General features: G+C 37.7%; 5 protein-coding genes across 11 annotated transcripts in view; 3 read left to right on the top strand and 2 right to left on the bottom strand.

Moving 5' to 3' along the window:
* bmal1b (basic helix-loop-helix ARNT like 1b) overlaps positions 1-27,258 on the top strand; it is a 28,033-nt gene extending 775 nt beyond the window's left edge. The window contains exons 1-19 of one of the 5 annotated variants that reach the window (XM_060885834.1): positions 6,982-7,110; positions 9,495-9,554; positions 12,797-12,856; positions 12,960-13,107; positions 13,559-13,591; positions 13,717-13,755; positions 14,462-14,619; positions 16,135-16,214; positions 16,306-16,398; positions 16,546-16,663; positions 16,871-17,020; positions 18,704-18,950; positions 21,093-21,199; positions 21,934-22,084; positions 23,541-23,626; positions 25,376-25,484; positions 25,712-25,805; positions 25,902-25,995; positions 26,169-27,258. In XM_060885834.1, the coding sequence (XP_060741817.1) occupies positions 12,844-12,856; positions 12,960-13,107; positions 13,559-13,591; positions 13,717-13,755; positions 14,462-14,619; positions 16,135-16,214; positions 16,306-16,398; positions 16,546-16,663; positions 16,871-17,020; positions 18,704-18,950; positions 21,093-21,199; positions 21,934-22,084; positions 23,541-23,626; positions 25,376-25,484; positions 25,712-25,805; positions 25,902-25,995; positions 26,169-26,329 (1,881 nt within the window). In that variant the 5' untranslated portion in view covers positions 6,982-7,110; positions 9,495-9,554; positions 12,797-12,843 and the 3' untranslated portion in view covers positions 26,330-27,258. Of the gene's footprint in view, positions 1-6,981; positions 7,111-9,494; positions 9,555-12,796; positions 12,857-12,959; positions 13,108-13,552; positions 13,592-13,716; positions 13,756-14,461; positions 14,620-16,134; positions 16,215-16,305; positions 16,399-16,545; positions 16,664-16,870; positions 17,021-18,703; positions 18,951-21,092; positions 21,200-21,933; positions 22,085-23,540; positions 23,627-25,375; positions 25,485-25,711; positions 25,806-25,901; positions 25,996-26,168 lie in introns of those variants that run through there. The other 4 variants (XM_060885828.1, XM_060885811.1, XM_060885820.1 and 1 more) reach the window with 4 other exon arrangements.
* Positions 27,259-28,123: 865 nt separating this feature from the next.
* Positions 28,124-35,588, bottom strand: btbd10b (BTB (POZ) domain containing 10b). Of its 2 annotated transcripts, none has more exons than XM_060885855.1 (8): positions 35,435-35,588; positions 32,716-32,912; positions 31,694-31,961; positions 31,471-31,573; positions 30,397-30,517; positions 29,623-29,820; positions 29,417-29,527; positions 28,124-29,052 (listed from the first exon to the last, which is right to left on the bottom strand). In XM_060885855.1, the coding sequence occupies exons 2-8, from the start codon at positions 32,867-32,869 to the stop codon at positions 28,727-28,729; spliced, it is 1,281 nt and encodes a 426-aa protein (XP_060741838.1). In that variant the 5' UTR covers positions 32,870-32,912; positions 35,435-35,588; the 3' UTR covers positions 28,124-28,726. The 2 variants fall into 2 exon arrangements, with proteins under 2 accessions (XP_060741838.1, XP_060741843.1); XM_060885860.1 differs by having other exon boundaries at positions 32,716-32,909; positions 35,435-35,580.
* Positions 35,589-36,256: 668 nt separating this feature from the next.
* On the bottom strand, positions 36,257-36,638 carry pth1b (parathyroid hormone 1b). The gene is made up of 2 exons (XM_060883996.1): positions 36,565-36,638; positions 36,257-36,461 (listed from the first exon to the last, which is right to left on the bottom strand). The coding sequence occupies exons 1-2, from the start codon at positions 36,636-36,638 to the stop codon at positions 36,257-36,259; spliced, it is 279 nt and encodes a 92-aa protein (XP_060739979.1).
* A 7,204-nt stretch (positions 36,639-43,842) lies between these two features.
* Positions 43,843-60,263, top strand: znf710b (zinc finger protein 710b). Of its 2 annotated transcripts, XM_060885794.1 has the most exons (6): positions 43,843-44,010; positions 52,236-52,345; positions 53,063-54,586; positions 57,205-57,396; positions 58,095-58,266; positions 58,348-60,263. In XM_060885794.1, exons 2-6 carry the CDS (start codon positions 52,301-52,303, stop codon positions 58,524-58,526), a joined length of 2,112 nt encoding a protein of 703 aa, XP_060741777.1. In that variant the 5' UTR covers positions 43,843-44,010; positions 52,236-52,300; the 3' UTR covers positions 58,527-60,263. The 2 variants fall into 2 exon arrangements, with proteins under 2 accessions (XP_060741777.1, XP_060741783.1); XM_060885800.1 differs by lacking the exon at positions 52,236-52,345 and having other exon boundaries at positions 43,844-44,010.
* Positions 60,264-70,190: 9,927 nt separating this feature from the next.
* The window catches only part of tmed3 (transmembrane p24 trafficking protein 3), a 3,621-nt gene continuing 2,116 nt past the window's right edge, over positions 70,191-71,695 (top strand). The window contains exon 1 of the mRNA XM_060885785.1: positions 70,191-70,433. Within this exon, the coding sequence (XP_060741768.1) occupies positions 70,290-70,433 (144 nt within the window). The 5' untranslated portion in view covers positions 70,191-70,289. The remainder of the gene's footprint in view (positions 70,434-71,695) is intronic.

Here is a 71,695-nt window from a genome sequence, read left to right as displayed (position 1 = left end):
GAGCCGTCTTAATACTGAGGTAACGAATAGCTTTGTTATTTTTAGCATTTTTATCATCTGTTGGTTTTTCTCACAGATGACAAGTAGTGACTTGATGAAAACAGCACATAATTTGTGCATACATCTATTATTTTAATCAGGCATATAAATTCTAGCATATAGATTACATAAGCAATTACACACTCAGGGTGTGCTGTGCTGTTATAGGAAAATAGTAAAAAAACAGGATGGTGTGATGCAGCCCTAAAGTGAAGCAGATTATTTTCCAATAAAAAGCATGTCCCAAAGTGTTTTATTGCTTTTACACCACAGCCACCAAGTCTGTTTGTAGTTATATTTAATGTTGTGGAACAGCAATGAAACACATTTCTCCTTGCCATTTTACCAAGAAACAAGAAGGCAGGTGATGTGTCTTATAAGTAATTTATTGTATCATGTTCAGATAGAAGGGTTTAAACTTCTGAAATCTTATTATGTTAATCATATTCATAATTGCGTTGCTTGTTAGATTGATGACATTAAATCTCTTCTTAGACTGTAACCCAAACAGCTGTATTTAATGAATATTTTGTGCTCCAGCAAGTGTATATTTAAAATAATTTGTTAATTAAGTTTAATTTGTGCATTTGAGATACAGATAGTTTTGTTGTTAGATTCATGTTGTAGTTGTAATGTTTCCGTAAACTTCTGTATTCCTGCACGCCTAGTAGAGAAGATCTGCTGGAATCTGAAGGGTCCTTTCTGACAAATTCCTCAGTGGCTGATTTAATGAGTCTGTCTCCTGGCAATAACAAAGAAGTATGCTCTCTTTTCCAGTTCTGCACCTCATTGTCATCTCAGCACAGAGACTTAGTTGCTGATGTATCAGGTGAACCAACCATATAGGCATCTTTGCATGTAGTATACAATTACTGCTGCTTTCTCATTGGACAGGAACCACTATAGGAACAATGCTGATTCGACACAACATTATTTCGGTGGTGCTCGTTTCTCTTTTTATCAGTGACACTGACATGGTATTATAGATACCGTATTATAGATAAAATTATAGATTCAAAATATATACAATGATTTAATCTGTATAACTATATTAATGTTGAAACTTAAGAGAAAGGTTTCATCAAATAAAACAGTTAAAGAAAACAATAAGCTACAGTTTCTGGCTTATTAACTATAGATCATTTGATTTCTTGTATCTGATTGGTCCAAAAGCTTTTCAGTTCTAACATGTCTGTTGGCTGTAATTCAAATTACAGGTTTATATTAATGCTTATGTTAAGACTTAGTAATAAGCGGGTTAGAAATATATTGTTATTTAACAAAGGAAATCTATAATCATGGATATCTTTTTGTAAATAGATGTTTATTTAACATTTATGGAAGGAGTCTTGGGCGTCAGTGCTTTGTAACAATGAGTGTTCTTAAGATGGAGAATTTCCTGCTTTCTTTTTTTTGTTTCCTTACTTATACAATACAGAATGGAAGAGTTATACACAACACAAAATAGTGCCACTATCAGCTGTGACTACTACTATAGATGTTACTCTTTTTACCTAAAATGACAGTTAAAGTATTATACAACTTCAGTGCTTATTACATCCCTGCATTTTCTTTATTCAGTGATAATTAGCATAATGTCAACTCTCTGTACTTTAAGGATTAAATCAAAGCCGAGGCTATTTGTCAGTAGTGATCTGTTAATTTAGCAAACAACAAAGCAATATTTCATGAACACATAAAGAGTTTTTATCATTTCCTCAGATGGAAAATCTACCGAATGTCAAAGACACATTTATAACGGCAAACAAAGCCATAAATAGCAATCGGTGCCCCTCAGCCTTTCAAAGCAGTGTATTGTGAAACTTCCTGCTATAATTCATTTTGTGCCAAACACACCCTTTATACTCACCTGAACACACACAGAACCCTCCTCTGGCACAAAGACCTGTGTCACTCTACCTGACTCCCTCTTGTAACCACATAGTTTTCATTCAGTTCTGCTGTAAGGTGAGAATGAGATCTATAAGCTATCAGGTTTATTCTTATGGACAGTTTTTCTTCTTACACCTTTTTTAGTATTTCAGGTATGCAGTTTACCCTGTGTGGACAGAACAAGTCAAGCATTTTTGGTTTCATATACAGTTTTAGTGTGATGATATTGAAGTTATCTTTCTAACAAGATAATTTTTTGAATTGTTGAAAATTTTTTTTAACAACTTCCAAAAACCCTATAAGGACTGATCAAAACAAGCAAGAATGTAAGATAGCGTGTGCTTAGATGAGCGGTCACTGTAACACTCATTATGTCATCATCGTCTGGCAAGAAAGCAAGAAAGAAAGAAAGTGTGAAGTTAATAACATGTAAGCTGATGTAATGCTCTTGTTTGGTCAAACTGATATAACAATCATTTTGATGTCATCAGGCAGCAGCTTGAAATAGAAATTTGTAGGAAGCAAGGAAAGGAGGAAGGAAGGAAGGAAGGAAGGAAGGATAGAACGAATGAAGGCCAGATGGATGGAAGGAAGGAAGGAAGGAAGGAAGGAAGGACAGAAGGAAGGGCGGACGGACGGACGGATGGAAGGAAGGAACGAACTTATGAAGGAAGGAAGGAAGGAAGGAAGGAAGGCTAGAATGAAGGAAGAAAGGACAGAACGAAGGAAGGGGGAAGGAAGGAAGGAAAGGAAGGAAGGAAGAAAAAAAGGAAGGAAGGAAGGAACGAACGAATGAACGACGGACAGACGGTCGGACGGACGGACGGACGGAAGGAAGGAAGGCTAGAATGAAGGAAGAAAGGACAGAACGAAGGAAGGGGGAAGGAAGGAAGGGAGCAAAAGAAAGGTATTAGAAAGGTTTTGGAAAAGTAAAAGTAAAATATTACGTTAGTCAATAAGCAGGAAAGTTACTAAATTAGGCATGCAAGATGGGCTTTGAATTGAAATTCTTAATACTTTCTATTTGCCTTCTTCTGCAAAGTATAACCAGTGTTAGCTCACTTCTTAAAATGGGGATATGTCTGACTTGCACTATTTATTTGGCCAACATGATGTTAGTCTTTTCATTTGCTTATTTTAATTCAAGTTTATAAAGGGTTAAAGTTTAGATATTAAGTTTAGAGGCAACTCAGTATGCAATGAAATTAAAACCTTATATATAAATAAAATTATGGGAAATTATGGGACTCGTGGTGCTGGGACTTGCTCTCAATGCACATGAGCATGTTCATATCTATTCCAGTGATCTCTGAAGAGAGAGTTGCTTTGAAAAAATCGAATATTTTGAGGAATATATTGCCTTGTTTTCCTGATTACCGAATTAGTCAGTGTGCATGTTTTGTGTGACTCATGTGTTTGGTCTTGTCATTCTGAGCTCCTCCATGGCCCACCCCGTTCAAATGTGTATTCGTTTTCTGTAAAAAGTAGCTGTGACTTCTTCAATCGCAAGATGAAACATCGTCACACATGAGCCAATATAATATATTTTATTTGTTTAATATTAGCAGAAGTAATATGCTTTTTCTGGTCATTTAGTCATTATAGAACAAAAGAAATGCATGTTTTTTCAGTTAAAATACAATTAAATGAATAATCAATCATGTTTATTTTATTATTTTATATATAATTCATATACTGGCAGAGGAGTGTGTTCAGTGGCAGGCTGCTGTCTTTGTCATGCTCCACTGCAAGACTAAGGAACGCTTTTGTCCCCTGGCCATTAGACTGTACTGTACATCTCTCAGGTATGGCTGTGTGGAAACACAAACTGAAGAGTGACTAGCTATCTTAGTTTTTCTTCTGTCTTTATTTGCTGCTACTGGACAGTTAAAAAATATGACCTCATTTGGGCATCTTTCACCGAAATGTTTGCACAGAACTTGCTTGTATATGCATTACCTATTCACTGCTGTGCCATACAGACAAGGCTACTGCATAACTGGTTTTTATGAGTTCAATGACATTTAACTGCTAAGTATTATTATTATTATTATTATTATGAATATGCATGATATATACATGATACATATCTATCTATCTATCTATCTATCTATCTATCTATCTATCTATCTATCTATCTATCTATCTACTGCAATAAAGATTGTAAGTAAAGCGAAAGTAAACATTAAGACATCACCATAAGTCGCATTATGTCATGTAATTCACTCTGATGCATGTGTGTATATAGGAGCCTTCGGGAACTCAGGTTTTGTGTTTGTTTGTTTAATGGAAGCCTGGACATTGTTTATGAGGGTCTGCACTGGGCTCTAATGCATACACACAAAAAGGTTCACGCTTGCACACATTTTTTGACCTTTTGATCTGATCTGTATCCTTTGTGTTTTTTCCTCTCTGCTCTTTTACCACTGTGAAACAAGTGTTAACTACTAGAGCACCCTATTATCTCGTTCTCTTAAAAGGAATAATGTAGGGAGTATTAGCTGTTTCCTGGAAATGTGTGTTCTTCTTTTCCTCTGTTAACTGGCAAAAAAATAATGTAGGTAATAATGGTTGTTTCTAGGAAATATGAATGTGCTCATCTTTTTCCTGTAATAGGAGGATAAGAATAATGTGAAATAATGGTCCTTTGCTCTTTTCTTTGTCAGAGCTTAATGCAGAATCAGTGTCTAGGCCTTCCTCGTACAGTATGATTAAATTAAATATGAATGCATGGATTCTGCAGAAATCTTTCTCTCTCTGTGCTATTTTTCATCCTTATATCTGCAAACATTTATTCAGAACTCATGGTAGATTACTGTGTTCTGTAGACTGGTGCATGTTTGGATGTCTATGTGTTGCACAAATATTACTTACTATAATTTTAAAATGCTGCCTTTCTGATTAATTAGGCAAGAACTCAACAGAGGCTAAAGGTCTGGAAAAGAAATTGTGATTGCTGTTGTTGATTCTACTATTCTGTGTAAACTGTAGAGACTCATTCAAGTGTACAATCACAGGAAATCTGAAATACTCCAACCAGCAGTTGTGATACCAACATCCTTACCACACTTTATCCCATTCTGAAGTTTAGTGATGGTAGCTCTTAAAAAACAGCGAAACCCTAACAAATGTACCATAATATAGTGTCACTGCCTTAACTATTATATGCCATGGTGTGACACTGTTTCAAATATTGACTACTTGGTTATTAGGGCTGACCACTGGGACATGAGGATAATTTCCAAGGGTCAGAATACACAGGGAAAAATGAATCAATCTGTCAATGAAATGTACTGTCACGGGTATGTGTACCTTAAATAAAGCTTTTCCAGCTTTCTCCAAGATATATGCTAACCAATCCTGATCATTTATTTATTTATTGACATTTTGAGAATAGAATTTCATTGAAGATCATTGAAAAGTAAGGCATCTTTCTATGTAACATGTTACTCTGCTACCCCCATGTGGTAGAAAATGGAATTATCCATATTTTTATTTTTATTTTTATTTTTTTTTAATTAACGTCAAAATGTATTTATTTATACATTAAATTCATCACGAAACCACTCTAGGAGCACTGGATGTGAGAGACGAATACACCATAAATGGAATACCAGTCCAGAACAAGGCACCATGTACATTCATTCACATATCCATTCACAGCTAGGGACAATTTAGTGTAGCCAATGAAAACAAGTGGGAGAAAACGAGGCCATGTAAAGGTTTTGCTCTGGACTTTTCAGGACAAACACCCACAACCACAGCCATATTATTGCACATTTGCACTACATGCACATTCTGCATTTTAACAATATACATACATATATATTTACATATGTCCATATTTACATGCATCACTGTACCATATTCAGATTTATCTGTTTTTGATATATATCTATATATTTTTATTTTCTGCAATATTTATTCCTTCTTCAATTGTATTTATTCCTTCTACTTTGTGCCTTATTGTCATTCCTTAGTTTATTTTATTTTTATCTCAAGGACAGTAAAAAAAAATGCTTTTCTCAACATGTACTATGTATAATTTTGAGTATGTATTTATAATGTATTTGAGTTCCAAAATACATTTATCATGCAGTAAAAGGTAATATATAATTGTACAGTTTTTGCAAGGATGAATCTCTTTCTTTGATATATATTTGTGTGTATTTTTATATGGATGCATAAATGTTGGGCACCAAATGACCCAAAAAAGTAATTGCTTGCTAACATGAAAGTACTTTTTTCTCAAGAAGGATGCAATGTCATTTATGTAATATTGAATATCCTAAAAGGTCTAGATTAACACTATCATAAACCAACCCTGATATCAATCATCTTGAATTCTGATATGCTAGATAACAAGCTTAACTTTGTATCTAATCAACCAGACGTGTGTCCAGATGTAGAATTTGCCCACACTATAAACACGTTTCAAACATCAAGACATTTCTTCGGATGAGAAAAACTTCTTTTACACCTCAAAAGACCTGACGTTTGTCTATAAATTCGAGTCGAGATGAAGTAGCTGTTCTTTAGCAGGCCTCCAGGGGGCGCCAGTGAACACGTAAAGATGTCATTTGTCTCTGGATAAATTAATAGTGTAACTAGTGATCATTAATAGTGTAACTAGTGATCCCACGGACCTTTAGGATCTCCAGAGCAGCTATGAAACACACACATATAACATAACAGTCGTGTTTAGACAGTTCACTTTTCACCAGTGAACAATAATTCAGTGATATTTCTTCCTTCGCCACTCAATGAATCGCGTAATTGCGTTGTTTTCCCAGTTGTGAACTTCACTCTCTGTTTATTCGTTCTGCTTCTTTTATTCGTTACGTTCTCTGTTGTCTGAACGCTTTCACTTTCCGCCGTTTAGCGCTCGCGCCTCCTTGTATTTACGTTAAGATTCGGTAACGATGGAAGCCACGCGCACACATAATCGGGTTGCCTTTCGTGTCCTCGCTGCGCCATTGGCTGTCGGGTACGTAACCCGCTCTCTGATTGGTCAGTTAAGTCCAGGCTCGCTCTGTGCTGGCACGGGATTGGTCCGTAAGTAGGTTAGTGGCGCACTGGTTATTCAAGGCGAACGAGGAAAAGTAGGTCAGTTTAAATACTGACGTCCTCCGCAGTGTGTTACTGTGACCGTAAATGTGCCTTTTCTGCCTTCGATATGTGAGTAGGACCTTTTTTCCCCCACAAGTTTTAGTTGTAAATAAACGTTAGTTATTTTCCTTCGTTTGTTAACGATAGTAACCTGTAAGACTCGACTTTTAAGTAACATAATGTGCTCTAACTTTTTAAAAGCCTGAACAGGTGCGATTTGGATTTAATACATTAATTTATCTGTAATGGATAAATAAATAAAGCAATAAAGAGTCACGACTTGACAGCTACACGTCGTTATACGCAGTGTTTATTACAGATATGCGCATGTTGGACGCATGTTTGACACGCTTTGTGCTCCTTAACGGTTGACATTGTATATGTGTTAGATTCAACAGGATGACATCTATTTATTCTCCTTGTTCATCCGTTTTGGTGTCGTCGTTGTTTAAAACACAGAAGGGTCAAAGCGATGCCGTTCATCATATTCCTGACACGCACTGGTGCAGCAGGATAACGAAATAGCTCGTGTTTACATACATTAAGGTTGCCAGATCCGATTAATATGATCAGCTGGGAAAAAAATCACCCACAGCCCTAAAACGAATCATCACTTGAAAGGTATCACCTGCGTTGAGATTTGATCCCAGCCTCCTCCGTGAGTGCACAGAACCCGCTTACTCTCCTCGTGTTTCAGGGATTTCCTCTGATTACTAAGGTTTCCTCCGTTGGTCTAAAGATGCATTTTAGGCTGGTTAGCATCATTAAATTGTCCACAATATGTGTGATTGCGCGTGTGTGTGTGATTGTGCCCTGCATTGGATTTGCACCCCATCTATGGTGTCCCCTGCCTTATGTCCTGAGTACCCTGGGATAAGATCCAGGTTCTATGCACACCAGCATAAAATAAGCAGTTCAGGAAACGGGTGGATGGATTAAACGTGGGTGTGGTAACACAGGAGAATATGGCAAAAAAAAAATCTTATCCTTAGATACCTCATAGCTCCAGGGTGTGTGGTACGATCCTGTGCTCAGGTTATTGTTTGTGTGGAGTTGTGTGATGGTTTCCTCTAGGTTACCTCCTGAAAGAATGTTAGTGGTTGAATTGGCCTAAAAATGTGTGTGTGTGTGTGTGTGTGTGTGTGTGATTGTACAACACACACACACACATATACACACACAGTGTACTCAGAAGTATGCAGTGTATGTGTATGTGTGTACAACACAGTACTACCATTCCACCCAGGGTGTATTCCCTCCTCATGCCTGGTGTTCCACTAATGTCAGTGTGTAATGACATCTGGATAACATCTGCCCACCGTGTGAAATGACGAGCATGACTGCTCTGAAAATTACTCAAAGATAACCACAGCACTCCCACGACTAGGAGGGGTGATGTTAACCTTAACTAAAATTAGAAAATGTAAATGTGAAGTGGTTTGTTTCCAAGCAACAGAGAAGTTGCACTTGTATCGAGGGATGATTACGGTTTAACATACACAAAGTAAATAATATCGATACATAAATCAAGTGGGTTTTATTGCCTCATCAATGTATAATTGTACTTAGAATGAGTTTGAATTGTTATCATTGACATAGGACTCATTTAAACAATATTATAATTTGCTTTTTGGCAATCCAGTCTGGTGATCTGATCAGACAGACAACACCTGGATGAACTTCTTGTGCTTTGATTATCATTAAAATTGCAATTGCATTGATTTTCTAGATCCAATTTGAATTCTGAATATGTATAAACATCTACCAGCAAACGCTAGGATTCAGAGGATTGAGTAAAGTGTCTGATCAGCACTGTGATCCTGAGGGCAGAAAGCTCAGTGTGGGTTATTAGTCCATGTGAGTGGATGGACGCCTTAGCTGTTTACCGATTGCTTTGAGACAAATCTATAGGAACAGACTGCAGATTAACAGAAGAAGATTTCTATTTGGAAAACTGTTGTGTTTAGATGCAATGAGTCAAGTGGAAAATCCAATCAGTCCGTTTGTAAAGCATCTGAGAAACGGTGATAAATGAATCAATTGTGTCCATCTTCAGATCAATATTTTTCATGGCACTATTTTTCATCCCCTATTACACATTTATATGTTACGTGCAGGCATGTTGGCAGAAACCTATGTGAATTTGCAGATATAGAATTGGCTGCCCTCATTCTTCATCGCAGCGCTCCATCTGTACATCTGCTATTCATTCTGTCTTAGTCATCGCCCTGCCTTACTCATCCATCATGTCGTAGGCATCGCATTGCTGCTGCCCCTAAACTGCACTGCAATTCAAATAGTTTAAACTTGAATTATTGTTTAGTTCATTTCTATATCATGTATACTGTGCTTTCACTATATTAAGTGATTAGTGAAGTATTCTAAATGACTGTTAATATAGATGGCAGCTTCAGCAGGCCCCATCACCTTATGCTTTTTCCTCTTATCTGTAGGTTTTGTGCCTGCCTGCATGTGTTCGGAGGTAAAAGGTGACTCTGAGGACTGGAATCTGGGTAATGTAACTTGTACACGCCTTCAACATTTTAATTTAGTTTGCTGAAAACATGTATGAAGTCATCAGTAATATAAAAGCCAGTTTTAGACTGAGTCTTAGTATAATAGCAGCAATGTTACGCCTTGAGAAAATATTTAATAGGCAAAGAGTTCGGAGTCATTTAAAGCTGGATAAAACAAGATTAAATGTTCTTTACAGGGAGCTGAAGGCAATCAGGATCATGTTCATCCGGTTGCATGTGTCATCACTTTAAAATACACTGTATAAGGAATCAGACATGTAGCTTGCAAACATTAGTATGTTTTGCGCTGCCTTTTAGTCTTATTTAGATAAGCATTGTAGATTTTACCACAAATCTCTTACCATGGTGCAGTTTTGGTCTGTGACTGAAATTCATACACTGTAAGGCTGCCGTACATTTCTCACTCTTCTAACTTCCTTCCCTAATAGTTTCACTATAGTTAGGGAATAATTCAGAGTAGCTGAATAATATGCTTTCATTTAAATTGCTGAGGAATCAGGATGCAGCATTAAGGGCTGAAGTTGTACCTTTGTTGTTACATCACAAGCGAATCTGGTGTTTCAGCTGATGTGATATTCTCTTGCACATAGAATGGTTTTGATTTGTTTGTTTTATCCCATTATAATAATAAATGTCAATTATATTTTGATTAAATTATTTAATGTATTTATTAAAATATATTCTGCCAAACAATAATACACACACACACAAAAGAAAAAAGAAAAAAAAAACACAGCCTCTGGCTGGACTGGACACGTAACTTATTTCCATGTGATAATTATATGTTAGAGTTTTCTTTTATATTAAAAGATCTAGGTTGGACTTTACATTGGTTTTTAAAAAGGCTGTGTGTTTGCAGCACTACCCAGCTGACCTACATTCTCCCAGTTTTTGCTTTTCCTTTCTTTCGTTTTTTTGGCTTGTATCCATCTAGCTGGCTTTTATTTCCTTGCCTTCTAATGCAACCAGGCTTTGTGTCATTGGTGTATGCACTAGCAGGGTTTTAATGTTGGATAATTTGACTGGCACATCATGTTCACCCTTAGTCTTTTATTCACTAGAATAGGGCTGATGTTATAAATTTATTTTCAAAAACTGAATGGGGTTAAAACTGTCACCTAACAGGCCAACAGAGCTTGTTATAACCTGATGAGAGTCTCAGTCTCAGTCAATTAGTTAATTATTTGACCAGTTAATAATTAAACAAATACTAATTTGGAAAATGTGTAAGTCCACTTGATTTTGCTTGAGAAAGTTAAATGGAAAAACTTGCCGATACAAAGCTCTGAAACTGGAGACTTTCTTTGTTGAATCATGCCAATATTTGAATGTTTTTAATTAGCTGTACAAATCCCTAGCGCTCTCTCTCTCTCTCTCTCTCTCTCTCTCTCTCTCTCTCTCTATATATATATATATATATATATATATGCTCTGTATACTTGATATATACACTATGTATGCAATATACAAGCTTATGCGGTGTCTAAAATTCTACTACCCTAGATCCTTATTGAGTTCTAACACAGTTTTCCTGTTGCAGTTAGTGTTTGAATAAACCTGTTAAATTGTACTGGTTTGCAAATATCTGAGTAACAGATATTTTTACTGATTTGAGTAACAGTCTTCTCGATTTTCCAGATTAGTAAATATTTTTGAATAACTGGTTAGGGTTTTGATTAGAGACGACGATAATGACAACAATCACACAGATGATAGAAAGTTTAAAGAGAAACGAGGCTCATCAAGAGCACAGTGGCTTAATGATTAGTTGCCGCTCTAGGAATGGGAACACAGTTCTCTGTTCTGTCCTGTGTACGCAGAGTATTCACATTCTCCTCATGCTTTAGGAGTTTCCTCTGGGTTTTTCCCCTGGTTCAAAGACATGCTTTGTTGGCTGAGTGATAACTCCTAATTTGTATGTAGAGTCAAATGGGTGTGTGTGTGTGTGTGTGTGTGTGCACTGTGATGGGTTGGCACCCTGTTCATGGTGTCCCCCTCTGATAGGCTCCAGGTTCAGCGTGATATTGTGTAGGATAAGCGGTACAAAAAGTGGCTGGATGGATGGATGGAATCTCTTCACTCTTTAACCTTATGTAGCATGAAATTGCTAAGCAGTATAGTCTGATATGGGAACCAGACAGACAGAAATGTTTTGTCTCTGACGTGCTGTTTAATCTCCCAGCTGTATTTAAGATACAGCTGGGAGTTCAGCTGAATATTTAAGTTCACTGAATATATACAGCTGAATATTTAAGTTCACTTAGTAAGTGAACACAAAATATTAAGTAGCAGCTGCATGCATGCTTGATCATGTGATTTTGGAGATCGAGTGATCTAATGTAAAAAAAACCATGACACCCAATCTGACCTGGATATGCTATGACAGAGGAAATCGGATTAAATAGGAAATCGGACACCAAAAATCAGTAACCTAAGGTCACCTCCTTTTCACACATCTTCTGTAAGTTTATGTATGATAAACTCCTTTGAAAATGTCACTTGAGTTAAACCTAGATTAGGTGCTTGATGCAAAAGTGATTGAGTCAGTTATAGTTTCTACTGCTGCTACATCCGCAGCTTTGACAGTATTTCTGGCTGTAAAGCAAATCACAGGTTTGTATTTCTGTGCTCATTCTTGGTTAGCGTTTCTATGGTAACAGCTACTTCTCAGATGCTCCACAAAAACACTTAAATGTAATAATTGATTTAATGAAGTTTAATTTAGTAGTTATGCAAGGAGACTTTAGTTTCAGTTTATTATAGTTGGTACAGTTGGTTTTCCACCAGAGAATGTCTTCAAGAAAAAGACATTTTGCTTTATAGTTTCTCGTGAACATTTAGTTTTGGCTTTTTAACTTCATCAGGAAGGATGTGATTGTTTTGTGGAAGCTCTACAACCGCACCTAGAAAAAGAAAAATACAATATGTTGTTATTTAATAAATGAGTAATTTACTTCAAAATGTGCTGCTCAAGGAAACTAATCAGCTTTGGCCAGACATGAATCACACCACTGAATAGCTGAGTGTTATCATATAACACCACGCCTCACTACATTTACTGCATTCAAAATACAGTCTCTTTTTTTTTTTTTTTAATTCCCTTCTGTTTGAAACCTGCATCGTCTTGATGTGCTTTGATCGATAAAATGAACATTCGTGTTACTGACTGACATTATTACGTATTCTCGCTGTCTCACTCGACTTTTTGTTCTTTGCAGTTTTACGGACAAACGCTTCCTGAGATGGTCTGAGAACGGCAGTCCTCATGAATCTTTGTGGTGAGTCGAGAAAGCAATTTTTACCATGCCACTTCTATTTTTCTCCAACTCAACGCTTCAGATATCAGACCTCTTCAACTGAGAAGTGTGTTTATTTCTGCAGATGATCTCATGGCAGACCAGAGAATGGACATCTCATCTACGATGAATGAGTTCATGTCTCCTAGCTCCACTGAGCTCATCAGCAGTTCCATCAACACGTCCTCCATGGACTTCACCCGCAAGAGGAAAGGCAGCTCCACAGACTACCAGTAAGTCCAACTCTGAATTACATTCCCGTAGATCATGTCGAACAGATACCCTCGTCATCAACAGATATTAAGGTCAGCCGTCCTGTTAAGACCTCAAGGTTTATTATTTTTCTGTAATTGCATGTCCTTTGGTTTATTTGCTTAAGATTTTTTTTTTTTTAAAGATTGTTCTCTTTAACAGTTACATTTAATATTGTGGATTTGTCTTTAAAGCAAATTTCTGTTATCACTTATGTTACAGCAGCCACTGTTTACAGCCACATTTTTTAAAAATCTGTGTAAAAAACAAAAGTTTAAAAAACTGATCTTTAAAATAATCCATTATAGTAATTTGGGGAAAATAATTACATTAATATACATTAATACTTTTAATAAATAAAAGTATATTTAACTTTTTTTTGTAATTTTTAATGTTGACTAAATGAATGTGTTATCATTTGTCAAGAGACAGTATGGACATGGACAAGGACAAGCAAATCGGAAGGTAACTATTACTGTTAGTACATTTTAGCAATTAAAATACAGTATGAAATGATGCGTTAGGAAGCATGAGGAAAGTCCAGTTGGATTTAATTTCGTTTAGTAAAATATCTTTTTATTTATTAACAGGGAATGTATTGAGCAACATGGAAGGATAAAGAATGCCAGGTAGCATTTCTTCATCTTCACTTCTGTATATGGCTTTAAATGTTTTTTTGTTCCGTGTTGCTTCGCAGAATTAATCATTTAATTCTATGAGAAATTTTGGAGAGTGCTTTAGGTTTACAGCAAGATTCAGAATTATGTGAAACATTTTGTGTTTGGAACAAGTGAATGTTCGAGTGAATGTTAATTAAATTTTTTTTTTAATTAAGAGGTATCCACAGCTGGATAGAAGCATGAATACGTTCACCGTCCACTTTATTAGAATTGTACACAGTTACACGGTCAGCCAATCACGAGGCAGGAGCGCCATGCATATAATCATGCAAATGTGCATAAAAACTTGCCTTGTTGATAAGAGAATTCAGAGCAGAGTGGGCAGATCTGGTTCATAGCAGCTCAAATAACCATACTTTACAACTGTGATGAGCAGAAAAGCATCTCAGAAAACAGCAACATGAAGCTTCACAGCTGGAGACCACACTGGGTTCCTCTCTTGTCAGAACAGGAGTCAGGAGTGGGCACAGACTCACAAAAGAGATAAATAAACAATATAAAATTATCATTTGTTTATTTGTTTTCATTTTTATTCAATGTATCCCATAAATTCAGATGATTAAACTTTACGTTATTTTCTTACACTTCTTTGTAGAGCTTTCAGACCTTCAGACTTTTGGTTTTCTCATTGGTCATATTTCTGTGCCCTTTGTAGGGAGGCTCACAGTCAGATTGAGAAACGACGCAGGGACAAAATGAACAGCTTCATTGACGAGCTGGCTTCACTAGTGCCTACTTGCAACGCCATGTCACGCAAACTGGACAAACTGACTGTATTGCGCATGGCTGTACAGCATATGAAAACATTACGAGGTGAAAATGATGTACAATACTCTTTACAATAAACAAGCTGACAAAGAACTAGACAGAAAAGCAAATGTTTGGTGTTTTGGGAGTAACAGCAGAGTCTTTACAGCACCAGTAGGAAGAGTAAATCTACATTATTCAAGTAAAAAAATTGACGTTAGAGACATTTAATTAAGCCTTTATTGGGAGGAGCAAGTATTCAATTTATTTATGTGTGATTATCCACAATTACTGTTTGTGATCCAAATTAGGATGTTGAGGTTCTCTTTAGGAGTGACGAGGATGGACAGAATTAGGGACGAGCACATCAGAGGGACAGCTCAGGTTGGCTGTTTTGGGGACAAGGTCAGAGAGGCTAGATTGAGATGGTTTGGACATGTACAGAGGAGGGAGATGGTTATAAATCAAAGACATTTTTATGAATACATTATACACTTGCCTGTTGCATATAAATACCTGTACAGCTATATGGATTGGAGACTGTGAGGAAAAGACATGAGGCAGAGATGGACTAGCAGAAATGAGGATGATGAGGTTCTCTTTAGGAGTGACGAGGATAGACAGGATTAGGGATGAGCACATAAGAGGGACAATTGAGGTTGGCTGTTTTGGGGACAAGGTCAGAGAGGCTAGATTGAGATGGTTTGGACATGTACAGAGAAGGGAGATGGTTATATTGGTAGAAGGATTTTGGAGAAGGAGCTGCCAGGTAAACGGTCAAGAGGAAGACCAAAGAGGAGATATATGGATAGAGTTAGGTGGAAACAGATGATTCGCTGTGGCGACCCCTAACGGGAAAAGCCGAAAGTTGAAGAAGAGAGTATGCGAGCCACAGAGAAAGAGCAGAGTTAGAGTAGAACATTAAAATCAGTTAATCAGGTCTGTGGGGTGAGAAGAGCCAAATCAGGAGAAATGTGTCAGGATCACCCCAAGCTGCAGGAGTATAGGTTAAGGCCAACAGCCAGGGAGAACAATTTGTCTGGTATGTCTTATAACTTTTATAAATTACATGGGACATGTATAGAGGACTCCCCACACAATATGAAAAGATTTTTAAAATATTTACCTGATAATATGATGAAATGATCTTGTGTTTATTTTGGACCTTTGGAAGGCGTCTCAGATGTCAGTCTTGTAACAGGCAGAGCTAAAGCTGCAAGTCTTCCAGCACAGAAAGGTCTTCAGAACATAGTATTTTAAGCATTGTAGTTTCTCAGTGAAATGACAAGATGTACTTTTATTGTCTTACAGACTTTAATAGAAAGACAAAATTTGATATTGGTGGGGAAAATTTTATAGCTACTATAACATATAACTTTAGTTTTGGACATTTTATGATTAATAGATTTGTAATGTTTGTTCTGTAATAAATTAAAATTGTACGCATAACCGTTTTCATTACTGGTTGTTTGAGGGTGTGTTGTTATTGGAAGAAATTAAACCCCAGTCATTGATTATTTTGTAGTACCAGCACACCCAAGTCACTCAGTGTTTATTATTCACTGATTAATTGTTATTCAGGTGCTGCAAACCCTTACACTGAAGCTAACTACAAACCAGCCTTTCTGTCCGATGATGAACTGAAGCACTTGATACTAAGGGTATGTGTACCACTGCTTCATCATCTTAAATACTCGGACTAATGTTGATGTCATGGTGGGTTTTGATTTGAATTTTTTGCCGGACCCGCAGGCTGCTGACGGTTTTCTGTTTGTGGTCGGCTGCGATCGAGGAAAGATTCTTTTCGTTTCTGAGTCTGTGTACAAAATCCTGAACTACAGCCAAGTGAGTCAAACTGCTTATGTAGGGTTTGAATTGTGTTGTTCTTATTTCAAAGAGCAAAGTGTGCTAATTCTATAGATAGAATATGGGGGCAAGACTGTATTATGTGAGACTGCCAGCTCATCCATGTAACCTTTTGTGTCTTGGCAGAACGACCTGATTGGCCAGAGCTTGTTTGATTATTTGCATCCTAAGGACATTGCCAAAGTCAAGGAGCAGCTGTCGTCATCTGACACGGTGCCAAGGGAGCGACTCATCGATGCCAAAAGTAACTTGGATTACAGATTTCTTGTTGGCCACTTAAAGTCATGGTGTATAGAAATAATGTCTCAAGCACATAAATATTCATTTCATGTAGCTCTGGTTTTATAGTTAATTAATAACTCTAGGCTGGATAACGTGTTTTTGCAGTAATTACTGTATATGAAGCTTGATTGACAGCCTTATCAAAGTGTGTGTTGTGTTTGTCTTTCAGCCGGACTGCCGGTAAAAACCGACATCTCTCCTGGACCATCCAGGCTGTGCTCCGGGGCCCGTCGCTCTTTCTTCTGCAGGATGAAAAGTAACAGGCCTCTAATCAAAATGGAGGACAAGGACTTCAGCTCTACCTGCTCTAAGAAGAAAGGTGAGAACATTTCTAAAGTAAATAAACAAGTAAATAGCTGGAGTACAGACTTAACAAAATGAAATACTAAATGGTTTCGTATACACTATATGTGCCCTACAATGCTGACAAAAAATGATTCACACACAAACCAGGTGTGTGTATATATGTGTTTGTGTGTGAGAGAGAGAAAGCAATAAACAATTGAGTTTAAAAGCAATAGACAACTCCCAAAATGATTTTATGGGTGTTCTCATTGCCTATAGCAGCAACAAGTCGTGTAATAAAAATAAAAAAGTCTCCACACCTCTGATCATTTTTACACACCCCTGATAATAATGATTTACAGTACAGTGTAATGGTAAAATCAGTGAGTGGAAAAACACTCAGAAACTTTATTAAGGAGAAAAAGAACAAGCTTACAATAACCCGATTAAATAACTGTGCACACTCCTAAACTGATACTTATAAGCTCTAATAATACGTTTGATTTCATTGCACCACTCAGTCTTTTGGGGTAAGGTTCTAACAGCATGGCAAATCCTGACTTGTTCTCTCTCTATTCTTGGAAAATCATTCTGGATCCATCAGGATTGTAAAAGCATCTCCTGTACATTTCAGGCCTGAATCTGTCACACCACAGATTTTTAGTCGGAACAGGTCTATACTCAGGCTTTGTCACTCAAAATCACCGAAAGCTGTTTCTTTACTGATTTGATACTTCTGTAATGCTGCTTTGAGGCGATGTCCATTGTTTAAAGCGCTATACATATAAATTAAATTGGATTTCAACCTGAAAAGGTTTCCACATTTCTATTCATCTTCATCTTACTAGCAGACACCTGAAGGACAGACAGACAGACAGATAACTGTCCACTAGCAACAAGTACAGACAAGTAAATACAGATGAAAAAAGTTTGTACACACTCCTCAGTTTGTATGTTTCCAACCCCCTCCCATTTTATAAAAGCCCCAGATCTGGCTGAATAAAAGCAGCACTAAAGCATGATGCTGCCACCACCATGCTGCACCGTGGGTATGGTGTACTCTTTGTCTGCACCAGACAGACCCTTTGGATTTATTACGCTGCTTGGAATTGGTCTCATCAAACTATAACAGATTTTACCAGATGATTTGGGGTGATTTATTTGTCCATCTAGCCGTCCTACCTTTTATCCCAGAACATGAGCGGTTGTTGTCACATGCAGAGCGTAATCAGTTCTTGTCAGATATTCCTGCAGCTCTTGGCAGCCTCTTTGTTAAGCCTTTATCTTGTGATGTGATCAATTTTATAGGAATGTCTTGTTCTTCCTGATGTCATAGTGGTGCTCCTTTTTGTTTTTGTATACATAAATAATTTGAAGATTTGAATAGTATTTGAACAGGCAACTCAGTTTATACTCCAGTATCACAGGCTTTTGGAATCATAATATCTGTCTACATTTTCATAGTGAAAGTTATTAAAAGCGTTTAACATTATTGTTAATTTGATATTGTTGATCTGCTATTGTTGATCAAAAACAATATAGAAATAGTTTGTTCTTGTGAGATTTGCTGATTGAATATTCATCTAGAAGTAAAGTAAATCATATTATGGCAACCATATAACTTTTCTACAATCAGTTTATTTCAGTTTCTCGGGTTACTGTCCATCGCGCTTTCAATTTAATCAATGACCTCAGACTAAAACTATGTTCTCTGCAGCAGAACGCAAAAGCTTCTGCACCATCCACAGCACCGGCTACCTGAAGAGCTGGCCGCCCATGCAGAAGGGCTTGGACGAGGATAATGAGGCTGATAACGAAGGCTGCAACCTAAGCTGCCTGGTGGCCATCGGCCGCTTACACTCCCACATCGTCCCTCAGCCAATGAACGGAGACATCCGTGTCAAACCAACCGAATACGTCTCACGCCACACCATCGACGGCAAGTTCGTCTTCGTCGACCAGAGGTGAGTGGAACAGGCTGAGTTAATTAAACATCATACTAAATTGTGTATTAGTGTGCAAGTATTTTTGTTTGTTTGTTTTTTTTGCACCCTAACCTTTGACCTTATATCGGTTAGCTTTTGAATTTGTCAGAAGGAAGAACTATTCATTGTCACTATTATTAAATGGAATAATTTATTTGAAAGTAGATTTTGTCATCATGTTTTTAAGGTTCTTTTGAAGGGCACCTGTTTTTTTTTTTTTTTTTGTCACTGCCTAAGAATGACAAAACAAAACCACTGTAATACACATGGTCTTATGGCATTTTGCTTTATTTAAAATATAATTCAGATATTTATAATTCAGATCTTTTATGAAATGACACGGTAAACTGAGCATTTTAAAATGAAATGGAAAAAGATTTGGTCAAATTATCTGTTAATCTGGATCAACATATAATCCAAGAATCAGATCATGTGGAAGTCTTGGGTAGCTTTTGTTATGCGTTACAGACCATTTTGCAAATATTAAACGCTTATCGTATTATTAGGGACAAAGTATATTTGGAACTGAGTCAAAGTCAGTTTGCAAACCAGGTTTTATTATTAGATTACTCTAGATTTCTGTGTGGTGTTCAGTATCTGTGCAATGATTACATTTCTCCCTACGAAAACTTGTAAAAGTCTAAAGAGACAGACTGAAGAGAACTTATAATGTCGGACACAAAGTCTGGCTAATAATAATATCTCTCAGTGCCTCTGTGTCGCTGTCTGATACGATGGCACAGTGTTTTATGTGTGTCAGTAGAGCATGTGGACACTGGCGAGTTCTTTTGCAGCCTGGGAAAACCCTTTGCATGGTCAAATATTGGCATATTGAGTTACTGAACTCAAATCTCAGTCACAAGTAAAGTTCAACTAACTGTATAACTAAACCTGCATTTAAGATGCTAACACAATGATTGTCTAAAAACAACTTCTGTTTTTTTATTTGCATTTGTGAGGCATATCGAAGGCATATTAGACACAAGACAATAAAATCTATACCCATCTTGATACAACCTGAAACTAAAATGGATTTAATGTCATTGGAATTTTAAATGTCATGAATCTGCACAAAATATAATTATACTGAAGTGGGATAAAAAGAAATCATAATATAAAAAGTGTAGGCCCCATAGAACATCTAAACAAAATGAATATTCATTCATTCATTCATTCATCTTCTACCGCTTATCCGAACTACCTCAGGTCACGGGGAGCCTGTGCCTATCTCAGGCGTCATCGGGCATCAAGGCAGGATTCACCCTGGACGGAGTGCCAACCCATCGCATTGCACACACACACTCTCATTCACTCACGCGATCACACACTAGGGACAATTTTCCAGAGATGCCAATCAACCTACCATGCATGTCTTTGGACCAGGGGAGGAAACCGGAGTACCCGGAGGAAACCCCCGAGGCACGGGGAGAACATGCAAACTCCACACACACAAGGCGGAGGCGGGAATCGAACCCCGACCCTGGAGGTGTGAGGCGAACGTGCTAACCACTAAGCCACCGTGCCCCCCTCCAAAATGAATATATGGTATTTAAAAAATAAAACAGAAATGTTAAATCAATTCTTAGAAAAATGGAAAGATTTTGACACAACAACTACACTGCTAGAGGACTGCATCCAGCAGACATGATGGCATTAGTCAGAGAAACAGACAACAGGGCAAAGGGCAACTAAAAAAGTTTTAGACATGATTAGACAGACTCACTCACTCACTCACTCACCCACTCATCTTCTACCGCTTATCCGAACTTCTCGGGTCACAGGGAGCCTATGCCTATCTCAGGCGTCATCGGGAATCAGGGCAGGATACACCCTGGACGGAGTGCCAACCCATCACAGGGCAATGATTAGACAGACTCACTGTTTTATTCTTCACTGCTACATTTATTAAACTGACCTCTTATCCAACACAGACAGGCAAGGCGAGATTAGAAAGTAGCCTAAATAAATACATTTTCATTAAAAAATCCTTAAAGTTAAGAGGGCAGCATTTACTACAGGTTTTTGGACCGAACCTGATTTTTATTCTTGTTTCATGCTGATAGCCATGTCTAGTTATTTCTTTATGTTTTCAGCCATTCATGACAACTTGTTTCATTCCAGGGCCACTGCCATTCTAGCCTATCTGCCCCAGGAGCTGCTGGGGACGTCTTTCTATGAATATTTTCATCAGGATGACATCGGACACCTTGCTGAATGCCACAGACATGGTAACTGGCAGAAGATTGATTTCTACAGACCTTTTTATATGGTGTCTTACACACACACACACACACACACTCTGTGTACTCAGAAGTGTGTTAACGAGTTTACATATATAAATTCATACAGTATATATTTATACACACACAGACACACACACACACGCGCGCGCTTCTGCCTACACACACAGTGTACTCGGAAGTACTGTATGAAGTGTGTGCGCGTGTGTGTGTTTAAACATGCTTGGTGGAGTAAAAGTGACATTTAAGAAAAATGTTTTTGTGCTGTGTTTAATATACAGTTTTTCTTATGTGTGTTTTACAGTATATAGAACACTCAAATTAGCAGCACTACAAAATGAATAACTATGTCACACACACACACACACACACACTGTGTACTCAGAAGTGTATTAACGAGTTTACATATATAAATTCAACATACTAATATGTGTAAGTATATATTTACACACACACACACACACACACACACACACACATACTTACACACACTTCTGCCTACACACAGTGTACTCAGAAGTATGCATTGTGTGTGTGTGTGTGTTTAAACTTGCTTGGTGGAGTAAAAGTGACATTTTAAGAAAAATGTTTTTGTTCTGTATTTAATATAAGATTTTCTTGTGTGTTTTATATAGAAGAGAACACTCAAATTAGCTACAAAATAAATAACAAAACTGAAATCATTACTAATCTCTGTTGTTGCTGTTTTTGTTTTTTTTTAGTGCTGCAGATGCGAGAGAAAATCAACACTAACTGTTACAAGTTCAAAGTTAAAGACGGTTCCTTCATCACTCTGAGAAGTCGATGGTTCAGTTTCATGAACCCTTGGACCAAGGAGGTTGAGTACATCGTTGCCACCAACACAGTCGTCTCGTAAGTGATCAACCGCCTCCATTGAAGACATGGTGATTCTGTCCTTTAGGGCAGTGTGACAGCAGAACCTGCTGTAGTGTGCTGTAAATTTGTCTCAGGTATTTAAAAAGCCTAAATTTACATTTACAGCATTTAGCAGACGCCCTTATCCAGAGCGACTTACATTTTTATCTCCTTTTTTTAATACAACTGAGCAATTGAGGGTTAAGGGCCTTGCTCAGGGGCCCAGCAGTGGGAACCTAGTGGACGTAGGAATCGAACTCACAACCTTCCGATTGGTAGCCCAACACCTTAACCACTAGGCTACCACATCCCACGTAAACTACACCAAATTACGTAAATGTCACGTAAACTACACCAACACCACTGGGAAATGGTAAAGTGGTTAAGGCATTGCACCATTGATGGGAAGGCTGTGAGTTTAAACCCCTGTTCCACCAAGCTGACACATTTGGGCCCCTGAGCAAGGCCCTTAAACCTCAATTGATCAGTTGTAAAAAATGAGATTAAATGTAAGTACACAGGTATCTGCCAAATGCTCGTAATGTAATGTGAACCTCTGCTCTGACTCATATTAGCAGTGACAGGAATTGTTCATAAGCCAGTACAAGTACATAATGGAGAGATGATGATCACATCAGCTGTAACTCAATTTTTGTTCAATTCAGTTTCAGTACTTTCAGTATTTATCTAATATTGGTGTTCCATTCAGCCAGCGGAACAGAAATCCAGTTATAGAACGTTTTCAATCAGCAAGCAAATGAATTATTTTATTGTTGCAAGTCTGATATAGAGTTAGTCAGGGTTCTGTTGGCTTTCAGTGCGTGACGTTTTCCCTCTGTTGGAAAACATTACACAAAACTGTAGAGGTTGAATAGAATGCATTCAAATGGTAAATGTTCATGAAAAGCACTTGGGGCATCATCCCATAAAGCAGAAATGGGTTTATTATCACCATGTACATGAAGATGACATTTACATGAAGTACTATGGGAAATAGAGTTGATAGTCATTTTGAATTTATTTTGAATTGATATTATGTCCATTTACTTATAGGGTGTAAATATCATTGTAGAAGTAACATAAGGTTAGATAAAGGTAGCATGACAAGTTTTTTTGGGGTAAGTGGTTTTTTTTTTTTATCTTCAAGCTCTCTAATTAAGGAACATTTAAATAAGGTATACGCTGGTAGAAAAAAATAATCATTGACGTGTTGTGTGGTGCATCCTGACAACCTGACGTATTCTTTTCAGTAGCGCTTTTATGTAAAGGAAATGAAACATCTACTACATCTACTATATCTACTGCTACAATCATCCCTTTGCTCTGCAACCTGTCATGCCAGCAGTCATGTAGCTAAACAACATTTATGTGTTATCAAGAGAAAGTTACTGAGGCATGTTAAAACAAAGAAGGGTTTGCAGGATCACTGATGCTCTGGCTTGTGGTTTTTCAGGACTGGTAGCAGTGATGGAGCTGATCCCAGCTATCTTCAGCTCACTGCCTCCCCCCACAGCATGGACAGTGTCCTCACAGCTGATGGTGAGATGATTGATAAGACACACTCACTGCTGCACAGGCAGTCATTACCGCCTGCGTGGAAAATGAGTTTTACAGTATAATAGACAGTGCACCCTTGGGAAATACTTTAAACAATAATCTTATACAATTGTTTTATTTGCAATTCACCTTAGAATATTTGCACTCATTGTGAGGAATAAAACCGATTTTATAAAATAAACGTTACAAAAAAAGGTTGAATGCCTTTTGAACAATTGGACAAATGATTTAGTTTTATTCAACAAAATATATTCTTGTTATATGAAAATCTATTAAAACATTTTTTTTAACTTTGCTTTACATTCCAGAAGAGATTTATTATAAACAGGGATTTAAAACAATATTTTGTTAAATTATAGCTGTTCACTGTTCACATACATGTTGGCTCAAAATATCAGGAAATATTATTGCATGTTATTCCTTTTAAACACGGGTGCCAAAAATTCTGCACTTCACAGTTCATTGCTCTGAAGATTGTGTGTTAAAATATATTTCTAATGATTTCTATTGATTATTTCTGCCCTTATTATTTAAATGTTTTTTAAAAAACTTTTTGTGATGATGGGTTTGAACAAAAATAATAATGTCTGTAACATGCCTTTAGCACATAATAAATATATATAAATATATAGAACCATCCTGATTCTCCAGATATTAAACTAACCTACAGAATTTGTTTTTTATTTCTCCCACAATCAGTACAACAGGTTTGTTTTTTTAATTGCTAGCACAATTCTAAATAATCAGTTAGCATTATAAAATGATTAACTTGGATTAGCAAACATAATATGAGACTGAAACAGAAGACTGATGGTTGCTGATAGTGGGCATCTGTGCGACAATGTAGATCTTTCTTTAAAAATCATCTGATTCATTTTATGTATTCCAAACTTTTGAAAGGAAGTGTAAATATATCAGCCATAACCGTAAATCTACTGACAGGTGACATGTATAACGTTGATTATCTTGTTACAGTGGGTCAAGGGGAGGAATATATTTGGCTGTAAGTAAACAGACAGCTCTCAAAGTTGAAAGTGAAAAAGTGGAAGTGACGTGACATACGGCTAAATAAGGTGACCCATACTCTGAATTCGTTCTCTGCATTTAACCCAACCAAAGTGCAAACATACAGCAGTGAACACACACACACCGTGAACACACACCCGGAGCAGTGTGTAGCCATTTATGCTGTGGCACCCGGGGAGCAGTTAGGGGGGGTTTGGTGCCAGTTAGGGGGTGGTATTGCCAGCCTGAGACTCGAACTCACAACCTTAGAGTTAGGAGTCAAAATCTCTAACCATTAGGCCACGACTTCCCCCTTGATGTGTTAGAAGCAGGAGAAATGGGCAAGTGTAAAGATATATAGACGCAATTGTCAGACTGTATATTTATAATCACACCCTCCAGTGTCACCCACATGAGGATGAGGTTCCCTTTGAGTCTGGTTTAGGGTTAAGGTTTCTTCCTCTTCCATCTAAGGGAGTTTTTTCCTCACCACAGTCGCCTCAGTCACCTCAGTATTGTTCATTGGAGATAAATAAAAACACTTGAATCTTTAAATAATCAAATTTTTTTGTATTATGTTTCTTATGTTCTTTAAAGCTGTTTTGAGACAATGTCCATCATTAAAAGCGCTATAAAAATAAAATTGAATTGAATTCCCATCTGCTGGACAAACAAGTCAGATTATTGATCGATGTACAGCCATAATGGTTTCTAATATAATTCCAGGTTCTGGGAGACGGGCTTTGCAAACGGTGCCTGGCATTCCAGGGGGCACAAGAGCCGGAGCTGGGAAGATCGGCCGCATGATAGCAGAAGAGGTGATGGAGATCCAGAGGTGAGCTGCTCGCCTGCTCGTTAGCCTTCCACCGTGAGGTCTAAAAATTCTGTTTTTGGGGTACTTAATAAAACACTGAAACTACTGTCAGAGCTGCTCTAGAAAAGAAATATACAGCTTTTATCATATCTGCGAGTTCAAGAGAGCTGAGGTGTAACAAGTACAATTAGAATTTGGGTGTGAATAAGTGCGTATGAGCCTTGATGACGGTTCAACGTGATTAACAGGATAAGAGGCTCATCACCCTCTAGCTGTGGCTCCAGCCCACTGAACATCAACAGCACACCCCCTCCAGACACATCTTCACCTGGGGGCAAGAAGGTAAGAACATGGCTCAACTACTTCATGTAATTTAAAAACATACATTCTACACGAACTGTGAATCAACTGTTTTTTGTTGTTTTTTAAACTGATCAGATTCAGAATGGTGGAACTCCAGACATGTCTTCAGTGGGGATGGTGTCAGGACAAGACTCCATAGGATACCCGTACTCTAACAGCTCAATTTTAAGTAGGTTTAAAAGTAAAAGTTCAGTTTTTTGTGCTGTAACATACACAAAGACAGCAGAGAAATAAAGATGCAGAAATGTTTTTAGGCTAGAAAGAAAGAATTTCCAGTGCTGCTTCTGTTTCTGTACAACTTCTAAACTCAGCAGTGTAGTCACACCTCTTTACCTCCTTCAGGTGAGAATTCTCACATCAGCATCGGGGACATCATGGACGAGCCTGGCTCCAGTAGTCCCAGTAACGACGAGGCGGCTATGGCTGTCATCATGAGTCTTCTGGAGGCAGATGCTGGACTCGGAGGACCTGTGGACTTCAGCGATCTGCCATGGCCTCTGTGAGAAGAGAATTTTGCTCTCAGGTGAAGGATTGGGACACTAGAACTCGGGACACACAGCTCTCCTTCTTCAGCGTGTCCATCATAAGGCCCAGGGTTTTCCATAAAGCCTCACAGACTAATGAGTATTAATAAAGTACAGTCATAACCATTATTCTGACAAACCTTTTGGAAAAACACTTCACAGCAACACAAATCTTTGTTCAATAATTTTGCCAGTATACAGTGAGGAATATTGGAATCGTCCACTTTTGTCTATGTGGCACAACCTTTGGTGTATTTTTGCCACACTAACCTCCAGAAATCTAACATACACTCAAGCCACCACTTTAATAGGAACATCTGTACATCACATGTTAGCAGCACAATGTATACAGTTGTGCAGGTCAAGTGCTTCAGTTGACGTTCATGTTATTAGAACATGGAAAAATGTATTCAGTGATTTTGAACCTGCTATGGTTCTTGGTGCCAGATGGCTTTTACACAGAACAGTACGAAAACATCTAGTGAGTAACAGCACTGCACATGGAAACACCTTGTTGATGACCGAGGTCAGAGGAGAATGACCAGACGCTTCCAGATATCAGCAAGATAACAACAGTAACTTAACACTTTTTACAACCATGGTGAGCAGAAAAGCATCTCAACATACAAACCCTGAAGCAGCTTGGGTAGAGCTCCAACCAGCCAAGAGCAAGAATCATCTTGAGTCCGTGCCCACTATCACCTCTCATTCCTGATCTTGGCTGAATGTATCTAAATAATTGGCAATTTGCATGAAATGAGCATGGGTACAATTGTTCCTATTAAAGTGACCACTGGGTGTATGATATTTTATACACAAATGTATGTATGTATGTATGTACGTACGTATGTATATTGTTTTGAGCTGTGATATATTTTTAAAATAAAAAATGATAGACGTTGCAGAAATATGACATCTTTATGTTTATCATTCAGGCAACTCCAGAATTGTTGCACTGCCAAATATTTTCAGATGCATGTTTTTATCTGCTTTTGAAATAACAATATATTTTATATTTGCTGAAACTTCCCCTTTATTCTCCACTGCCCTTTTCTATTTCTGTTTTTTCTTTGGCCTGTTTGGGGTAATTATCTTCTTAATTACCTCTATTCATGTCTTGACAACCTTTCTATTCTGACTACTGATTCATTTCACCGGTTTAAATGAATGCAGTTGTAACAAATTAAACAGGGAGGTGTATGGGGTACGGAGTGCAAGTTTTCTGTAAGGAGACGTTTATTTGTAATTTCCCAGTAATGCAACAGTATGATGGCAATATACTTCATGTTGTGTTGCATCACACCACCATATTTTTGATTATTTTCCTCAACAGCGCACCCAGATGTGTAGGTAACTAGACACAGTATTCATAAAAATGTTGTCATTTCCCAACAAGCGGTTTACAAACGCTACAGTACGTCGTCTTCTCCATTTTTTTTGGCCAAACACGTACACACTACAGCTCGACATAGGATTTGTTCTGCAGCTAGATTTTACAGCTGCCCCATAAATGTTTGTGTATGAGTAGATGAACTTCACAAAATATGAACGGCAGGCAGTGGCTGCAGTATTGCGAGTGAGTTAATAAACACATACTGATGGACATCTGAGAAAGAAAGGCACCACCTTTGCTATCAAAAGCAGCTGATGTAATGTTTATTTTGGCTTGTGTTATGCAAGGGCACAGAATCTCAAGCTTCCGTTTCGGAAACTTTGAATCTTTGTACGTGCAAAGTCAAGAGGCACATGATGTTACACTAACTGCACAACTGCTTAAGGTTTACCACACAAGCCTGTGTGTTATAACTTTATTTATACAATGACTCAAGCTCTGAACAGTGGGGTTCTGACCACATAAATGTAACACTGCATCCATTCAACAGGCAAACACAACTCCTTTGGCTACAAAGGAGCTTCTGAGGGGAATCATTGACCCGGGATCGACAGAGCTTTTTAGAGTTAAAAAAAAAATTAAATGATAATTACACAGTGACACCACTCAGGATACATATCAAAAAAGATAAATCAATGCCATAATATAATGTAATAATAATATTAATAATAATAAGCCAAATTACAAAATAAGTGAGGTTTGCTTATTTCATTTCAACAAAAAAAAAATATAAAAAAAAAAAGTTCCTTTGGTCAAGTAAAACAACAACAAAAAACGAAAGCACTGCCCATGTATCCCGAGTCCCCTCTTAGGTTATTTTTTTTATTTTTTATTTTCATAGTACAGTAGACTAGCTTGTTGAGGCTCTAAGGCTGCGAAAGGAGGTGCAGAAGGCAATCTGGTTAACGGTGTCACTCTCGCGCCATGCTGCAGCATGCTGTGGGAGAGGAAAGGAAGAACAGAGGGGAGGAAGTGGTGTGCATTCAGAGTGCAGGCGAGGCAGCGTCGGCTTCAGGCTCGTAGTTGTTGCTGTAGTGTTGTCCTGGAGCAGGGTGATTAGGCAGAATGTCCAGCTCATCCACCTGAGGGCCGGGGTGCAGCACCACCAGTTGGTCCTGTGGAATGTCGGCCGCTGCTGCTGCCAGGTTTGTAATGGATTTGCTCTTCACACACTGGAAGTCCACGTGTCGGCTCTTACCCTCTTCCTTCTCCCAGGACATGCGAATGAAGGGCCTCTGCACGTAGTTGTAGATGACTTCAGGCCTTCCTCCAGGCCGCTTCTTTACCTTTTCTTTGTAAGTGGGATATCCTAAAAAATATGATTTTCTAGATATAAACAACTCATTTAAATACGTAAGGAAAATTGCTGTTTTCCTGACACAGCACTTCATTTTTTACACACATCATTAAAATACTGGAAAATTTTTTAAAAAAACAAATAAATATATTTCATTGGAGATGCTAAAGTTACAAAAAGTGCCAAGCAGTTTGTGTAGCGTTTCCAAATTAGGTTGCCTAACAAGCAAAAAACCCAAGTGCATTACATGGTTTACAGCAATTTTAGCAATTTACTTAATCTACTTATCAATTATGTTTCTTACTGTTTATTTCTGGTTTTCTAAAAAAAGTCCATGAACTATTATGAGTACGACAGACAAAATTAAGAAACTTACCTTCAATGCCTAGTCTAATTTTTTTGAGTCCTCGTTCTTTTAAAACTGATTTGGCCACATCTCGGTTTTCAATGTACTTAAAGAAACGGTAGAGTTTTGTGCTGTATATTACTGAAACATAAGACAGAGAATGATGTATTTAGCCAAGGAAAATATCAATGTGAAGAAATGCAAAAAAATGTGTGTGTGTGTGCACGCCCACTTACTCTGTGAATACTCCTCTCCCATCTGGGGTGGATACTCCTCATCCCAGTCCACCACATCATCATCTGTGAGCACAACAATATGACACTCTCTCTCTCCGCTCTGAGCGCTCGCCACCATCAGCGGCAGGACCATCTCTTCAAGGTAAAACTCAAACTGCTGCCGCGCACCGTCATTCGACAGCTCGTGCATTAGTGCACCTAAATGCAGAAAAAAGATCATAAACACACGTACAGAGGAACAGCTGTTGCTAATGACTACTAAGGGCAAGAATTAACACATTTTACTTTACAGGTTTAGCTATCAATTAAGGCATTTTCCTAAACGATATGCATCATGATATATAGGTTTGTAAACAAACTGCCGAAGATAGTTTTCTTACTTTTTATATAAAAAATATTCTTGATAGACAGTCAGATAGACAGATAGTCTTTCAATTCTGGGGGACAAAAAAAACTAGAAAAAAAAACTGACAGGATATTTTTTAATTTCTCCTCCTAAGAACTTTATTGTTAGAGTTAATGGTTGTGTGTATGAACATTATTATACAGCATATGTAAATTGTTATTGACTGAATTAATCTGCCCTTAATACCATAACCCTTGATCTTTTCCTAGTATATGGAAACATGTAGTGTGTGAGCTGCGTAGTAAGTATAAAACAAGAGAAATGGAAAAAAGCATCTTCAGTAGAAACAGCATTACATTACTGGAATAAATCCAAAACTTAAATCAATCTATGTGTAATGCACAAAATGATGCCAAGCATGTACTTACTTAAGTCCCTGCATTTGATCGTGCTGTAGTCAAAAGAGATGCACAAATAGTCGCATGCTTCCCTCAGCTCAGGAATGGAGATTCCATCAGGACAGCGGATTATCCCGGTTTTGTAGTAATCCTAACAGTTAGAGAGAAAGCAAAAGACATTACAGAAGTGCCAGCATTCAAATACACCAGTCCCTAAAACAATAATGACATGAGTATCAAGGCTGACAAAGTGCTGACATGTTTATACAGGCCTGGAGAGATGACGATCACTCGGCTATAGATAAAAATAAGTTTTTCGGTGGCCACAGAGGGATATGGTTTCACCTCCCACTCACATGCAGATTACATCTAATTTACATCTATGTATTACAAGCTAGAGGTCAATTATAAAATGTTCTTCATATGACTTAAAGGTTCCTGAGAAAGCACTGTCACAATCTTTTACTGCAGCAGTGTTGATGTCCTGAATTGTCCTAAATTGAACCTTTTTACATAATCGTCTGTAACAGACACCGGTGAGAGACACCATGCTTGAGAATACTGAGACAAAGTTAATGCAATGGTTCTATCTCCATTATTATTAATGGAATATAGCAACTTTTATTGGTATATCAGGGACAGACATATCAGTAACCCAAAGGGTTGGAACAAACAGGTTTAATGTCTGGGCTATTCATGTCTTTGTGTGCTTGTGTGTGTGTGTGTATGTGTGTGTGTATAAATGCCTGCTGCACCTACACACATAGGCTGAGACATGATGTGGCTGATGGTAGAATGGTTTATACTCGGCAGGTAAATCGGTGTAGAATAGATGACAGATGACCTTCTCAGAATCAGAAACTGAACACAAAGCAGGAATTCACCTCAGAAATTCATCTCTCTATTTATTTCTCTAACTCTTAATTAGCTCATTATCAAGCCATACCTTTCATAACTGCATTATGCTAGCTACCATTTATTCAGCCAAGTCAAATAGGTTTTCTAGCAACTCGCTAATAAATTTACCATTGGCCCATCCATGCTTAAAGTTAGGCGATTACTGTGGCAGCAAATTTTCGATGTGTAAAAGCAAAGTAAACTTACCAGAATGGCCCTGAACACAGTGGAACTGATCCCCTCTGCCACCTCGTACTCCCCCTTCTCGTTGGGCCGTGTGAAATTGTGTTCTCGCCCTGAACCAAACATTCTACGAAGCAACATGCAAACAAGATTTAATCAATAAATCATCTCATGGTTCTAAATTCAGATTACATTTTTGCTACATATTAAAAGCTGCACTGAAATGGTGTGGTCATGTAACACAAACCGGCCCAGCATGGTATTCGGTTGTGCGGTAAAGATGGTTGGGTCCACCACAAAGCGCGTGTTGTCCACAATGAGCGTGACCCTCTCTGAGGTGCGCATGCTACGAGCTCCTTCCTTGGCGGTTTCATACACAAACACCATTTCACCTATGCCCATGCTCTTAAAGGTACCCTCCGTGCTGGACAGGCTGCTGTTGCGACTGCTGGAGCCACTGGGAGAGACTCGCTGAGGCCTGGGGCTGTTAGGCCGTGACGAGCCACCCTCCCGTTCTGCAAAAACACATGAATCACACAGAAATTAGCAATTATAATAATCAGATTAATAATATTTCACTTAAAGTAAACATTACATTGAGCTGAACTATACCATTTCTTCCAACATAGGAAGCTCTTTCCTCAGATAATGCAAAATAAGAGTCAACCGAGATTAAGATTGTTTATTGTCATAAGATTGTTAGAAAATTCTAAGTTTTTCCTTTGATGGTTTTTAGCTAAAATTCACAGATTCATTAATCACTTAAATGTAGTTCAATGCGGGTTAACTGAACAATATTAGAAACGTCACGAGCACAGTGGTTATATTAACATGTAATCAAAAACAATAATGTTTTCTTTTTTTGTACTGTGCAATTGTAGAACCTAACCAGATTTACTGCCATTTTACTGCCAATGTTACCCATGCCATTCTAGTTATTTGCTTATTATTAAAACAGACCTAAACCTCTATATACACACCTATAAATATTTTATATTGATATAGCAAGCAAATTCCTCCTAGTGCAAAATGAAAGAGATACAAACTAAGATTGTAAGCAAATGTATATTGTAGCAATCCTGTCTAATTTGTCCATTGTTAAATGGTGAAAATATTATGGGTAAAAATTAACATATCACTTGTCATGCTACATCATACAGTTCTCTGCTTCAGTGACTCAGCACAGCAGGTCCAAAAAAACAGAACCACCAGCAAGTCTGAAACAGCCAAAAAAGTATTTTATGAGTAATAATGGAAGTGGGATCTTACCACTAGTGTGTTGTCTTGTGGGTGAGGTGACATTGCGGATACAGGGGGTGAGCTGGCCTTCGCCCCGCTCGTGAGAGGAGTCGCGTGAACGATCACTGGAGCGCCGCCGGTCCCTTGAGCTCTCACAGCCTCCACTCGCACTGTGTAGGCTCATCTTCACCTGCTCAGCCTCGTGTCCAGACTAGTGGGACGGGCTACTGAGGACAAGATGACAAATAATATATCTAATGAGTCCAGACGCTTTGATTTAATCGTGAGGAGACAATGAGGAATTTCATTGTATTTATCGTCAATATTCTTGTATTTACTTTTTTTATTCCTACTTTTTTGTATTTAGGTATTTATTTGTGTGTAAGATATTTTTGTATTTATATGTGTGCAAGATGCTCTGTTTTTGTTTTTAGGGTGACTTCTTAATATTCTGTCATGGGTCATGCTATTATCAATCGTAGAAAGAGAAATGCTTGTGTAATAAAAGTTTGATGCAACATTTAAGGAGTTAAAACGTTAAAAAGAGATTTACTGAGAAATTTGAAAATGTAAAACTATTCAGATAAGCTGTCTAAAATTTAATTTTTTGTATTTCCACTAACCAAAGGACTACATCTAAAACAGACTAAATCAGATATTAGATTTAATTCTGAAATTAAGAAGCCAATCAAATTCTAGATAAAAACTTATTTGGTGGTAATGTTAAGTTAAATCCTGATCCTGATGGATTACACACAGGCCTTCAGTTTTCATTTAAAAACTAGGAAATACCAGCGACGTCGGTCCATCCAGAGGGATTTCTAAATATACACAAACAATGAGAGGGAGAAATAACTGCAGGCGACATCCGGGTGCAGGCAAAGCTTCATAAACTGTCTGTAATGTGAAAATACTTTGCTTGTTCTAAATATCAAAACACAGTACATTCGTGGGTGATGTATACAATTTCAATCAACATGTAAACATTAACATTCAACAACTCAGAAGAAAAGAGATGTTTTAAATCTGTTTGTAACCAATCACCAAATCAGCACCGTTTGTCCCAGCTGTGTGCTTCTTTTCTGTTAATCTCTTTAAGTGATAAAGGTGGTTTAATTCCATCTGTCACCTTTTGCTAGTTGGAAATTTCTTCAAATACTCACTCTCACTGCTTCTTTTGTCTGCAGTGTTAATAGAAATGAGTATTTGCACAATATGTAAACAATTATTCAACTGTATCCTAAATTAGTAAAATTTGTGGTTCCATGACCAAAAGATGCCTTTTGGTAATAAATAAATAATAAATGTATTTTCTATTCCGATTAAACTCTATCCTAACCATGTAAACAAATGTCCTTTTTATAGAACATGTTTTGTTATGCAAACAATCGAGGAGATTCAAATTAGGATGTGGCGTCATCTGGCAACTTCTGGAGCATGCATTAGCTACTTTCCCAGAAAAGATTTGGCAACGCTTGTTGTTTTAGTGGGTTTTAAATCTGTAAGCATTTAATGTGACCTCTGAATGATTGATGTGAGCCGTTTGAAATTTAAGCGTGGGCTTTTAGTTAATCATTCAATGTAGAATAAGGAAGTATGACTTGGATTAAGGATTACATAAACAAGGACTTTTACGTTCCCTAATTCTGATCAGTGTGTAATTGAGAAGCAACACCATTTGACAAACTTCCTTGTCACTCTATTGTTCAATTTTCTTTTACAGATCATGAGTCGGTGTTCTATTACTATACTCAATTACTGGTTGAAGGATCAATGCTACAACATTATCCGAGGAGTTTTTACTGAACATAACAGCAACAGATAACTCTAGAAAGCTTTCCCTTTTCCAATAACTGACTTTCTTGCTAGATTGGTAACTAATAGCTAATGGGTGACAATTGGGTGCATTAGGTAAGATTAGTATTTTTCCCCTATAGGTCTCTAATGGTTAGCTGGGTTCGATAGTTGAATGATTTTTGGTCTATAAAAAGTCTATAAAATGACTGAATCAAGGCAAATAAAGTCTTATTTTCTCAGCGACTTAATAAACCTTCGGTAAAGACACGACATAATCCATTGTTTTTCACACAATGTTCTAAATATATACCAATATATTAGTGCACGTAAATAATAACAATAAAAACGTAAATTGAATTGCCAAGTGGTTTGATGATATATATATATATATATACGTCGTTGGTTATTTTGTAATGTCTAAATAAATCCAAATTCTGCTACAAAACCTCGTATCAGTCACCGCACTAAAACAACACTGGCTACGTATCTACTTTATTAGACAATCCTAGAAGTTGTCACGTAACTAGCTAACAAATAATTGTTTTTATTATGTCAAGTTTATTTACGTCAGTGTTTTAGCTTTAGCTAGTCAATAAAAGCCTTGTTTAAACAGTAAGCACGTTTGTTCGGCTAGTCAGCTAGCTGCTATGTTTCTTCAATCAGGTAACAGCAAGGTAACGTTAGCTACCTATCTTCAGATACAAACACTCCACAATTGAATTCTTTCTATAGATATATAAATGACATATTCGTCTATCATACTAGCCAGTCTGCGTATTTAACGTTATATTGTACGTTTAGTGCGATATAGCCTTCGGAGAGCGCTAGATAGAGACGAGCTAAAAGGCTAACAAGTTAGCACATCTTTTTAAAGCAATTCGAGTCAAAAGTAAAGCTACAAAAAACTAACAATGAGAAGTCTTATCGCGAATAAAAGTAAGTAGTTTCTTACCTTTATACCTTCGTAAGCATTGATGTTTAGGTCTGTGTCTTTTTTTTGGTAAAAGGGGCAAAATAAATTTAGGACAAATTCCACAGAAACGCCCGCATTTTCCAAAATCAATCCTGTCTGACTGGTACCACTGACAGGAAATAACTGTAGACGAGTAAATCTCGCGAGAACTGAAAACAGCGCCTGCATCAGTACAAAATTAAAAAACAAAAGTCAAATCTCGCGAGAACTGTAAACTGAAGCTCGCTCACCTGAGCATCACGCTGCAGAGCTGTAAATTATTGTTACAGCATTGTCGTAAAAACTTAAAAACAAAACTTTTTTTTTGTTTATTTTAGTGTTGGAAACCTTTATTTTTAAATACTTTAAATATATTCATTGTTGGCCCACGACATTTTAGATACAATATTAAGTTTATTTTATAAAAAAAAAAAATAATAAAATAAAAAATAAAAAAGGCAGTTTATTACTTTATAATAAAATAAAATATAAAACACTAGATATTTAAATGATAAATAATACTAGTAAATATTCTAGTAAAAGGCATACAGCAGAAGCGGTGCCCTTCCTTGCCCTTGCCCTCTTTACATTTGAAGTAGATTGTAAAACTAGTCAAAGATGAATTAATGCCATAGAAATAATTAAATAAATTACTACAAAACAATAAATAAAATAAATGGCAAATTAGTGCACTTAATCAACAAAGATTTAACACAGAGACAGAGAAAGTTTGTCTTATCTCTGTGGTATTAAAACATACATATAAAGAACAAAAGAAAGAAAAAAAAGGTAGGTAAGACAATACAGAAGGACTTCCCAGTGTTAACTTGAGATCAGGACTGGACTGCCCCAGGCTTGGAAATCTGAAGAAAGAGTCCTGGTTTTCCCCTTTTGTCTTTTTTGTGAGTCATTGATACTGGGTATGATTACAGTCTTCAGCTTTACTTGAAGCCAGTCCTGCCTTTCCACTGCTTGCTTGTGTTCTCCAACATTGTGCATCAGCTGGACTTCACTGATGGACCTCTTGCTGTGAAAAATGTAAATTATTGATCAGTCAACACCACCAATAGTTCAAGTGAATTATAGCTGCGAGAATACACTAAAATGAATAAATAAATAAATATTCTTACCTGATTGGTAGTCCTTCCAAATGCACTAGAATACAAAGACTCCAGAACAAAACAATTAAAATAGCTTTATCCATTGCATGTACTGGAAATACCTTATTGGCTGCAAAGACTAAAAAAGAAATAAAGAATTAGTTACATGAATAAAAAGAATGACAAAATGACAGTTCTGTGACTTGGGATATTAAATTGATTATAACACAATCAACTTACAAAACTGTATTTGCTGTTGCAATTGCCAACGAAGCCCCATGTGTCAGTCACCATTTCAGTCGTGGTGGGTGCTGGTGTCTTTTCCTTTTATTTCCAAGCCCCCCCCCTTTTGTCATTGATGAGCGATCCCGATTATTGATGGTGATGTCACCCCTTGCTTTGATGGGAAAAGGCATGTATATGACGACACCTCCAGTCACCCTTCACCACTGACACTTCTGTTTTCAACACCTCGACTAAGACCTCTTGTGATCAAACTGTCATCAAACTGATACAATATATGGATATTCAAGAAGAGTATGCGCTTCAATTAGATGGAAGGTAGAAGGTGATGGAAGGTAAAAGATTTTACAGAACATTTTCATTGTATATGCTTTAAATCTCAGGTTCAGAATACAAACTTTTAATAAAGACCACCCACAAAAATAATATTATTATTAATATTGTTGTTGTAGTTCTTGATTTTTATTTTATCTAGGTTATTTGCTGTATTAACTGTTTGTTGTTTTGTTTCTTTGTAAATTGTCCAGGGTTGCAAGAATATAAAGTAGAGTAAAATCACAAATATTAAAATAATTTAGCCAGACTATATAGAAAATACACTTTAAGTATCTTTATAGTCCTTATGCGAGATAGAATACAGTCGATTATACTATTTTTACTAACTATTTTACTAAAGCAGTTAAAGACGCTTCCCATTTCATCAGTAGTTCCATAATTTGGATGTTGCAAATTTATTACCATATTTGCCATATACGCACAGCAAAACAAGGCCTAGCTGATGCTTGCGTGATCTATAATGATCTATGAGAAGTGGACAACCTTGTCATACTCTTGTGGGGCACATTGGGTAACCATGAGAGAAGTTTTCTAAATGTGGCAGAGGAATGGCTATGTCATGACACAAGTTGTAAGTCCTAGAAACCATCCAAAGTGATATATGGTACAACACATCTCTTGTATAGTATTGAAACTCTTTTGTCTGAGGTCAGCTGAACATTGCATGGTTGCTTTGTTTCCCAGTAGCACATCACACGTATCTTAATAACTAAATTAGTAGGATGAGTTATTTCTTCTAAATCAGGAAGGGAGAGCTTACATATTGAGGTCGAAAGGACCCCACCCCCGAGGCCACATGGCATAGTGCGTAGCAGGGCATTTTTCAGACAACATTCAGCATCTCTTTCAAAGGGCAAAGATTGATTTGTGTATTGTGTGATATGTAAAAGCATTGGTAGGTCAGTATGGTGCCATTGAGTGCTATGCATCTATTAATAATAGTAGCCTATTTGGTGTCTGGTTAGCATGACATCATCATAGCATACTTTTTTCATTCTTTGAGAAAATTTGGAGTTTGGGGAAGGCAGAGATATTAACTCGAGTAGTTTAGGTCGATTAAAATGTAGAAATAACCATTATTTAGACTTAATGTGAAATGTGTATTTGTATGAAGTCAGTTTAACTAAATAAACATTAGGAATGCTTCATTAAATAATAATCTTAATAATTCAACTTAACGTTCATTTTTCTTTTTTAGGCCTTAACTTGTTAGCAGGAGCAGAATTAAAGGCCATGTATTTATGTCTTAACTTAGCTTTACTATTTTATTTTGTGTATTATTATTATTATTAATATTAATATTAATATTATTTTGGAGGAAGTATGTAAGAACAAAATATTTGCATTTTGAATTTGTCATGGAAAGGCTCTACAAGGAGAAGAAATCTGACTTCAGTAGCTTCTTTTGCAATTTTACGAACTGAACAGCTTTCAAAAGGCCACAAAGGATATAATCACAGGATTTATTCCGTATGTAAACAGCTCTGTCTTCACACCTAATGCTGTCCTTGATGAGGCTGAGAACTGATGAGGCTGAGCCTGAGGCACAAGTGGAATCCACTGCTAAATTGTTCTCATTACCTCATGCAAGTACAATGTCTGTCATCCCACCAATGGTATGTCACTGCAGTAGTATTCACAGGAACCTGGCAGGGATTAAGGTGAAGAATTGCTTACAAACTATTAACTGGGGGTCACCCCATGTTGTAATGGCAACCATGCAGTAATAAAATCATACAGGTCTCCCTGTAAAGTGGAACAGTGAGGTTAATATACAAAAAAAGCTCTATATATAACCCTTTGTTCAACTTGTGCTTGGTATGGTCCTTTGTTAATAGACAATGTACTATGTATATCTGTAAGAATGTGAAATTTTGCACATGTGAGAAAGAGGCATCCTCCAAAGCATTTCAGTTATTCTCAGCAAGTCATAAATTTACGGCACTGAATACCTCATAGACCAGAAAGTGATAGTGTAAGCATGTGCTGTAAAATCACCCATGCCTTCTGAGATAATGTTTTCTAATTAAACAAAAACATTTGCTGTTTATTTTTATGACATTGTTGCCCTTTGAGGATCAAGTGAAGAGACTTCAGTGAATAGCCCCAGGGCTATGTTACTTAGAGCCACCCATGGTCAACAGATATGAAGGGAGATGCCAGTCAAAGAGTGATCAAAAAGGCCCCCATGAAAGGTACAAAAAAAGAAAAAGCATGCACTGTCTACTTGACGGTTGGAGCCAGGTCCAGGATCATCTGATGACAGGGCCACCCATGCAATTCACCCAGGTCTGGCTCAGTCTGGTGTGGGTGTGGTATCATCATGTGGGCTCACAACTTGAACGATGATGGGTGGGGGTCAGGAGCAACGGGCAGTGGGCAGCAGGCATGTGATAGTCTTAGAAGGACTAGACTTTTGCAGTTAAATCTGCAGTTGAGAATGTGAAATGTCACTTTGCCAGCAGGGAAATAATCGGCAAAAGAATTTACTAAAGTCAGCTTGACATCCACTCATGGTTTTGTTTCCAGAACCAAAATTAATCAGTATTGTAATGGTGTCATTAGAATTGAGGGCATGTTTTTGGGACACTCAAATAAAGAAATGGGCAAAATTGTCAACTGATCATCATTTGATAGTGAATTGGTTATTATTTAAAGTTATTTATTGGCATTTGTGAAAGCTTTACTGAAAGATGAACCTAACACCAACCTCCAAAATCACTTTTTATTTCATACTGTACCAAGAGAAGTCAATGGCACTGAGTCTGAAAGTATCGTTCAACTCCTAAAGACCTTCTGATTAATAATCACAGAGGGTTCTGTGCAGATATATAGAAGAGCCAGAAGGGATGCAGCAAAAGAATTTACAGAAGCAAAAGCATGGACTCTTTGGGGAAGAGCGTGAAGTGAAAAAACACGTTCTGTCTCACAGCTGTTCTGGTGTCCCAGGAGATGGACACAAAGCTATGCACAAGCACTGCTCATCAAGTGCAGGGAAGTGTTGACCTCTACTGGGAATACTGTTCAGAGTTGGAAGGATCACTTTGAGGAATTCAAGCCCAGGCAAAGTACAAGAGGTGGGGCTACAAACCTCTTGTGTTTTTGTATCCAGTTCTGTGTATGAGGTTTGTATGGTGGTAAGAGTTCTTCATAACAGCAAGGGGTGGATGAGATTTATATACGGTATATATACTGTATGTGGGCCAGTGACTCAGAAATGATTGAAAAGCCAATGTGTGTTCAGGAGAGGAGACTTTGTCAAATAGTTTATATGCTCTTTGTTATTGCAGAGTTCATCAAGAATCATGGGTCTATATTAATCCAGTCAAGTATCCTATGGATTTGCAGAAGGCTTGAAGGAGAAATTATGTTGAAATTATTTTCATGTTAATCTATAATCCTATTTTCACTTGTAGTCAGTAGCTGTCTGTAGTGGCCAAAAGAATAAGGTCACAAATAGAGGCAATGGAACCGCGCCACCAAATTTAGAGAAGTCAGTTATAGTAGTGTGGGGAGGTGTATCAGGTATGTTTCATAGGATGGACACTCTAGGGCAAGCCTAGAGCCATGTGAAGATAATATAAACTATATGAGCAAATATATGTGGACACTAGACTATTCACACCTATATATGTTCGATAAACATCCCATTCCAGATTTAACCTCCTGGGAAAGCTTTTAACTGAATTTTGGAGCTTGGGTATTAAAGTCGGTTACTGATGTCTTGTCGAGAAGGGCTGGTACAAAGTAAGCATTTCAATTCATCCCAAACGTGTTCATTGGGGTTGAGGTCAAGGCTTTGTGCCGGCCACTCGAATTTTTCTGCACCAGCCTTGGCGAACCTCAATGTTACAGAATACAGTACAAAGTCATTCTAGTGAATTGTAACTTGTTTGCCAATAGTCAACTTTGTGGCAACAATTTGGAGAAGGGTCAAATATGGGTGCATTTGAAAACTTGGGCTGTTTAATGTATTGCACAGTACTGAGGGATGAATTCTGGGGAACAGGGCAGATCCAGAACATTCTGACTGGGGTAATAAAATAGGCCAAACCATCATCATCCACCAAGATCATCAAGTTTGCTGACGACACTGTTGTGGTGGGCTTGATCTCCAACAACAATGAGATGGCCTACCTACAGGAGGCTAAAAACCTGGAGAGATGGTGCCAGGAGAACAATCCTCTCCTGAACATCAGATAGTGGACCTCAGCACGAAGCAGGAGCGGTCATACCAAGCACTAAACATCAACAGGAACCCAATGGAGAGAGTGGACAGTTTCCCGGTACCGGCCCGGCAGAGTCTGTACCATCTGAGACGCTTAATGGACTTCAGACTACCCTCTCGGGTGCTAAAGACTTTTTACACCTGCACCATTGAGAGCATCCTGATGGGTAGCATCACTTCATGGCTCAGGAACAGCAACATGCAGGACAGGCAAGCCCTCCAGTGGGTGGTGCGTTCAGCTGAATGTACCATCCACAGTGAGCTCCCTGACCTGCAGGACATCTACAGCATGCGGTGCCGGACCAGAGCCAGGAAGATGGTAAAGGACCTCAGACATCCCAACAATGGACTCTTTTCTTTGTTGCGTTCAGGGAAACACAGAGAGAATGAGGAGAAGCTTCTTCTTGCAGGCCATTCGGAGTTTAAACCAGGAAACACCCAGGATCTAGTACTGGACCTCTCCCTTACGGTGGCCGAGAAGTGCAAAACACATTAACAAATCCGAAAACAAATTAACAAATCCGAAAACACATTAACAAATCCGAAAACACATTAACAAATCCATAAACACATTAACAAATCCGAAAACACATTAACAAGTCAGACAACCCGGAAACGGTAGGTATCACTTTGAAAGGAAATTTACCACTCATTGGACAAGACACCTGAATCTTATGTGTAATGTGTAAATTTCTCCGTTTAAATATAAGAAAATAACAGAATTAATCCACAGTAATCCATTCCATCCATCCATTCCAACTTTTCCCTGCGGCAGACTGTTGAACTTCATGTATACCTTGAGTGACAGGTGTCTTGTCCAATGATCGGTACGTGTTCCAATCACAAACTATACCAACCTCTTTCAGGTTGTCTGAATTGTCGTTGTGTTTTCGGATTTGTTAATGTGTTTTTGGATTTGTTAATGTGTTTCGTGCACCGATTCAGACAACCCGGAAGAGGTAGGTATAGTTTATGAATGGAAACTTACCGATCATTGGACAAGACACCTGTCATTCAAGATATACAGGTGAATGAAAGGTGTCTTGTCCGATGATCGGTAAGTTTTCATTCACAAACTATACCAACCTCTTCCTGGTTGTCTGACTTGTCGTTGTGTTTTCAGATTTGTTAATGTGTTTTTGGATTTGTTAATGTGTTTCGTGCACCGATTCAGACAACCCGGAAGAGGTAGGTATAGTTTATGAATGGAAACTTACCGATCATTGGACAAGACACCTGTCATTCAAGATATACAGGTGAATGAAAGGTGTCTTGTCCGATGATCGGTAAGTTTTCATTCACAAACTATACCAACCTCTTCCCGGTTGTCTGACTTGTCGTTGTGTTTTCAGATTTGTTAATGTGTTTTCGGATTTGTTAATTTGTTTTCGGATTTGTTCATTTGTTTTCAGATTTGTTCATTTGTTTTTGGATTTGTTAATGTGTATTCAGATTTGTTAATGTGTATTCGGATTTGTTAATTTGTTTTCGGATTTGTTAATTTGTTTTCGGATTTGTTAATGTGTATTCGGATTTGTTAATTTCTTTTCGGATTTGTTAATGTGCTTTTGGATTTGTTAATGTGTATTCAGATTTGTTCATTTGTTTTCGGATTTGTTCATTTGTTTTCGGATTTGTTCATTTGTTTTCGGATTTGTTTATTTGTTTTCGGATTTGTTAATTTGTTTTCGGATTTGTTAATGTGTTTTCGGATTTGTTAATGTGTTTTCGGATTTGTTAATTTGTTTTGCACTTCTCGGCCACCGTATCTCGGCCACCGTACTCGTACTCGGTACTCCCTCTATCTTCACTTTTTTTCTGCACAACCTTTTTTTTGTACTATGACACTTTAACTCTGGACTGTCACTTTAACTCTGGACTTGCACATCACAGTGCCACTTTATACACTTTATACACACCATACTGCACATGGACACTTTAAGGGCAGTCAATAAAACCAACCGACATAAAAAGCATTTCACTGCATGTCGTACTCTGTATGTATGTGTATGTGACAAGTAAAATTTTGATTTGATTTGACCAACATTAAAGGTTCAAATACATTATTAGCATTTGAACCCAAATTAAAGCATATATATATACATCACCCTAGCATCTAATAAATACAATATATAGCCAGATTGATGGGGAAATTGTCTGACAATGACCTATATACATTTTGACTTGGACTATATATGTCTGTATGTTGATGGTTTTAAAGCAAATATGATAAGGTAGGAAGGCAATAAGTGTTACAGTACATTGTGTAATGCTGATGTTGTGGGTGTCCTTGTTGATGACCATGTGAGAATATCCCAAGTTCCTGAGTAGGAATCCAGAGCTGAGGGGGGTGTTTCCTGTAACTCCAGTAGAATTCAGTATATACTGTATGTACAGAAGAGATAGCGATAGTAACACAGGGTGGCAGCATGGGGCAAAAACGCCGTCTAACCTTCCAATGAAAGAAGAAGTCGTACATGTACGCGGTTCATTCTCTTCTCTGCCCTCTAGCGGTTGCTTAAGGTTAAGGGGTATATTTGTTCACGTCACTTTCTCTTCTGACTTTCTGCCGAACTAAGAAACAGAATTGGATCAAATTCAGTCCAAAGTTGTAGTAAAATAAAATCTCCAAAGTGTCTTCTACGTACAGAACCGCGTTTTGGAGTGTGGTAAGTTATATGAACGCTTGGGTTTGTTATTTGGTGTGAAATGAAACTAATGCACTTGCATTGAGCGACCGAACCAGAGTCCCATAGAAACTCCAATTCTTTACGTTAAATCATTTCGATTCTGATCCACAGGAATGTTTCTTTGTCTGTGTATTATTACAAAGAAAGACATATACCTTTTTATTTTTTATTTTAAATGTTATTTACACATCCTGTTGGCTGGTGGACGGTGTTAGATGGAGTGTGTGGGGGGGGAAAGCAGGCCCTGTTCCTCTTAGTGCTAGCTGCTAAGCTAACCTAGCATAAATAAGTAAACAAAACAGACAATTATATCGGTGTAGTTTTCATTTCACAGCGTTTTTGCGTAAGATTCGACGTTTTTGTTGGTCAAACTCTGTATTTGAGCGTTAGTTTTGTAGCTTTCTGACAGAATATTAACAGGGAAAAAAGAACCGGGCTAATAGCTGTACGTTTGTTTGGTGTTTGTTGTGATTTGTTGTAAAAAATAATAATAATAGGTGAAGGAAAAAAAAAAACGTTTAGAAACTTCTGTCACAATCAGCTTTTAGTGTCTTTTTAGTGCGTTGCTTTCGAACTAAACAATGAAAAAAAGAAAAAAAAAAGTCAGGTCACGTTTTGAGGGAAAGAAACGTACACATAGTGAAACTAATCTCTATAGCAGTCAGCTGGATATTAAAGTCAAATAAAAGTTTGTATTTCAGAGTTTTGTTTGTTTTCCTTCCCCTCTTTCGCTGATAAGATATCGACGAATATTGGAGTCGGTTTTTGTAAAAGTACAAAATTTGTCTGTTTTAATTTCGTAGCATCTCTTTCTGTGGAAAAACACTTCATATTTAATGACTCATCCTGTACCAGTTTTGTGTTTATCCAATTAAATGCTCTCTAGATGATGTATAGACTTTGGAGGCGGGACTTGCTGTACAGTAGCAGGTGCGTAGCAGGTATGTTAGGGTATATTTCGATGTACACTTGCACGTTTTTTCGATCGAGAAAAGAACTATCGGCGTTTAGTCGTTTTGATGACTGGAATTTGTGCAAGTTCTAACACATGGGGTTTTTGGGGGGATTTATCACCTCTTGGTGTTCAGTGCTTGAATGTGTTGATACCTCCCGCTGATCATGATTGTGACTGAGCCTTTATACACTGTACACCAGGCTTTTCTTTTAGTAAGAGTATTAATAATAATAATAATAATAATAATAATAATGTTTTACCAGGTACAAATAATATATCAAATTAATTGTGTTAAATATTCTGTTTATTTATATTTTCTCCATTACTTTTTGACTATTAGCCAGAAATGTGGGCTGTTAGTACAAACAATTAGCAGCAATGTAGCCAAATGATGATTTATTAGTTATAGTATTACCACTCTGACATGTTAGACGTCTCCTCGTGATGCTCCTGTGGCTCATCATCCCTGACACTGATGCTTCGAGGATGTACGGTCCAACTCTGAAACCAGATGGCATAGGATTTTGATCGTGTCTAAGATATTGTCCTTATTGAATTCAATGTGTGGCTAATAGAGGCTTTGAGAATCTGGTAAAATATCTCTGATCATATGTATAATATTTGCGAATGCGTATCCCTTCGTTTGATGACATTAAAAGGGGAATATAACCAAAACAAAACTCCAAAAGTGGGATAGATCCAGCTTCTGTACACATCGTGGATGATTATTTTTGTTCAAATTAACCATATTATTAGACGAAATGGTATTGCATTAGTAAATTATTTTAGTGGATTAGAAGTATTTGTGACTAATAATTGAGAGTTAGGGTGGCCTGTCTTTCTGAATACAGGTTTCTGATTGGTTAATGCAATTGGATCATGTCGAAACTTTCATGTGCTGAGGCCAGGAAACAGTCCAGAACATTCACAAGTCTTTTTTTTTCCCATCAACACATTAACTTCAGTGCTTATGCCAGGACTGTGTTTTGGCCCTGTCTTTCTGTTAATAGCATCTGAGTAAATTCATATATAATGAAAAATCCAAATAAAGCTAATGATATTCAGTTTATTCATTTTATTTGTATTGCTTTTTTAACAATTGACATTGTCTCAAAGCAGCTTAATAGAAACAATATAAATTGGAAAGTTTAAAATGAAGTTACTATTTATCTCTAACATCTTTCCCTAATGAGGTGATGATGTATCCTCATTTGGGTGACACTGGACAGGACATAATGTAAATGTAAATAATGTCCTCTCTACAACAGTTTGTAGTCAGGTGAAATTGTTCAACCGAGAGCTCCTGAGGAACTAATATGTCAGGGTAATTTCTGAGTTTATTACAGATTTAACACTAATTCCTTCCTGCCAAAGAATCTTCACTGATGTTCAGTGATATGTTCTGAGACACTTTTTTTTCCAGTCTCAATTGGTCAAGATATCATGTTTGTTTGGTGTCCCTGTACAGAATAGCAGTTCTCAGATACTGCGTATTTGAGACAGTTGTGGAACATGTTCACACGACCAGTTACTGTAAAAATGCTGCAGCAGACGCAGGACGATGTGGAAGTTATAGTGGTTGATCAAGGATTTTATGCCATAGGTGCAACAGATTCTGATGACTTTCAACGATATTCACCAAACTGACTCAAAACTTAAGTTGCATTTGCTGTATCCACTCATACAGTGTGGTGTTCTATGATGACTCAAAATTAGGAAGTACAGGAAACCAGGATATCAATGTGTGAAGGTTTTTAATAGGAGACATAAATAAAAGATTGTGAGATGGTGAGACTAGATGGTGAGAAACAAGTACACAAAATGATTTGGAATATGATTGGGTAGAAAATCAAGACGCGGCGAAAACAAAATCAAAACATATTAACGAAAGCACATGGAAAACTAAGATGAAAACACATGATGTGCACTGTGAACGGAAATATCTGACACATTTACCATAAACTAAATTAAACCACCTTATGGCAGAAATAATCTACTTCAAAATCCATTTCTTTATGATCCTTTATGACAAGTGACTGAGTTATTTTGTATGTGTGAGACTGATGGAATGAAATAAAGCAATTAACCGATGCTCAGAATTTACACTGTGTGGCCAAAAGTATGTAGACACCTGACTAGTCACACCAGTATGTGCTATATGAACGTCTCATTGCAGATTTAGCCCATGTTTTAGCCCCGGTTATTATAATAACCTGTACTCCGCTGGGGAGGCTTCCATCTAGATTTTGAATCTTGGCTCTGGGGATTTGTCAATTCACCCAAAAGAGCATTAGTAAGGTAAGGTACTGATGTTGGGCAGGAAAACTAGTTGTGCAGTGGGAATTTTTGTTCATCGTAAACATGCTCAGGTTAGGGCTTTTTGCAGGTCGTATGAGTTCTTCAAACCTTTTGGGACCTTATCGGACATTGTCATGTTGAAATTGGTTTGGGGCCAATAAATCTTCCAATAAAGAGAAATCTTTATGCTACAACAAACCATTCTAGACAAATTGTCTTGTTCTTGGTGTGGGGAAGGCCCATGTATGTGTGTAAAGATGATTGTGTCCATATACTTTTAGCCATAATGTGGTGTAGGCAGGTACAGATAATGTTGACAAAAAAGAAAAGACCTGTGATGGTAGCTCAGATTTTATGCAGCAATGCCTGCCAAGTGCAGTGTAATAACACTGGTTCAGATCAGGGCCACATCAAACATTTTTATAAGAGATTTCTAAAATTTCTTGTTTTCCTCTCATCCTCATCTGGATAATTTGAGTTTGGTATGATGATATTTAATATTTTTGATATTAATATATTTGATATTATTTTGATATTTTTCAGCTTCCTTTAAATCTAGAATTAATTGGAAAGACCACCCTCTTGCATGGAAACCAGTTGTTTTTAACATTTTTTTTTCATGCATCTGTCCAAGAGAACTTGGGGTAGAGCTAAAATGTTTTTGGTGTTTGATCTCTTTAAGGTTGTGAGACCCGTGTGAGACTGTTTAATGATGGGTGCAAGAGGCACCTGCTAGGAAATTTAGGCTGGGACTTGCAAAAGGCAGGCAGAACCTCTGTGGACATTGGAACACAGAAAATATTGCAGCGACCTAAAAGTGTTGTGTGGGCAGTTTTTCTACACTAATTTTGTTATCCAAAAACCTGTCTGCTTCTCTTCAAAACCTGCATTATATCACTTTGTGCTTACCATTATTTTGCACTGTGCAGTAACCAGATTGATGGGGAGTTGCCATATGTCCTGGCCTACATGGAACACCTCCCTCACAAGGGGATCAATGGCCGCTACGAACAACTGTTTGAATATTAGTAGTTAAAGATTTAAGGCCACCACTGATGCAGTACAGTAGTAAACAGCAGGCATAATGTGGCTCATCATATTAGCTTGAATGCATGCCATTGTCTAGTGGAGTCAACAGTGCCTACAAGCTGCCCACAAGGACCTCATGAACAGCTGTAGATCCAACATCCTTGATTACCTGGCTAAAGTCTGGTGTAACTCAATCAAAGCCAGAGTGGCTTCTTCTCAAGGTGCTTCCCGATCTCAAAGAATTGATCAGTTTCAATGTTTTTTAAGGGTGGACAAAGTTGCATTTTTGACACGTCAATTGACGACAAAGACTAATCCGGTTGGGCTGTTGTGACTCAATCAGGTGAGGCTCCGGGTTGTTGATCTGATCGGATTGCAAGCCCCAGCATTGCCAAGCTTCCACTGTTGATCCCTTGAGCAAAGCCCTTAGCCCTCACTGTTCCAGAGGTGGGGTATCATGTCTGACCCTGAGCTCTGACCCCAACCTCCAAAGTTGAGATATGTGAAGAAAGAATTTCTCTGTGCTGTAATGTTTATGTGACAGAATATAGGCTGCTGCTTCAAATCCTGTGGTAAAGTACCCACTTTTATCTCTGGAACCTATGCAAGCAGAGGGAGTATAACAGTCTGAGGACTTGCTATTTCTTTACAGAGCGTGGAAACTCAATGCTGTATCAAGAGAAACGGCAGAGTACCCACCGTTCTTCTCCTTTATGACCATAGAGCTTTGGGGCTTGATGTATAAGCCCAAAGATGTGAATATATACCGGCAGGGGAAACACTGGCTTATGCAGCTTCTCCTAGGTGTGTATTTATATTTGTAAAAATATTTGATTTAACTATATTAGATTGAGTTTCCAGTATTCCAGTACTATCACTATCACTATTTAGTTTTACTTGACACAGATTTGGAAGATGCCCTTATCTAGAGAGAGACTTACATTTTATCTCATTTTATACAACTGAGCAATTGAGGGTTAAGGGCCTTTCTTAGGGGCCCAGCAGTGGCAGCTTGGTGGTCCTGGGTTTTGAACTCATAACCTTCTGATTGGTAGTCTAACAGCTTAACTACTGAGCTAGCACATCCCTATTTGTAACTGTTTGCACATAATTTCCACAAGAAAGATGCATTTAAGAACAGGTGTATGTATGTAGGAAGTATGTAGGAAGTATGTAGCTTCAACACATTTTGTCCCATATTGTTGTCCTGTTCAGTTAGGTCTGAGCAGAAATTTATCATTCTCACCCAGAGAAATGGATTCCAGAGGTAAGTCTTTAAACAGTGGCACACAGATAAGCACAATACTTTTTGGTGCTCCATTTGTGCTGATCTCATCTTTCCTCCAGGAGCTGTTGACTAAGGCAAAATCATCCTCACCAACTGAACAACATTCCCGATTCTCAGCTAAAGCCGTCACTACATGCAAATAAAATGTTCCTAGTGAAAAGACCCAAAACATGCATGTGCTTCTGGTAGCAGATAGTTTTACTTTGCAAATCCACATGTCAAACGTCACCCAGATAATAATGCAAACTGTGGGACTTGTGAGATGTCCAAAAAACAAAAGTGGGATTGTTTTGTGTCTGTTCTAGAACACATCTGGGGATAAGTTACAACATTTTAGTCTATACCATAATATGGTACCATATTCTGCTATTGGACTGGGGCTTATTTTGCCACACTGGGGAAACCAAATTGCCCCTAGGTGTGAATGTGTGTCTACGATGCTTTGGAGGCTCTATCTACCATGACCCTGACTAGGATAAAGTTGTTAATGAGAATGAGTGAATGAGTGAATGTTGGTTGGTTGTACTAAACAGAACTGAAGTTCAGTTCAAAGTTACTGATAATTATTCATTTGAAATTGCAAAATATGTCCTCCCTCAAGCGGTCTTAAGTTTAATCCAAATAGAGTTTGTTTTCTCTTTCTGCATTTCCGCTTGGTAAATGATTGGTTGTACAATCTGATTGTAAACGATCGGTTAACTGCCTAAATTAAAAAACGTTCGGATCGGTTTGTGTGCATGAAAATGCACTGTGGGTGACTTTGTGACTCCATACACTGCCCTGTATTAGTGCATAATTAATAATCATTAGAGTGTTCAGTCATCTTCTAGCATGTCTCCTTATGTTTGGAAGCTGAACCTGACTTGGATCAGAGACTAGAATCAGATGTAAATGAACTATGTGGAAAAACTGGACTGTGATGTTTAAAACTTGATCAAAGAACTTGCAATCAGAATCTGTCTTTCATGTCTCCATTTTCTCTTTCCTGTCTCACTCCATGCCCTCCCTTTTTCTCTCTCACTCCCTCTCTGTCACTCCTCTCTCTCTCTCTCTCTCTCTCTCTCTCTCCCTCTCTCTCCCTCTCTCCCTCTCGCTCCCTCTCTCTCTCTCTCACTCTCTCCCTCTCACTCTCTCTCTCTCTCTCTCTCTCTCTCTCTCTCTCTCTCTCTCTCTCTCTCTTTTCTTGTCCCTCCCCCTCCCCCATTCGTCCTCTCACTCCCTCTCTTTCTGACTCCTTTTCTTTCTGTCTGTCTGTCTGTCGTTCTCTCTCACTCGCTCTCTCTCTCCCCTCCCTCGGTCATTCTGTTTATCTCCTCCCCTCTCTTTCTTGCTCTCTCTCTATTTGTTCTTTCCTTCTCTCTCCCTCCCTCCCTCTCTCTCTCTCTCTCCTCTCTCTCTCTCTCTCTCTCTCTCTCTCCTCTCTCTCTCTCTCTCTCCCCTCCCTCCCTCTCTCTCTCTCTCTCTCTCTCTCTCTCTCTCTCTCTCTCTCTCTCTCTCTCTCTCCCTCCCTCCCTCCCTCTCCCTCTCTCTCCCTCCATTTCCCTCACTGAAAAAGACTTCTCCTCCCTCATCCCTCCATTTTCTTGTCTTCCTGAATACCTCTCTCTCAGCCATTTTCTCCTGAGGTGTAACCACTACAATTCTAAAAAGCCCCCCAAAATGGACTGAGTTTAGATACATACAGTATGTTGCAACATGAAATCATATACTGATTATGATCAAATGAACAAATTGTGTATTGTGACAGTTCTAGGATCTGTGTAGTTTAATGTTCCAGATAAAGATTTGAATATTAAACTATTTTTTTTCTCAAGAGCAATACAATTAGGAAAAATAAAAGTTAGTGAAATGTAAAGTGTACATGTTTAGTTAGTAATGTTTGAACTTGAGTAAGGTTTTATTGGTGTGTGTGACCGATTCAGTACAATGATGTGTACTGAATGTACATTATTGGCCTTGGGTATATACTGAAGATTTGCGTATTTGAATTATGACTCTCTGACTTTGTGGCCAATGCAGATTTCTTATTGCCATATTTATCACTCCTCTTTACCTCCCATTTCATTCATTATTCTTTTGTAAATGATGTCTATGGTTTTGTCTTTAATTCATTATGGTTGCTTAGTCACTCTCTCTCTCTCTCTCTCTCTCTCTCTCTCTCTCTCTCTCTCTCTCTCTCTCTCTCTCTCTCTCTCTCTCTCTCTCTCTCTCTCTCTCTCTCTCTCTCTCTCATTCTTTGTTTTAACACCTCTCGGTGTAGTACAGAATTTGGGTGTTTATATCTAATGTTTTTCTTTGGGGACATAAAATCAAATACAATAGCGTGTGTCTGTGTGTGTCTGTGTGTGTCTGTGTGTGTCTGTGTGTGTCTGTGTGTGTCTGTGTGTGTCTGTGTGTTTGCACCAGTAAGAAAAAGAGAAAAAGAAAGAGAGAGGGAGAGAGAGATGGGGGAGGGGAAAGAGGAAAATTAGAGCGAGCACATACAAGAGAGAGAAAAAGAGAGAGAGAGAGAAAGAGAGAGAGAGAGAGAGAGAGACAGTCTGACAGAAAGGGAGGGGAGAGAGAGAGGAAAAAGAACAAGCTCACATACAGAGAGAACAGAGACAGTGTGTATCTGTGTGTGTTTGTGTGTAGCTGTAGACAGCAGTAGAGTGTGGAGTAAAAGGGGCAAGCAGGTAAACGTGAACTTTTGACTAAAGATGAGGTCGCTCAAACATCTAAAACCTCAAACCAAGAGAAATTTGGTAAGTTTATTTTCATGAGTGTTTGTGTGTGTGTGTGTGAGAGAGAGAGAGAGAGAGAGGGAGAGAGAGAGAATGAGTGTTTACTTCTTTACTGTTTCCAGTACAGATTTTAATGATTGAATAACTGATATTTTAACCACATGCATTTTTCACATCTTAGATTTTTTGCTGTTATTCTTTTTCCTTAGCTCTACATTTAAATGAAAATGTTATTTTTATATGCTTTTCATTTTATTCCCCCCCTCACCCACTCTCTTGTTCACTCACACAGTCAACCCCTCCTCTTTTTTCTCTCCCTCCATCACTCGCCTAATCTGTCTTTTCTGTCACTCGAGCTTCCTTTCATGCACTCTTTCCCTCACTGTGCATATTCATGATATTTTTGTTAGTATCTCTCTCTCTTTTTAAAAAAAATTTTAATACTTATTTTGGTAAGAGTATGGTGTTCACCAATAGAAAAAAAGAGAGCTCAGCTGTCAATGTGTAGTTTTTATGTGCAGTTAAATTAGTTGATTGAATTACATGGTAATTACCTGACATAATCTCCAGTTCTATCTGAAATAAAGCATTTTAATTCCTCCTTAGATGAATTGAGTATCTCTGTGGTTTAAACAATGAACACGCAGTGCAATCCAACATATCTTTAAGTATATTTCTTGAAGTCTAGGTTGCTTATTTTTCCACTCTGAGGTATATTATTGTGTGTCTGTTTTGCAGGAGGAGAAGACTCAGCAGCTGGTTCGATGTTATGCTGAAGCCATGCACCAGCAGATGGATGTGGGGACACAGACAGACCCAGTGGTGGTCTTGTCTCTGGCCCAGGCTGCTGTGTTGGGACTTATATCCCAGAATGAGGTCTTTGGTGCTACCATTGCACCCAACGGTTTTTATACCGGAGAGCCCAAAGAATCTCCTGCTCCGTCCATCGAGCGGATGGACTACGAGTATGCTGACCAGCTCATTGGCGCCAATGGTGACTACCTTGGTGTGAACCTTGGAGAGGACGGTCAGGGTCACCCGAGCTGTGCTGAAAGGAGGTGGCAGGGGACACCTGAAAACACAAAGCCTCTTGTAGGGCACCAGAATCCAGGTTCCCATGTCAAAGGTGAGTCTGTGACCCCGGGACTGCCTTCCTGCAACCACATGATGAGCATGATGCCTAGAGAGAGCATGCAGATGGTAGACAACTCTGGTTACCGCCTAGCCTCCAAACCTCATGGCAGTAACTGCTGCTCGACCTGTGTCCGGGAACCCAAGGGCACACATCATCCACCTAACCACCATGTTCATCCCCACTCCAACAGTCACACACCTAATGAGGTTCATTCTCATGACCGAAACCATACACTGGAGAAAAGAGGAAATGAGGATGTCCAAGAGGACGGGAATGACGGAAGGATGGGGAAGGCTGGCAGTGGAGGGGAGGAGATTGGTAGCTACTTCCGTGCTAATGAGGTTGGCTATGAAGGTGGGGATATGGATGGAGTAGGGGAGTTTGATGAAAGCAACCAAGGCCTATTCTGGGGGGAGCCTGTAGAAGGGGAGGCACCGCGGGGGCGCCGCATTGACCGATTGGACATCAACATTCAGATCAACGAATCATATTGTGTGGATGTTGGCGAGGGCTTGAAGCGCTGGAAGTGCCGCATGTGTGAAAAGTCATACACTTCCAAATATAACCTGGTAACACACATTTTGGGTCACAATGGCATTAAACCTCATGCCTGCCCACATTGTGGAAAGCTCTTCAAGCAGCCAAGCCACCTGCAGACACACCTCCTGACGCACCAAGGCACACGGCCACACAAGTGCACTGTCTGCAAAAAAGGCTTTACTCAGACCAGCCACCTAAAACGCCACATGTTACAACACTCTGATGTCAAGCCCTTCAGCTGCCGCTTTTGCCGACGAGGCTTTGCCTACCCCAGTGAGCTGCGAGCCCATGAGGTGAAGCATGAGCGAGGCCGCTGCCACATCTGCTCACAGTGCTCCATGGAGTTTCCCACCTATGCCCACCTCAAGCGCCATCAGGTCAGCCACCAAGGGCAGGCCAGCTTTCAGTGTAGCCACTGCAGTAAGACATTTGCCTACCGTAGTCAGTTGCAGAACCATATGCTGAAGCATCAGGCCCAACGCTCTTTTTCCTGCAGCCAGTGCGGCCTGCAGTTCCTGCAGCTACACCAGCTACGCCAGCACTCCCTCACACACAAAGTGCTTAAGCCTCAGGCACGTGCCTCTAAGGTAAAATGACTTTCTTTCTGTATTCTTGCTTATGTATGGCACTTCTAGCACAGTTGCAACAAATCTATTTACATTGTAAATATGGATATTAAAGTAGGTACACAAGTGCCTTTCATGGCAGTTAGATAAAAATCCTAGGTGTAGGACAAATAACAGTACAACAGAACTTATATTTATACTCTATTAAATAAAATAAAAACAAAGAGTGTGTTTAATAAAAAGCAAACGCAGCATGTCCTTCCTTTTTGTTTTAAATACACGAGTAGTGCACACTTAGTGACAAATTCAGCTAGGTTGCATATAATTGGTGAGAGATTGCAGTGTGGGATTTATCTGCCATCTGGCAAGAGCTATTTGTTTACATCGAACATATACGGCGATCTGATCATGCCAAAGACGTCTTTTGCTTTGATCGGAAAACACTGCATGTCATGGTTACAGGGAGCTTGTATATGAATTAGAAGTCATATGCAAGACAGAAATAGCCTACAGTTTTAAAGGCCATGAAAGGGCAACATGTGGAGAAATTACCAGACTGTGGTTAGAGCAAGTAATTAGAAATAAGGTAGAAAATGTATGCATAGAGTTTTTTTTTGTCCTTTGGTTGGACAGTCATGTATTCGACTAGCAAGAGAATCAATACTGGAATCTCAATATTATCTCTGATCTTCTTCCAACTCCTGTCTTAACTCCTGGGGCAGAGCCCCAAGTAATTCCTAGCTTTCATAGCCTCGGTTTCTGTAAATGGGATTAAGTAATTATGTTATCCAGATGGTTGCTTTTTAATTGACATTTCTTAGGTTCTGTTTGGATTTTCCCCCACATCTTACTCTACTGCCTGTCCATCTGTCCATCCAAGATTATTGTTAGTGTCAAGAATGAGCGGTTGAAAGTTTTATAAGATTTATGAAGAAATATCATTGTAACCAGCAGTTAAACTGATTTGGGAATCGATCCAAACTGGGTCAAGGTCACAGCAAAGTTAAATGTCTAAATTTATTACCCCAGTACTATTTGCTTTCTTCCTGATTATGCTACAGTGATGATACTTACACTTTTATGTCCAGGAACTAAAGGCCCATTTTTTTCTTTTCTTGATATGATTTTTGTCACTAGGTGACTGTGTATCTGTCTGTCCATGTATATTTCCAAGATTCTCTTAGGATGTCAGCAAATGGATAAGGATCAGCAAATTGGAATGTCTGAAATATTTTTTGTTTAATAGTAATTCTGTCAAGATGGTGATGGAGAATCCCCATTGGCACAGCTGGTGTTAAGTTTGACTTGTTAAGAGGGTAAACTCTAATCTCTGTAGGATTGTGGCTTTTCCAGGATCTGAGTTTGACACCCCTGTTGTAGATTGTAAAAATGTTTCACCTGAACTTCCAGGCTGTTAGGTACCCATATTGAGTGGTGTTTTGTATTTGTAATGTATTTGGCAAGATTCAAACAGATACTGTATTGTGTTGCACAAGAACGTTATACTGCAACACAAAGGCTATTACTGAGAGACCCACAAGTCTGAATTTTCATCACTTGGTGTCCAACAGAAAACAACTGCTCATGGTCTCTGGGATGTAGGATGCCATTATTCTTGTCCCTGTCAGTCAGAGTGATATTAACCAATCATGGCCATCTGTGAGCTTGTGTATGCTGAAGAGGCAGTTAGCATTTTCCTCCAAGTGTGTTCAGATGCACTGTGACTTTAGCAGCAGTTCAGAAAGATGAATGTCTTAGAGAGTCACATGCTAACCCCCATCTCCAAGTGGTAGCTGCTGTGTAATAGGGGAGTGTTGGTTTGTAGGCCATTGGAACTATTTAGCAAGGGGAAGTGGGAGCTCAGTGGTTAAGACGACAGACTACTGACCAGAAGGTTGTGAGTTCAAATCTCACCACTGTCAAGCTGCCGCTGCTGGGCCCTTAAGCCTCAACAGCATGCTTTACATCATAGTGAATTATCATGCTGGTATATGAAATGCAGACAATCTGTAGTCATGGATGGTTGAACTTGATCAGTTCTGTGGTCATGTTCTTAGGCTTTTTGTATTTTTGTATTGTTAAACAAGAGAAGCAGGTAAGAGAAGCACCCAAGCAGGTACCAAACTTTATCAGCTGTTTAAACAAGAGAAATCAGTGGCTCCTGCTTGTTTGGAACAGAAGTTGGAACACTAGCTTTTTGCATATTAAAAAGCTTTTCTTCTCAGCTCATTTGTAACTTGCTTCAGATAAAAGTGTCTGCATTTTTATCCCAACAAAAGGTGCAAAGGTAGAACTAGTTAACATTAACTATTGTTCCATAAACTCACTATGTTCTCTAATTTGACCCATTCCAGCAATCGGTTTCACACTCACACGTTAGAACACTGGTCTTCTTAATTTCTACCACACAGTGCAATTACCTCATGCACGTTGGAATGTACAGATGGTGAGAAGGGGGCTGTGTACCTAATAAACTGCCAACTCGATGCATGTAAACAATCCTTTTTCAAAATATCACCCAAGCCAAAAAAGTGATTGTTATTTGCATGAGATGAATGATAAGTGCTCTCAGATTGACAACTACTGTAAATCATTCCTCCAGATGTCAACAGTCTTTGTTACTTCCTGTTGCTCCTCAGGGAACAAAAGGCTTCAAGTGTGATGTATGTGCTCGTGAGTTCACGTTGTCTGCAAACCTGAGGAGGCACATGCTGATCCATGCCAGTGTCAGGCCCTTTCAGTGTCACGTCTGCTTTAAATCCTTCGTCCAGAAGCAGACTCTGAAAACTCACATGATCGTCCACCTTCCTGTGAAACCCTTTAAGTGCAAGGTAAGGCTCCAGAATGCCACCCTACAGATGTGACTAGCAAATCACATCCCTTTCACTTAATCACACAGGTCATATTGGTTAGCATTGACACCATGAAAAATTTTGACCCATCTGGTTGACTTTATACAACCCATGGTTGTTGCCTTAATAACTTTGCTGCTAGACTTGGTGAATTTTAAACCCCTTTATTATTATTTTGTCCTTTTTGAAATAAAAGAAGCCTAGTGACAAATTTATCAAAATTTTAAACAGACACAAATACGGTTGTCCAGGCCATCATGCCATACACTTCTTATAGCATTTGGATAAATATGTAAATGCAATACGTTTATTTATTTGTTTGTTTATTTATTTATTTATTTATTTATTGGTACCATCATCAAATATGTATTCTGGCTATAATAAATATTTATAAATTTATTTTCTATGCTATTTCTTTTCTCTATTATTCTTTTCTGTTCCATATTTTCTTCACAAAATCTTCCTTTCTCATGTAACACATTTTGATATGCAAATGATCCTGACAAATCGGTGAATATGCAAATTAGTCTCTGACATCATCTGGTGCCTTTTTGAGCATACAATAGCTACTTTCTATCCAGCAATAAGTGTTCAGTCCCTTGTGTACAAATCAGAAGTAAATATGGCATCTTTCAAAAATATGGCATATGGCATTTTGTGTTGACTTTTTTTTTTAGGTGTGTGGAAAATCATTTAACCGCATGTATAATCTTCTGGGTCACATGCATCTTCATGCTGGCAGCAAGCCATTTAAGTGTGCATACTGCTCCAGCCGATTCAACCTGAAGGGTAACCTCAGTCGACATATGAAGGTCAAACATGGAATGGACGTATCCCCAGAGGGACATGGTAAGGAAGATCTTAACAAACAATTTTAAGTTAATTAAGCATTAAGATTGCTTTGTTTCTTACCTCTTATTTGTGTCTCAGATGCTCCTCCAGATCTGGAACCTCATGAGGATTATGAAGAGGATAACTTTAATTTCGCCGCCCCTGAAAATATGGATGCCAACGATGCGCCTAATCTCACCAAGCTCTCTGAGGTTGCTATACAGGAGCTGGACTATTATAACTTTGGAAAGGATGTGGGCAGCTACAACACAGCATGAGCCATGTGAATAAGACTAAAGCTGAAATATTGTTGAGAATCCATTGAACTAATTGGGCACTTATCAGCCATAAGCTGGTTGTTCTGTATTTCCACGAGAACCACGACTTCTCCATTGTTACTGATGGACAGGTGGCCATCGTGGTTTCACTCATGTTGTAACTATTCTGATCCTGTTTCATTAGAACCACTGAATTTGCTAAGAGTTTTTTGAACAATTGTAAGTTTACTCTGTGCAGCGGTGTGGCATTGCGGCAGTATGTTATTGATTAAAGGTCCACTCGGCAAGGTTCACGACCAAAAACGAACAATATACGTATGTAAGAAGTGATTACTTACTGTCTTTATGCTGCTTACATAATGTACTCTCACATGAGATGAAGGAACAAATGGCATTGTTTACTGTAAGATGATGTGGGTACCATTGCCACCTCGGATCTAAAGGATCCCTGATTTGATCCTGAGCTCGGGTTGCTGTCTGAGATTTTCTACATGTTCTCCTGCATGACTCTAGGTGGTTCAGCTCTAGGTGTGCGTGTGCAGGTTGGCTATGATGGACTAAGTATGGGTAGATGCCATCATGGAAATTTTGCACTCTTATTGAGTATAGCAGTCTCTTTAGATGCCATGTGATCCTCATATAATCCAGATCTGCACTTTGGGGATGTCAAACTGCAGGTTATGAGTTCATAAATTCAAACCGTACAAAGCAGTTTAATTATTCATCTCATGCAAGCGTACATAATGTATGCAAACAAAAATAAAGATCATAAATAAACACTGCTATATACAGACCAGTTACAAATTCAAAGAAAATACACTGTAAACTGTATTAAAGTTTTATGCCGCTGAGCCACCAGAACAGTTTCGGTGTGCTTTGGCCTAAAAGTCTTTGGACTGCACTGTTCTGGAGAGATGAACATCATTCTTTTAAAATGTTTTGATGATGCTAGTGGAGAACCCTGTCCATCAGGTTGCATCAAAATCTCTTGTTGGATGGTGACTACATTGGTCATAGCATGACTTAGATTATCTTCATCCTCATCAAATCATTTAGTGAGCTTTTGTACCCTACGAATGGGGCGGATCCATCCTGGAAGAGACCATGCCCATTGGGATAGTATTTTTTCATGATAAGAAAAAGATAAGAACTTTCAGTGACTTCACTTTTAAAGGGGACAAATGGACTCCTTTCATGTCAACAAAAATAAATGCCCACTCCCTCTTACAGACGCTGTTTTTTTTTTTTTCCTTTTAACTTGTGACCCACTTGTGTATTGTCTCTTTTGATCGCTGACTGGACCTTTAAAAACTAATATCATTAAGTTTCTTTGCCTCTACCTACTGTTGTCTATAAATGAGGGAATGTAAAAGAGTGCCTGTTTATATTTGTGCTCAGTAGAACAGTGTACTAGCGAGTGTACATACCGAAGAGTGTGTGTTTGGGCCCCAGTACCAAAGTCACTGCATGACCATCCAACTTTAGGCACCATTACAATTTCCAGAAATCAATACCATATCCAAACAACGTTATTTGTAGAGAATAATTGTTCCCATATGTTAGTTTGATATTTATTTTGCACCTTTTGATTAAAACTGCATTTAATATCTTTTGAGAAAAAAACCTGGTTTATCACTGACCGTTAAAGCTCTTGTCTAAACTTTATCTCCTAGGAGATAGATAGGGCAACGTTGCCAGTTGTGTTAGTTTCTTTAAATAAAACATTTTTAAAGTGAATGTAATTTCTACAGTCTTTCCTTTACCTTATATTGATTTGGCATTGAAACACTTTATTAGAACATCACTAATGATATTCCACACCCACTAGTTTTTAACAAATTAAGTTCAATTTAAAGTCAACACAGACAACAGGACACTGTCATAGCTCAGATTTCAGTTCCATGAATTTTTGGATAAGGGTTTCTTTCTGTCACTGTGACTCACAGGGTATAAAAATCAGCCTTCATTAACAGCAGCACTTGAAAACACTCAAGTAATTGTAACTGTACTTGAGTACTATTTTGGAAGAGTTTTGCATTTCTCAAGTATTATTGAAAATGATGACTTGAAGCAAATTTTCCAATCTGAAAAACATGCAGCGAACATATAACATATATGAGCTTTACATTTTGTTGAATATTTAGTTCAGTTAGTGATCATCTTTAGGTTTTGGAATTTGTTGAATTAGCTAGCTAGTTGTAAATAGTTTTGTAAAAGTAGGTTATTAAACTTTAGCTAACCAGCAAGCCAAATTCTAGCCTTGATTTGAGTTAGCATATTTTCACTCAAGTTGAATTTTACTCCTCCTTTTTATTACTTACTATATGTGTCTTTGGCAGTTAAGATCAGCTTGGTTTCCTTCATCTTTAATTAAATTTTGTATCTGTCCGGGGTTCAGGAGAACAGGCAATCTTTAAGCAAATCGCTGCTATGCACAGGACACCACATTCACACCAAAGCAGAGGACAGACACCAGATTGATAAAGTTAAGGAACGTGGATAAGACATCTGGATGCTAAGTAACTTCCTCCTACTTAATCCCAATGAGGCAGAAGTACTTGTTTTGGAGGCCACCGGCAGGTAGAAGTAATCTTGCAGATTTAGTAACTCTGTGGCTTTTCTGTGACTGTAAATAGCAGGATTATGAAAAAGTGGACAAACGAGCTTGTCCACCATCCTGCTTACGCATGACCGACTTCTGACTCACACTCACACAATAAACCATAGTCTCACCTTTTAAAAATTTCCTGTAATAAGGACAAAGACAACACACTTACACCACATGTCCTTTGAACACTCAGTTAGTTACAGCTCTTCAAGGAACTATACAATCAACAAGTTGCTCATTATGTTTCTTCATTAAGAGCAGCAACCTTCTATCTACAGTTTTTTGGTTCAAACATTAAATGGTGCAAATTAATCATCTAAAGGTTTAGGAGCGAACCTACACTGGGGTTTAAGTTTTTGAACTTTAATAAAGACTTGGTTTAATATTACATATACATTTCTATTCTTTTGGTTGTATTGTTTTTATTGGAACTAATAGTATTATTCATATTTATGAACACTGATTATTCAGTTAATATTAGTATAATTATAATGCTGCTTATTTATTTATACTGTGTTTGTATTAGTAATCTAAGGATCATGACAGTCACACAGCCAGCAGATGGAAGCATAACACTATGCTGCTGATATTCCTCATTTTGATCCCTTGTTTTGAAACTACAAATGGTTTTTAAGAAAAAACAGGTCATTTATCAGTTTTTGAATTTTACAGGTTAGGTTAAGTGGTTGCTCAGATTCCCCAAAATTGGGTTCTTTTTTTTCCTGCGATCAATAACAACTGAATTTTATGAGTAACAAATAATTACATCATTATCCACCCATTATATTAATAATACGTAGTAGTTTTTCCCCAGGGTTATTCATATACTGATCATCTCTACCACCCCATCTGTCTGTTCTCATTATGTCAAATATACTGTGGGTTTCTTCTTCATAAACATTCTTCACCCCTTCTAAGCACAGAGGAAACACCTGAAGGCCTGAAGACCATCCATTAAAATCAGGTGGGGATTTATTTTTATTGATAAAGCATTTGCAATAAATGCCACTGTCAATGAAGAAGCAGTTTTTGATTCTTGTGTGGTGTTTGAGAATTTGTTGGAACCTGACAACATTGGCTAGACAGCTGCAAAGCATCCATTAGCCTTTTTTTTTTTCTCAACCATGTTAGCATTACTACCTTGCCTTTAGCTAGTCACTCACTGCTCATCTCTTTTCTGCCTTGTCAAATTCTCCTCAAAATATTCCACATTCCCTTACAAATAGCCAGCTAGTGGGCTTGTGGCTAATTTATTGCTAGTATGATTGATTGGTTTTTCTTCAGCATACTATGCACTCATTTTTTGCACCAGATACATACACACTCAGTGCCTTGTGGCTTGAACATCTCAAGGACACTGTGTGTGACATACTGCACAGTAATACCTATGTTAACACAATGAACTTGCTTGGCAGATTCAAACCTTGGCACAGAGCTAAAGCTGGTCCAAAACCACTTGATTGTCGCTACCACCCAAGTCTGGGAACAATGGATGAAAACAACCAGAACAAGAACAACCAGAAAAACAGTTTCTGTTTAGTGGCTCGTGGAAGACATGGCTTACATGAAAACTGATTAAGGCATTTCTTATGTCACTTCTTTAATGGCCAGTTATCCATTTCCAGGCTGATCGTGACTGTAACTTAGCAGCATGTGAGCAAGGGTATAGCTCAACCCATGTCTGCTTCAGGTGCTTTGACAGGCTCTAAATTAGCCACAGCATCCACTCTAAAAATGGCAGCTAGCCAACTAGAGTTGGATGGTGTAGTGCATCCTACCAGAGTTTACTATGCCACAGTGCAGAGACTGTTTTATGCTGTTTTTGCACATTACAACTTAATACTCTTATGTGTCCATAATAAGTAAACTTACACATCCAACTAATACTTGAGTTGGATGGTGCAGTGCATCCTACCAGAGTTTACTATGCCAAGGTGCAAAGACTGTTTAATGCTCAATAATCCTTTCTTTTTTGCATGGTTGGTCACACAGACTGAAAACTGGTAAGTGCTATTTTTTTGTAAATGTCCGGTAGCTATGTTGCTAGGTTAATTTTTTATTCCTTTGTATAGCTCTCCATTGTTTTATGTTAACTGTATACTATGTCAGCTATGTATAGTCGAAATGACAATGAAAGCTGCTTGACTTGACTCTTGGCTTTATTGACAGATTGAAGAGAGAATCTTACAGGCACCCTGGGTCACCCATATCAAGTCTCCATGTTGTGTGTTCTGGTAATTTACTAGCAGGTCATTTGTGAGTGTATGCCTGCCATTGATGCTTATGTTGGATCGCTGACAGTCTCACTGCCCAAGTGCTGAGCTCAGAAGCGGTGAGAAATTATTATATTGGCACACAGCATGTGTGCCACACATTAGCTATTAATAGTTTTTCCATCTTGCCTAAAGGACTGATAAAATAGTAGACCCTGTAGTTCAAAAACAGGAATGCAAACTATTTCCTTGATCAAAATAGGATTCAATCTGAGGTCTAAGAGGGTTAAACTTTTCCAAATATTAAAGACATGCCATTCAGTTTCCTAAACCAGGGAGAAACTGGTTTTTATCAGGAATGCCACATGGTACCATAAACATTAAATGTCACTACAGCTTTTTTATGGTGTCAAGAGTGGATTACTGTCTAGTACGCAGGTATGTATACACATGTATAAGTGCACATGCAAATCCCCGCAAAAAAAAATAAAGAAAAGAAACTTCAAACAAATGGTTCAACAAGCATTACTGAGATACCTGACGAATCTTCACCGGCATGCACTCCATATTCTGTTTGCTGGAGAATGGTAGTTAGTTTAAATCATTTAAGTTTAAATCATTTTGTTGTCCTACCTTTGCTCTTAGTCATCTTCAGGAGTGGTCTTGGCATCTGCTGAACACGCTAAGACACAGCATCCGTATCAGTGATTCCCTTAGGACTGCAGGAATACTGGAATTGCTTTCTATTTCATTCATGCTGATTAAGTTAACTTAATTTTTATTCTTATTGGTATTGACTGATCTGATTATGACTTTATCTAGCTGTTTAATTTAACAATTTAAGATGATTTACTTTAATTGATTTTCTTGCTTTCTATATTATGTGTAGAAGAGGAGCTTGTTTTAAAGTCCCTGTAACCTTGTGCGTTCTTTGTTTACTGAATAACAGCATGCAGGTCGTCTTACAATTTACAGTGGGTTTTAAACAGTACAGTTTATTGCCAAAGTCTACGATTTCTGTGTAAATTTGCTCACTAGCTGTTATATGTTTTGAAGAGTTTTTCTCATTTGTATTATTTACTACTATTTTATAATACTAATCTATACATTCACATATATGCACATCTATGCACAACTATGCAAGTATTAAACACAAATCACAAATAGTTCATAGACGATATAGCGAAAAGTGCATTAAATTACTTGTTGTTTGACATGATATCTTAATATCTTAACACACATCTGTGAAAGAATATGTGAAGCTTAACACAAATGATTTTATTTGTTATTAACTGAATTGAGAAATTATATCTGAAAGACAGTTATGGGGACTAGCCTGTGAAAATCGGCTTGAATCTCCCCCTGGTGGTGCGACGACACTGATGAAATGTAGAACAATTCCTATGACTGAACTGATTTTTTTTTTTTTAATTATTCATATCAGGGATTTGGATTTGTATTTGGATCTGGCCTTTGCAGTAAACTCTCTGTGAGTTTATTCCAACTACATTTGAGTTAACATGCGTGACCATGGAGTAGACTAGCACAATGTTAAATTAACTCTTTTCTGGGAGTTGATTTTTCAGCTTTTCAGATTTTTCCGGAGTTAAATCTAAACTCCTGTGGAGTTCAAATTCTACTAACATATAGAATTAAATTTAACTCGAGTTTAATTAAATAATAATAAACCTTTCATAGTATTAACAAATCTAAAACACTAAAATGGTATCAGGTGAAAATAACTACCAAAAAAAATAAATAAAATATACATATACATACAGCATTTGGTAGACGCCCTTATCCACTGACTTAACTTACATGTATACAACTGCCAAAGAAGAGATAGATTAGTGGACCTGGGATTCAAACTCATTACCTTCTGATTAATAGTCTAACACCTTAACCACTGAGCTACTACTTCCAAACAAGATCAGTATTCTCTGAAAATCCCTCACAGCATAAAATTAGTTTAAAGTAAAATTTCACTTTTACTCTCCTCACTACAAAAGTCAAGATCTGCAGCTGGATGCAGAAAAGATGTCAAACAAACAACAACACGGGAAGTTTAATCAGGCTCCTCAACACCCAGTGCATGAACACCAAAATATTGCAGAAATTAGCAAAGACTCATGACACCTTTTATTGTGGTCAGGCATCATGTTGTTGTCCAGTACATCAGGTTAAATGAATTTGCAGAAACCTTTGGACACTGACGTTGTAATCACAACTGTCATCACTACCATATGTGTCTATATTTTATTATATTTTTAACTTAATTATAGATTTAACCTACCAAATATGTACTGAGAATGTATCCTACAAACTGAATAAATTTACGATTTTTTCATTTTTAAGCATTTTCTATTTGATGCAAAGTCAAATAAAAACCTTGGGAAATAGCGATGGGAATGTAGGATGAGTAATCCCAATACAGAGCTAAAGATATTTTAGCAGATCTCTTGTTTTCTGCCTGAACGGGTCTGCTGTCTGATTCAGGCGGAACTTTGGGAGCAGATAAAGAATGGAAAAGCCCTGTTTATTTTACCCGGGATTTTCACATCATCCAGAGGAACTCAACTAGATAATCAGCTACAAAGCTTCTACAGACCATGGGTCCCGCACCCTGACATTGGCATGCTAAGACATCAGTAAACATCATCCACAAAATAGCCAATCAAGTGGAAGTCTAGTCAGCTTAAATAGAGTCCTTTCAGTTTCACCAGTTACATTTCTGTTTTATCATTACTTTACATTACTTGTTTTCTAAACTGAGTTGTATTTATGAACAGCAATATTTTAAATCCATTGGAAAATACGGTATTTTCTGTTTTGTTAGTCCAAAGAGAAAACAAATTTTAGCCTAACTCTACCTCAGTCTATTGAGTTCAAACTTAAATTATCCAACTTTATTCTGCGGAGTGTGCACGTCACTGCTAAATTTGGTATTTGCTCAGTGTTTGATTTACTGTATTCTTGTTATGAGATTAGAGAAATGAATAATGAATAATGTTGTGGATTAATAATACTTATAATACTACTACTACTACTACTACTAATAATAATAATAATACCAGACATGTCACTCTAAATGTATCACAATTATGTTTTTATCTACAGAAGTAAGAAAAGTAATAAAACATGATGAGGCATGCTGTTACAAATAAATAATAAAAGATGAAGTGGTGTGTTTCCTATGTATCCTGTATCCTTTACTTCTGTCTGTGCCAAAGCAATGCTGCAGGACACTCCTTCTGTACATCTAAACATCTTAATGAAATCTTATAGCCTCATAAAAACTCCATGCCAAACAACATACACATTGTCAATCTAATATGTTGTTGCTATAGAAACAAAAAAGGCACTATGTGGGCAAACTTTTGTGGACACCTGACCATCACACCCACGTTTGCTTGTTGAACATTCTATTCAAGCTCTGATTTTTCCCATTGCTGCTATAACAGGTTCCGATCTTAAGGGAAGGCTTTCCACTTCATTTTTCAATGTTGTTTTGGGAATTCCTGCTTAAAATAGGATTATTCAGGTTAGGCGGTAATGTTGGGTGGAAAGGCTTGGTGGAAACACAGTCAGCATCTCAGGTTGTCAAGAGGGTGGTCAGTGGGGTTGAGGTCAGGATTCAGTGCAGGATACTTGATGTGTTGATTTTACACCAGTTTTGGGAAACCATGTCTTGATGGAGCTTGTTTTGTATGCAGGAGCATTGACATGCAGGAACAGGTTGAACCCTTGAGTTTCAGTGAATGGAAATCTTTATGCTACAGCATACAAAAACACTATGTTTGTTTAACATATTAGATCAGTTCAATTCAAATTTTATTTGTATGGCACTATCAACAATGGTCATTGTCACAAAGCAGCTTTACAGAAATATTAAAATTCAGGATATACGTTTTTTTTTCAAATTAATACATTTATCCCAATTTATGGGTGTGACAGGACATAAACCTTTGTCCGTTTTGTCTATTAGACTGAGTGTGTTCAAATGAACCTCGCCAGCACAACTGTCAGGGTTTATGGATTGTTGAGCTACAATGCAACAAATCTGCCTTCATCAACTTTAAATGTGTTGGCATGTCATTAAGTTGAAATGATTTTCACCACATACTTGATCTATCTCCAAAATCTTCCAGTGTGTTTAGTGAAGTAAAAGATTAAACTGCCTTGACAGGTGAAAGACACATAAGTAGATATTAAGTGCACCAGGAAGTACTACCCCTTTCTCCAGCATGTCAAAAAAAAGTGCTTTCACTGCCTCCCTTTTCCCTCCAGGGAAGTAGAAGAAGACTGAAGCTGACAGGTATGTGAAGATCAGAATGACGCCAGAGAAGTAAACACCCATCTGTCCCACCTCTGTTCCAGTCACTGGTCAATTTTCTTTTCTTGCAGGATATAAAGCAAATAGGCTTTAACCTCTGGCCCTGGGGGTAACACCTAAGGACTGAGCTCCAAATCTGATTGGGAGCTGAAAAACAGGTAGGTGGGGTGATGGGGGAATAAGAACGATGTCTCTAAACTTTGCAGTGTGGTGGACCGTATGTGGAACCAAACTCTCTGGACACTTTTAGAATGAAAACGGTGCACTAAATAAGCAGGATTCTACTGATAGCAGTTCAGTGCTGTGGTGGTTGCAAACAGTCAGAAGCAAAAGCACATCTACGTCTCACTTCTGCTTGAGGAGGACACTGGAGCAAGCAGTAGGAGCTTTGCATTATGGATTACAATCTCTACGTTCCTCTACTGGTCATTCACATGTCCTTATCACTTTTCCAGCCCAGCTAATAATGATGAATGCGTTGGACGGAGAACTGATAAGGGTTTGTGTCTGATACTTTCAACTGTATCTCTTCGCAAGGATGTCAGCCATGTGATGGGAGATGAGTGAGTGCTGTTGATTTTAAGTAATATTATTTATGAAATTATGAAAATCTACATCTATAGTTATAAAGAGTGTCTTCACAAATTCAAATATGTTTATGACTTATTTTTAATTGTTGCAGCCACTTCAACTGGTCAGTTAAATGGAATGGATTATTAGCGGAAAATTTATGGAACCAAACATTCTATGGTTCCCGAAACAGTTTGAATTTTATTGAGGAAATTTAACCCATGAGTCTAATCTTTGAAAAGTTTCAGAACTTCCACTTTTAGAGTAATATTTGTTCCTTTTAGGACACATCCATGGCGGATTGTTAGAAAAGGCTCCAGATAACCACGGCCCTTAACAGAACAAAGCACCTACTGAAGATGAATGAATGAATATAAAGTTATTTTTTGTTTATCCAACATTTGAACCAATCGTTTTAAATAATAAAAAAAGATAATAAGAAGAAAATAATGCCACAGGTGGTGTAAATGTTTTATTTTAACATTCTATTTCATGTACCATACTGTTTTTTAAATAAAATTATATTAACATTTATTGTACCAATTTAAACATGTTTGAAATTAATGCAAAATTTGTGTACTTGTAACAGTAAATAAATGAAAAAATAGCAATTGTTATTGCAAGAATTCACCTGTCAATTCACCTTTATATTTCTATATATCAGTGCATCATAACTGCCCACACTCTTGACAGGCTTTAAGGGGGTATGGTTCAATAAGAAATGTCAAAAAAAAAACAAAAAAACAGCTACATACCAGCCTACTTTTTCCTTTATCTTGAAATTAAAAAGACAAAAGGCACAGATTGTCATACTACTGAGAACCCACGAAGATCTATGTCCTCTGTCCTAAAGGCTCTTCACAGCTGAAGGAACAGCTTTACCATTAAATATTACAAACTGGTAACATTCAATTAAATATTTCTTACCACCATATATGTTATGAGCGCTTACTTAGAATGCACAACTTACAACATTTTAGAATGCCCAACACACCAGACCTGGAGATGGATCGGCTCCGGCAGCAGAAGACCACATAGGGTTGCACTCTGTAAGCCAAGAACGGGAATCTGAGCCTGCTGTGGGTAAAGATTGGTTATTTGAGTTACTGTAGCCTTCCTTTCAGCTTGAACCAGTCTTGTCATTCTCCTCTAACCTCTATCATCAACAATTCATTTCCAACCACAAAGCTGCCTCTCAGTGGATATTTTTGCAAATTCTGGGTAAACTGTAGAGATTGTGTTTAAAAAATCCCAGGGGAACAGCAATTTCCCCAAATGCTGAAAGAACCAACAACTGAGTCACTGAGATCCCACATTGCTACTGATGGTTTTTGATGTGAACAAATGATGTGGTTTTTACTATATGGCCCAAGGTACTTGTCCTTGTCATTGGTGACTTTATCACCATTTCTAGATTTAATGTGTGTGTGTGTGTGTGTGTGTGTGTGTGTGTGTGTATACAATTCCCACATTTCCCCACAATTGCTCTTTTTCCGGTTTCTGCCTTTTACTCTGACAAGCTACCAAAATAAAAGCCCAGTTGCAGTTATAGGATACCAAAATCTACTTTTGCACAACCACAAATATAACTGCAATTAAGTGTAAAAAGTCCTGGATTGCGAACCAGTTGGAAAGAAATAAAACTATAACGTTAAACCCTTAATTGTTAAAGATGAATTAATTTAGGAGAAATTAAATAATCAAAGTAAATCAAAGTGCATGTAAGTGCATATACTTCTATAACATCCAGTACAAAAAATAAATTATATATATATATATATATATATATATATATATATATATATATATATATATATATATATATATATATATATATATATATTCTTTTTTTAATTTGTAATTACAGACTCGTAGGTATTATATTAGAGTACAGGTTTAATTTGAAAGCATTATTATAACAACCCGGAAATGTCCGTATGCCACGTCAGAGATGAATTTGTGTATCTAACCGCACTGTGTATCTAACCTCGTTTATAACTGCAGCTGCTGGAGAAGTAATATTTGCACATTTAAGAAATATGCTCGGTGTTGTTTTGTTCATTTTGACACTGTATCCAGCTCTGATTAGTGGCACTGAACTGACTTTTAAACTACCTGATAGCGAGAAGCAATGTTTTTACCAGGAATTAGAGGAGGGGGTCACGTTTCATGTCGATTATCAAGTAAGATGTCAAGTGAATCTGTTTATTTATTTATTTTTTTTAATCATGTTTGTAAAGTAGTTGGTAATGCTGATAAAGTTATATTTGCTACAAAGCATGTCCATTATGTGAATTTATCAATTAATTTCTACGTTCATCTGTGTTTATTTGTGTGTTATTTATTTGCTAAAAAAAAAAAAAAATCAGAAGAGCTTGAGAAATAAAAGAAAAGATTATATTTACCTATTGTACATGTTATATTGCAAATATATATCTTTACAAACAGCATTGTCTAACATGGCCAATATATACATTTAATCATTTTTAATTCTATATATTTTATATTTTATTCTAGAATTAATCATTTTTTTATATGTGAAATTAAATGCATATTCATACTGAAATAAATATGAATATATAATCACATAGAATAATTATTGATCCACATTCCTTTTGCATTGAAGAATATATTTACAGTGTTAAGCGTAAATGAGTACACCCCCTTTCAAAAGTAACATTTTAAACAATATCTCAATGAACACAAGCGTCACTCTCCATCCAGCATCCAATCTCTAAAAGAGGTCATTCTTGAAGAATGGAAAAAGATGGATGTTGCAAAATGTCGCCAGCTTGTCCATTCCATGCCTAGAAGACATGGTGCTGTCATTAAGAATCGTGGAGGTCATACAAAGTACTAGATGTAGTCTACTTGTTGTGGGGTGTACTCATTTTTGCATAACCCTAATTTGAGTTAAACTGAAAAATGTGTATTTTGAATTAAATTATTAACTTTACTATTAACAAGTTAAACAGATGTTATCTTAAACTTAGTCTTGTCAAGATTTTGGACAATTGTTTTGTGTTCATTGAGATATTGTTTAAAATGTTACTTTTGAAAGGGGGTGTACTCATTTACGCTGATCACTGTACATTCTATTGTCATTTTTATGTAAAGGGTTATTTAATTGAATTGGGCTGTTAAGAAATTGCCTGGGACATTAGTTCATGAACTTGGAGAATTTCCTGTAAGGGGAATGTTAGGGGAATGTATCTGCGATGTTAGTTTGTGTGTACATAATATAGTACTTATCTGGCAAACTTTTTGTTATGAGACAGTAAAAGGACATTTTTGGAAAAGTTTCTGGAAAATTACGTTTTTAGCTACAAACAGTTTGGTGACCATGAACATGAAAGGATACTTTGTGAATGTTCCTGAAATTTTATTTTGTAGTTACAACAACTATCTGAAAAAAAAAAACCCACCAAAAACTTGAGACCATGAG

The sequence above is a fragment of the Tachysurus vachellii genome, chromosome 1, assembly GCF_030014155.1.
Source record: "Tachysurus vachellii isolate PV-2020 chromosome 1, HZAU_Pvac_v1, whole genome shotgun sequence".
Classification (NCBI taxonomy): Eukaryota; Metazoa; Chordata; class Actinopteri; order Siluriformes; family Bagridae; genus Tachysurus; species Tachysurus vachellii.
The sequence above is the reverse complement of the archived record's forward strand: the minus strand, read 5'-3'. Positions and strand labels throughout refer to the sequence as shown.

Bases quoted from the DNA above. Each gene is read 5' to 3' on its own strand.
- btbd10b (XM_060885855.1), bottom strand. From the start codon at position 32,869: ATGAGCCTACACAGTGCGAGTGGAGGCTGTGAGAGCTCAAGGGACCGG. The intron at 31,962-32,715 runs GTAAGATCCCAC...GTGTTTTTGCAG, and splicing joins CACAAGACAACACACTAGTG to AACGGGAGGGTGGCTCGTCA. The intron at 29,821-30,396 runs GTAAGTACATGC...TTCTGCATTTAG, and splicing joins GATCAAATGCAGGGACTTAA to GTGCACTAATGCACGAGCTG.
- pth1b (XM_060883996.1), bottom strand. From the start codon at position 36,638: ATGGATAAAGCTATTTTAATTGTTTTGTTCTGGAGTCTTTGTATTCTA. The intron at 36,462-36,564 runs GTAAGAATATTT...CATTTTTCACAG, and splicing joins TTGGAAGGACTACCAATCAG to CAAGAGGTCCATCAGTGAAG.
- znf710b (XM_060885794.1), top strand. From the start codon at position 52,301: ATGAGGTCGCTCAAACATCTAAAACCTCAAACCAAGAGAAATTTG. The intron at 54,587-57,204 runs GTAAAATGACTT...GTTGCTCCTCAG, and splicing joins CTCAGGCACGTGCCTCTAAG to GGAACAAAAGGCTTCAAGTG. The intron at 58,267-58,347 runs GTAAGGAAGATC...TTTGTGTCTCAG, and splicing joins CGTATCCCCAGAGGGACATG to ATGCTCCTCCAGATCTGGAA.